General features: G+C 28.7%; 1 protein-coding gene across 1 annotated transcript; it reads right to left on the bottom strand.

Annotated features, from left to right (window-relative positions):
- Nucleotides 1-14,191: 14,191 nt before the first annotated feature.
- Fbl6 (F-box and leucine-rich repeat protein 6) lies at nucleotides 14,192-65,493 on the bottom strand. Its single transcript, XM_075370581.1, has 9 exons — nucleotides 65,350-65,493; nucleotides 63,026-63,894; nucleotides 47,928-48,091; nucleotides 44,611-44,780; nucleotides 41,367-41,510; nucleotides 31,986-32,153; nucleotides 20,424-20,640; nucleotides 18,576-18,735; nucleotides 14,192-16,286 (listed from the first exon to the last, which is right to left on the bottom strand). The coding sequence occupies exons 2-9, from the start codon at nucleotides 63,739-63,741 to the stop codon at nucleotides 16,085-16,087; spliced, it is 1,941 nt and encodes a 646-aa protein (XP_075226696.1). The 5' UTR covers nucleotides 63,742-63,894; nucleotides 65,350-65,493; the 3' UTR covers nucleotides 14,192-16,084.
- Nucleotides 65,494-72,089: the final 6,596 nt, after the last annotated feature.

Genomic DNA, 72,089 nt, shown 5'->3' with positions numbered 1-72,089 from the left:
AGGTAGTGAATTGTAGCCTTTTTTTGCTACAACTGTTGGTTAGATCATTAGACCATGTTGCAGCTGGTCGTATTTAATACAAATTAACCAAAATTTTTTTAAGTCATTAGTCAGGAAGCTATAAGTAGTTGACGTCAATGGATTAGATGTAAACAAGGTCATCTCTTCAGGAGAATTTCTCTTCAATGTATACACTGGTAAGTGGAAAAAACTTTTTTTCTAAGTCCCAGTGTGTGTAGCTGGGGGACTTCACCTCTAATCCTTCAACCGTTCCTTACACATTCAATTCCTTCCGGAACTAGGAGTTTCAGGACTTTTCCTGAAATTACCCCCAAATTTTTGACCCCCTCTTTTTTTACATTTTACCTTCTCCCCAAATAGCATGAGGGTCAAGAACTCTGTTCTTGACCCTCATAACAGCTATAGAGTGCTCAGAGTTAAACTCAGCAATGGAAAGCTGCAGATCACTGCCATTAGTTGAAGTATTGAAGCCTGGAACTTCCAGACAGACACAAGCGCCCAAGGCCACGAGAGGAGACTATAAACTGGGAAAGAAACGCTCCTGGCAAATGTCATCATTAGAGGAGGAAGTGGCTCCGGGCAGGGCTCGCTAACCAGTTGCGACTCTATTTGTTCAACTTCAAACAGAATTTAGGAATAGGACTAACAACAAGACAGAGTGCAGCACGCGAATTTTCAAGGCATTAAAGGCTTTGAAAGATGTCACCTCCGATCACCCACATAATGCAGGTGTCTCAGGTGTAGCTGATTAGGGACAGAGAATTAAAGAACATCTTGAAGGAAAAGCGGGAGGATGACGAAGTGATCAGGCTTGCTACCAGACGGTGGCCAAGCGAGACAAATAGAAAGTTGGAACAATTATATGACTTAATATAGAGGGTGATTTAAGTCAATTTTTTGACCTTTTGAACAAGCAATGGGACGTTCAGCCTGTCAAACAAGCCTATTTATGGATCTACTACGGAAAAATAAAATTCAATCAGGAAACGTTTCAAAGGACGATATAGAAATAATGAGGTAAGTTGCATTGATAGCCAATAAAAAGAAGTACATCATACATTACAAATCAGCAAGAGAAGCCAAATTGCTACACACAATTTTGACTGGAATTAGATCAGTGTTAGAATCACAGAAATTTACATTGGTTCTTTCGGCGGGCAGACTGGACCAGACAGTCAAAAACTTAGTGGTCTATGTTACCAAAAGGCGAGAGACCCCAGATAGAGTATTTACCCCCCCCCCCACCCCACATAAATAAGCCCAGGAAATTAGGGCATAAGGGATCAAGAGGTCCATCCCTGTGGTCAAGGAGAGCAGAAAATAGTTGCGAAGGCTAACATAAAGACATATATAGATATCTTTTCAAACAGATGAAAGGGTTGGTTTCCAAGGATGAGGCTGCTGAGGTGCTCTTCCTCAGAATAGTCCAGGTAGAGCTTTGCATCCTGGTCAAGGGGAAACAGAAGGCAGAAGAACTGAAGACAGCACTCAGGACCAAGGCTACCGATCTGCATGTTGATTACAGATCGCGAGGTAGCCAAAAAGCGGTAGTACATACAAAAGATATAGAATCAGACACCCCTGAGTAAGAGATAAGGCACGCGTAGAGCAAATAGTTGGAGAAGAGGAAGATTTTTAAATTTCATCGGTGCGACCAGCTTACAAGCAAACAAAGATTGCTTTGATAATTACAAGCCATTGTGCCAGAAAGAAGTTCATGGACAAAATAGTCAAGATTGGGTGGGTCCACTGCCGGACCTATGTAATATAAACAGATGACAGATGGTCCAGGTGCTGGATATGGGGCATGTAGCATCAAACTGCAGGTGGACAAACAGATCAAATCTGTATTGTAATTGCAGAACGAGCTGGGCAGTGTCAAGACCCGGCAGTTTGCACATTGTGTGGGTTGGAGGGCCACATTGCAGGAAGATGTAAGGCAACAGAACGAGATTTTTACAAATCAATATGAACACAAGTAAACCAGCCAAGGACCTCTGTTGGGAGGTGGCCCTAAGAGAGGTAGTAGATGCGATTCTGGTGGCCGAGCCCAATGTGGTCATGGTGGAGGGGACCCAGTTGTTAGTGGACCGGATATATAGGGTTGCAATAAGTTTTCTGGTGGCCAGCAGGGGTGCCAGGGAAGGCTTTGTGGGCCGACCTCGGCAGCCTGGTAGGTAGTATACAGTTGCTTTCACTGTGAGATACGATCCTCAAATTCTTTAATAAAGTGGACACACAACTGCTAAAATATTACTTAATAAATAAAATATTTATACGATTATTAATTCAACAATCTTAATTGAAATATTAGGGTAGAGTAAAAGTCCCTTTATTATTCTTTAAATAAATATATGTCTTATATCTAATACTATGTTTTTTAAAATTATTATGTAACATCAACAAAATGAAAAGAAAAATGAATAATCAGATGTTTCACCAAATCTGATGTGGACACCACATGACTTATTTGTATGCCTATTAAATTACATACACAAATTTTTTTAAAATGAATCGTACATAAAATTTTATTTCATTAATAATTTCTAATATGTTTTATTGTTATTATTATTTATTGTATTTTTTTTACAATCAGAGGTTAATAATTATTAATAAATCAATATATTTAATTTAAAAAAAAGGAGATGAAGTCTGATTCGAACTGATGTGCCTTCCCCTTAGAAGATCCAAATATTTCATTAGGCTATAACTCTGGAACCAATGAAAATAAGCATCACTTATGATACATTATTTAAAAGCTCTCAATGCGAGCTTATTACTGCAGTTAAGAAAAAGGCCAAAATCCAAATTTGTTGGTATTTTAGGGTTTTTTTGACACTTCTGGTTCAGTCAATTGCAATAAAAAAGGGAGGTGCAAAACTAGATGTTACAACAGTGCTAAATTCAGAATTTCAACATCCTACAGCTAATCATTTTTGAGTTATACAAGATACATATGAACGTACAGACATCATGCCAAAACTAGTCAAAATGGATTCAGGGATGGTAGGTATTTTTTCACGATCACAATACTTCCTTTACTTTGTACAAGGAAGTAAAAAGAAAGAAACAGCTGCAGCAAAAAGTAAGTAATAAACATTTCATACTACAAAGAAAGTTTCACTGGATTAAGAGTAACTTACATGAAGATTAGTTTAATAATCAACAAAGATAGAACTTATAAAACTATAAAATGTATAAACCTACTTTTATGTATGAAGTGTACTTCAGTAAAGCCCAAAAAAATAAAAAAAACATACTTTGCTTAATCTGTACTAAAATTTAGGATATGTTCTGAATCTAAAATAGAATTTGGGATCAAACACAAATGTTGTAGAATCATTTTGCCCTCTCTAGATAAATTCCAAATACAAAATCTTGAATACTTGAACTATATTATTACGTCATTAATCCTTATCACACTCTGAAATTAATAGTGTTATACAAGGTAAAACATCCCCATTTCATTATGCATTTTTTCCCTTATCTTTGAACCAATTCCTTCCTGATATGATCAGGAGATTTTGTGTGGGCACAAATTGGATCCCTTAAGTAACTATGCAGTTTGAAGAAAACAGCTCAGCATACAAGATCTTTATCCTGCTATAAAAAAGTCATCGAAAAGTTGATGTGTTTGTAACATTACTACTTTTATCAGAATATCTCAATATTAGTAAATTATATAAAGTTGAGGCAGGTTACGTTAATTTATTTTCATTCATGTAATAGTATTCATTTACTGAATTTTTTCCATCCCGTTTATGTAAGCAGTGAATTCATGGAATTTTACAGAAATGAGGAGCCCCAGTTCCCTTTCAGCAAGAGTACTTCCTACCAATATTACCCATGGCTAGGAAGTCCAGAAACCCACACCATACAAATTTTGCTTGCTTTGCGTTCTAGAAACATACCGCAGTTCTTGCTACCAAAATTGTAAATTGAATATATAACTAGTTAGAAGGGTTATATCTTCCATTCATAATTTTCAGATTTATTTACTGTTGGTATGAATAGTTTGAGAATTGTAAAGTTTTGTGGTACACAGCTGAATATGGAGCAAAATTTGTTTGAAAGGAATAAGCATTTAAAGACAAAAATCATATGACAAGGGCTTGTTATTGAAATTGATGAAAACCTGTTTAGTACACCACAATAATTAATACTGGAAAAAATATTTCCTCAGTAATATTTCTTTCAATATATAGGAGATTTTTGAAATTCCCAATTACATGCAAATAAATAGCAGATATTTATGTCTCAGTAAATGCAATGTTAATAAAGAAAAAAAACTTAAAAGAGTAGAATTAAGAAATTAATCATATCCTCAGTTACATGTCTCTCTTCACAGACATTATCTATATATCTTAAGTACTCATGAGTTATGTCTGATGATCAAGGTAGTGCCTCAACATTTGGTGATATGTCTTCTTGAAGGCAACAGTGTAATGACTCATAGCTTAAAAAATATGGATCAATTGTTTTGCATTTATGTACATTAATGCAACATATAACAACTGGCAAAAAAAAAATGTCTAAGGATAATTTCAACCACAAAAATTTCATAAAATATGTTACCCACACAAAAAAGAACAGTGTATCAAAGTTATACCAGGACATTCCTGGACTGGCTGGTTTGATGGTGAAGATATTTTAAATGCATCTATTTGGCTGCCTACTGAATAGAAATGTATGCAGATCAAATAAACATTCGTAGTTTCCAATAGTTTAACAAGCAAGCGGTTATTATGTATTAACAATTAAGATAAATCTGATAAATTGTACTTGAATGTATTCCTCATGAAACATGCAAGATTTTCATTTTAAAATAGTAAAATGAAAATTTAAACAAAATAAACAATTGCACGAATTAAATAAAAATGGTAAGTAAAAATACTTTCAATAATATATATTAATTGCTTTATACTACAGTTTTAAAACTTAAGATGAATAAAATATACTTAAGCGCATCTATGTCAAGTTTTCATTTAAGTCAATAAAATCTCATAAGATTAGTTACGTAAACAATTAAAAATCAGAAAGAGAATTACAAACTGTGACAGATTACAATTGTCAATCTACAAATGAAAGAAGTATGTATGTGAACATAAATTACATAATATTACTGTCATAATACAGAAGCTTATTACTGTTATAATGCATGTACAAATATTTATTTGCTACTTAATATATTAATAACATTAAAGCAAGCATAAATTCGTAACTTTTTTAATATGATTTTTTAAGCGAATATTTTAAATAACTGGAAAATTATTTAGTAATTAAATTTTTATATTGATTATATTTTTATTTAATTTTTTATTAATAATTTATTTAATTTGATAGATTTAAAGAGATTGGCAAAAATTATAAGTACATGTAAATGAACAAAAAAATTATTGCAGAATTTCTTCAATAACGAATCAAACCTGAAATTTTTACTAGACTTCAAGTACAGTATACACACTGCAAGTTCTCATTCACAGTTCAGTTGAAGGACAATAAAGTTAACTAAGTAAAATCAAAACTTTTAGTTCCTCTTTGTACACCAGAACATCAGATTAAAATGTTACCTGAAATTACAATAAGTTCTATATGCAAATTTTATTAATTATTTATTGAGTTCAGGTATGACTCTAAGATGAACTGTCTTTCAAGAGTGCAAATCTATACAATGGACTTACAATATATGGAGATGTGTTTTTAAACATGCACTATTTTATAGATTTGACAATTAAAAAAAAAGAGGGCCTACTTAATATGCCTAAGGGATTTGAACAGTCAGCAAAAATGTTTTTTTATTTTATTTGAACATTAGTATGTGGTTTCTAAAATTTAATTCCTTCGATATTATGAACTCTGGTTGAAGTTGTCCTCAACTAAACAGTTGAACAGGCATTTTTCCATACAATCAGTCCTTTTTTTTTTTGTAGTGCCTATAAATTTGAAAAGTTTACAATGATAAATTTCTAACACCTTACTCCTAGATAGTGAATTCTGTATATTTTTAGGATCAGAACTTCAAAATTATCTTTTAAAGCATCAGTAAAACTACACATCAACAATGTACTACATGTTATAATTACACATGTGCATACGAGAAAGTATTTTTTTACCATACAATCAAAAACTGTGTTATAATTCTCTACAACCCCGCAAACTGTTTACTGCTTTTTGGCAAACCCATAATTTTTCACAAGTAGTATTGTAGGTGATTTGCCTTTACTTATGTATATAATAATTTCAGTTTCTTATTCCATGATCAGTATATACTTGTATTTTATAGAACATATTGTTTATAAATTAAAACTTTGTCATAGAAATTAACCAAGTAAGAAAGTGACAGAATTGACTTAAAAAGATATAACGCAATGCTTAGAACATAATTTTATAACTTTCCTGAAATAAATTGCCAAACAATACAAAATAATACAAATAAGTAGTAACATGTTATAAGGTTAATGAGCAGCATTCTTAAACATATGTTGTTCAACATAACTCAAAAATGGTTAATTTGGTATCATAATGGTACATTTCTAATTGTTTTAAATAGACATCAACAAATGTATAATGAAAAATATACAGCTTTAAACTGTACACACAAATAAACTGTACACACACAGATAAAAAAAGTTAATATTAAATAGCATACAAAGATGAACTAAGCTTACAGATCCTGGAACTCTTTATCACAAAGTTCAAATGTATTTTAAACCAAAAATATTTTAGTTCACTAGCTAGCTTATCAAAATGTAAAAGTAACTCACCAATAAAAATGTATCTATTTATCTCATAAAAAAAACAAAAAACTATATATCAATGACCAAAAAACAAAGTATCACACTTACCTCATTTTGATGTCTCTACTAAATATACCTTTAGATATATAATTAAGATACAGCATGCAATCAAGATTATAACCAAATATTAGCTGTGATTATCATCGAGTTAACTTCGAATCAACTATCATAATTTCACTACTTATGGAATAAATCAATGAATAGTGTTCTGTAAGTTTGAAAAGACAAAATTCAAGAAATTAATTAACCGCTTTCCATAGATTTTTCAAGAAACCAAACAGATCACTGCAACATTAAGTGCAGTCTCTCTTTTTGGTAAACTATAAACTTTACTTACTTATTTTAATTTTTATTGTTTTAAATTTAAACTATTTATTCAGTGTCCAATAAACAACAATAAGGAAAATTCTACAATAGTTTTTCATTAAATATAAAATTTAGTTTATTCATTTAAACATTGAGTTTTTGTAAATAATAACATGTTAATTTTAATCACATCTACATTTACTAATAAGAGAAAAATAAGTTTAATGCAAAAAGAAAGTTTGCAATATAATGTTTAAAAAAAATTTCCTCTAGGAACACTTTTATGAAAACTTTTTTAAAATATTTATCAAGACTCTATGATTAAAAATGTTACAAAAATTTCTACCATCACTTCATAGTTAATCTATATTATTTATTAGTTTATTACAAATACACAACAAAAATTTCACATAATAATTTAGATTAAAACTTTTCTAGAGTGCATATACTTCATACAGCTTTAATATAATTTATTTCTCTTAATTACTTAAAGATAATTAACTGATATTTCATTAATGTCATACTAATAATGAATTGAACTAGAAACATGTACCTTTATATAAAAATTCTTTAGAAAAAATAAAACTGAATGATATCAATTATTGTAGAATAAAAATTGGGAAGAAAAAAGAAAAACAAATGAAAATCACAAATATATATTTATATATTATTATATAAAAAAAATAATAATTGCAACAAATTATAAATCTCAGTGGTTTATTGTTATATTTATCAAATAACCTATTTACAACAAAAAGTATTAATTATTATTTATCAGTTATCTACTGTTGTTTTTCTAATTTATTTATGCATTTGACACTGGTATAATAGACAATAATATACAATATTAATAATCATAACAAATAATAAAAAAGTAAATAAAAGAAAAAATATAACAAAATTATTGTTATTTTATTTTATTAATCTTAATAACTAAACAATTATTTTAAAATTACACACAATTCTATTTATTTTAAATGTTTATGTATGAATGCGTGTATAAATGAGCATGTTATACATGGTAAACACTTACTGGATACACATGTTTGGGTAATTCCAGTGCATAAAACTGGCCATTAATAAAAATTATTTCAAAATAAACAAAAACCCGAGTATACAGTTACAAATAAAACATTTCTATAAATAATTTTTCAAGGAATTTTTTTTTCTGGAGTAAACAATGTTAAAAAAATAATTCACTATACTTTTCATATAGTAGAATCATTTATCATGTAATGTATATAAAATAGACTAACTCGCATCCTGAAAAAAAAAAACATAATAACACTTCATACACACTTACATAAAAATCAGTTAAAAAATGTATAAAAACTGTAAAGAAATTATTTTAAATAATTTTTTTCTTAAATTTATGATCTAGGGACATCACTGAAATAAATCATATACACATTTAGGCATATTCTTAGTACCTGATACAGATTTTATATATAGTCATTTATATTTAGTGAGAGCATCTGTTTTATTACAAAGAAACAGGTTTTCTTTTTTTTTAGATGAGTTCTTTCTGTAGCAAGCTGCACCATTGAGCAGGATGCTGCAGTAAAATTTAATTTTAAAGTCCTCTTGGATAAAAGAACCAAAAATAATAAAATAAACATGTTTTTATCTGACTCTGACTCACTAATATTAAAACTGAGTTCAAGAATGGCAAAAATTAGAATGCAATGAGCGTGGCCAAAAATAAACAATAGAACAGGTTCTATTGTTTATTTATAGTTAATTTATAGTTATTTACAGGTTGTTTGTTTATTTATAGTTAAACAGAGCATTTGTCAGGACAAATGCTCTGTTTATCCTAGAAATAATTATAAAATAAATTATAAACTATTCACAAAATTTATTCTGCATTATCTATAATCAATAATAATCCTACAAAAGATATAAGCACACGAAGACTATGCTGTTAGAAGGTTTAATCAAATGCTTCCAAGATTTCTAAAATAAGGCCTGCTTAAACTATAAAAGGAAAATATTAAATACCTAAGTGGAAAATATTTATCTGCAAAGATTGGAGAAAAGGTTGAATGTAACTGCATATCTGTGCTAAAATCAACTGCAATACATAGTACACACCAACCACATGAAAAATATTATATAACGCAGTACGATTTTTGATACTGTTCATATATATACCATGTTTATTTGTATCCAATTACGTAAGTGTCACCATTATTTTTAACTCTGATATAAAAACTTGTTATTCTATATTTTTTAATACCTAAACAAAACAAATCAACTTTTTACTTTTAATCTTCACTTAAATGATAAAAAACAAAAATAATTAACGTAATTTTCTTTTTTTTATAAACAATGACTAGATTTAAAAAAAAAACTAAAATAATTGTTCCTTAACAATATAACAATAACAATTCACTAACTTCTTTCAATATAAAAAAGAAAAACAATAAAATTTATTATTAAATATAATAATTATAAATCTTATAAACAACTGTACAAATTATATCAAACCTACATACATTTTTATGTAATAGGTTCTTAGAAAAAAAGATTTTTATCAAACATGACTTGTATTCCTAAATATATTTAAATGTAGGTTTAATTTATATATTCATACATACAAACACACACATAAATGAAGTACGTCCTCAACCTAGAAAAAATTGATTTAACTTTTTTAAGATGCTGTAAATTTTATTTTAAAAACATATTACAGTAAATAAACTCCTGCCTAACTGAATGGAGTTTATATTCATGAATATAAACTCCATTAATAAAGAATATTTTTTAACATTTTAACCACTAACTCGTAAAGAAAACAAAATTTTCTATATATGGATTTAATAATCCATAATGTCTTCTTGTAACATAAATCATGTACAATAGAATCAATATATTATCTCAAAAAGAAATAATCAGTTATGCACAATATGATTATGGACAAAAATTGGCCTAGGTTTTAATTATATTCATCTTATTTCAAACACAGCACATTAAACAAGTAGCTGTTAATTATTTTTAACGACAAACTTCAAAGTAAACAGTAATAATGTTTTTTTCCTACTGCTAAATGCACTTCGGATTTTAGCTGGAACAAATTATGTATTCTTAACTTCACAAACTTGTACAAAATGAATACAATTAAATCATAACATTTTCCCATTAATAAAATTTCTAAGTCTTCAGTACTTTGTTACAAGAAATAATAATAATATATAACAACTTAAAAACCATAAAAAAATAATGCTTGCTTTTGCATTAAATATTGTAATTATTCCTTATCATTAAACTAAAAATTAAGTAACTATGATCTCAAGCAGCTATAACCAAAATCATTCTTAAAAAAAAAAACTATACCAAATAAAATATTAACAAAGATATGCAAAGTTCTGGTACAGAAAACTTTGATATTATTATTGCTTTTATGATTAAAAATACACTTAAAAAATGTAAGGTAATTATCTATTCTTCTATTTTTTAAACACAAATTCATATTACAATCAACCAGCTACTTATCACATACAACCCAACTGAATTTTAATAGTTTTTCCGTAAGTTCTAATATTATCACCTAAAAAGATAAAGTAAAAATTGAAGTCAATAAAAGTTGAGTTTTTCTCAAGTTGTATTGATAAAACAAAAATTCTTTGAATTACAAAACTATTGTTTGAAATCTAATGTGAATTTTTTTCAATTTACAGTACTTTAGTATACAGAAAACTTGTCTTTCAAGGTATCTTACAAATTACTTAATGGAAAAAATTAAGTTTTATATTTCATTAAACCTTGTTCTTTTACATATTGCAGTGGAGTTTCAATAGTCGGGCAATAAAAATATCATGATGCATAACCTTTAAGATGAAAAACCTCTTTTGAAAAAATGTTGCATTGGATAAAATTGTTGGGACAGGTTTTATAGATTTGTATGATATATATATATATATATACTGTAAAACATGTTATGTAAAAATACTAATAACAGTGTTGTAAAAATAGGCCTACATGCATGCCTGTTTAAATGTAACTCTTGTAATGACAACGGAAATGATCTTTTGTCACATTTAATGCACCTGTATTAAAGAGAGAAACTCTCTCTTAAGAGAAATATAGACGTTGAAGAGAGAAACATAGACGCAGACGAATATCTTTTATAAAAAAAATTATGTGAAAAGGTTTTTCAAGAATCATTCATGACAAAAAAAACCATAATTTTTTTTCAAGCCCGTGCGACTGAAAATTATGTTAATTATGTTTTGTCGCACAAGTTTCATTCAATATGTTAAATTAATTGTAAGATTGTATTGTGTAATGCTCTATTGTAAGAGTGTGGTATTCTATGTTATTATTTTGTTCAGTTGTAAATATGTGTTTATCGAACAGATATTGCGCAATAGTAATTACAATACTGTGCAAATGCTGTATTTTTTAATTTGCAAGAAAGATTATTTCTTATAAAAAGTTTTTAAAGATTTTTTTGTTAATATTAACAAACTACGATTTTTGTGGTATAATTTACCTATATATTATTTTTTAAAGAACCCAGTACATACTATAATTTAAAATTATAATGTGTTTTGCATGTTTTTTTTTAAATTTTTTTTACTAATACTAACTATGCCATGTATTGCACTAAATAAGATTTTTTTATTAATATTACTTATAGTTATTACAATAATGATTATTTTAATAAAAACACAGTAATTGAGTTAAATGCACTTTCATTATTTTCTATAAATAGTACTGAACTAACTATATTGTAGTATTATTCGCAAAAATCCAGTAATCCGATATTTTCAGTAATTCGGCACCCCCCCAGTGGTCCTGATCACCACTGGATTACCGAGACTCACTGCATTATTGAGTTTCAATTTATTTTAGGATAATAAGGAATTACAGCAAATTACATAGAAAAATACCCTGTTTTTTCTATTTATAATATAATATATACATATATATCAAAATAATATTGTTAAAACATCGTTATGTGAAAAAAAAATATTTCCAACCATTACAGGACATCAAAATAGCAATTTCAGTGGGCAATCATAAAGTGAAGAAACATATTTACTAAACATATGAAACGGAGTTTCATATTTTCTATTTCCTATTTTCTTAAATAATCAGTTTTTTATGCAATCTATTAATGAAATTACTACATTGAAACTACACTATTCTAAAAATAGGCCAAAAACATACTTTTTCTGTATAATTTATCACAATTTCTGAAGACTTTCTTACAACAAACTGAGACCACCTACTAGAATAATGTAGGAATGAATAAGATTTAATATAGTAAAACTCAATTTTTTCCATTAAGTAGTTCATACAAATATCTCAACTTTTCCATTAAGTAATACCCTTTTAACATAAAAAAAAGAAAACTTTAACAAACAAATCACTTAAGTTGAAAACATATTTCATTCATGAAATTATAAAAATGATATTATACTAACATTTATGATTTTTTAAAATTATGAATTAAAATGTTTTTAAAATTAAATTTTATACTTTACTTTTAAATTAATATACAACAGATCTAACATTACGGTAAAAAAAAATTTAAGACTTTAACAACAGACAATTATAATAATATAATTTATTACATTTCTGTTTTACAGTATTAATAAATTCTGAAATTATAATAAAAATATATTAATTTTAGTAAAACATAAAATATGAATCTTTAAAACAAAATGAGTTTTAATAGCTGTCATTACTTCCGATTTAAAAAAAAGAAACAACCACCTAACACACTTCTACAATAATAATAATAATAATAATTATGTAATTTTATAAATTAAAACAAAAACTAATACTGATAATGGTTGTTATTAATAGAATATTGCTAAAATTTAATTTTAAAAAAAATTTACGCCGTAATGAATTTTTGATTTTAATACAATACATAAAATTGTAATAAAAAAATTTATTTTCTAATCACTGGGTTATAAAATATAAATAGTAATATAGTTTTTTGTAATTCTACAAAATAATTTTTCTTTTGCTTTAATAAATGCAATAAAAATGCTCTTTGGACAGATTTTAATGGACTGATAGATATACAAACTTAATTATATATAAATAATACATTTTATTTTGTTTGAAATTATAATTTTAACCTATTGCTGCAAATAAATTATACATTATATAAAATTCACCCAATACTGTCATCACATGTTAAATCCTCTACTATACCATTGTTACTATTCCACTTTTAATATTGTTTTTTATTACACAACCTGTATTAAAAAACAGGTTTACAATTAACAAATCTTAATTCTTTTAGCTACACTGATAGCTTTAAAAAATATCATCACTTTTTGTGAGATAAAATATGAAAGTTATACAATTTTATAACCTAAATTAATGTTGCATCCACCTGCCTAAGTTTACTCTAAATCTGGAAGAATCAGAATGAATTTTGAAAAATAAAAGAATGTAATGTTGAATAAATGAATAAAGGTAAAACTGCAAAAAGCCAAAACCATGTTTAATTAATTAGTCGGTAACCACAAACCACTTACTTTAGGCACTTTGTGAAACTTCCCTTTTGAACCATCAATAATGACTACAAGCAGTTTTATCCCATTTCAAGAAATAAAATACATATACATTGCTGTTGACTAATTGGATTACTCATTAGAAAAAATATCAAATATATATTTAAAATATCAATGTATTGGTTGAACTTCCTATGATTAAATAAATTTATAAAAATAGAGAAATGCTTTTAAGTTTAATGAAAAGTATTTTTTCCATTTGTATCTTAGTAGAAAGTTAATAACAAAGGAGATCCAGATCACATACACATTTTGAGATGGTAATTTACAGCAATGGAGTGTATTATCTTCAATTGTACTATTTAGAAGTGGTATAACATTATGATGTTTTACCATGCAAGATATCAAATTTTCACTCAATGAGCAAAAAGAAAATCATTAATTTTATAAAGCCATAAGCTGACTCACAAAAAGAAATCATACAAAATTAAAAAGGAATCATAAACAGATCTAACCTGACTTTTATAAAAACAAATTATTTATTTTTTTATTTACTTTCTTTGTAAATTTAAACAAAGAATGCCAGAATATTAACAAACTACAACCGCTACAAACTAGTGGTTGTAGATTAAAAAAATAAATAAGTCAATTTTTGTAGATATCTCTTAAAATTAAAAGTAAATCTTAATATGCAAATAAATTTAATGTAATAGATCACAGTGTAAACAAAAATTAAATCCTGATAACTTGGATATCAGTAACAAAATATTCTATAGATAAATAAAATATACCTCAACAACAAAATATTTACCTCCCAACAATTTGAAAACAGAATTTGGAGAATATTGCTAGCAGCAAAAGGTTTGACAAAAAAAAAATCTATATGTAACTAAAAATTCAATTCTTACATACACATGTTTTCACTTAATTAAATTTTAATCATTACATCATTATCATCACCACACACTATAACCAGTTTTGCCTGGGCTGTGTATATACAAAGCAATATGTAATAATTGTTACTAAGCAATAATAATGTACATTACATGTAGAAAAAGAATAGCTACAAGTGACACAGGAGTAGTCAATTATGCTTTTTTTTTTTTTTTAACTATTGCACATAATAACAAAATAATAATAATAATATTACAAAAAAATATATTTTACAAATTTATATATGGACACATTTTTTTATTAGATACATGTGTCTTTATAGAAAGCTCTTTTGTACTGCGCTAATTATCAAAACCATATATAACATAAAACTTTTTAGTTTAACTTAACCATTAATATTATCATAACAAAAATTACAATGTAAACAGAAAAAAACTGTGTTTGTTAAGACAGCAGTCCATAAGTATTAACCCATTTGTGCACAGCACTTACAAATATCAGATTCTGGCCATATTCAAAGTTACAGTCAAGCTCAGTTTCTCAAATTTTTGTTGCTAGTAAGTTTAATAGCAAGAGAATTAATTTTACTATCAAAGTAAGCAATAAAGATCGACAAAAAAAAATACTTCTATCATACGTTGCAATCTGTTAATCAGGTTTTACAGCAAATATTCAAAATTACTAATATTCGTCAAATTACTGCTATCTTGGGAAGTATGATGGATGAAATAAGAGACAGTGGTGTAACAATTTTATGAGAAGTGATCTGACCATCAACTTAATACACATACATTAAAAAAAAGAAGAAATAAAACGAGCATATGTTATGAACCAATGATACTTATTTAATATAATTTTTATACATATTTCACCTACAAAAATAACAAATCATATTTCAAAACTGGCTAAGATTTTAATATTTTTACTTTATTGGGAATGCTCACAAAAATCAATTCTGTATGAAACTTCATTGAACAGCAAGCAGATAATAGGTGGATGACTGAATGAATATGAGCCTGTTGTTAACCTTTGCAGTGTTGTATGCAAATGGGTTTTTCTAGACAATCCTTTACTTACATCATAGGATTATTTATTTTGTTTTAAATGTATATATAATATATACAAGATAATATTAGTTTATCCTAGACATGTTTTCTTTATGTAGATATACATAATAAAATAATTACACATAAAGTTACAATGGTACAAATGTTTTGAAGTACCTCCCAACTGATATTAAATTACTATTATTATCAGTATTTGTACTATTACCAATTCAACCGGCAGCAATAACAGTAGCAAGTAAAAACAACAGCGGCGGTGATGGTATATTTTTCCTCATAAAATAACAATTAACTGATAAAGTTTATAAAATTAAAACAAATAAATTAAAATATTACTTTTTATAATATATATAATAAACAAGTTCTTTGATTATTTTTTATAATAATAATATTATATAATAATTAATAATATAAACAATACGAAGATCTTACTGTTTTTATCACAGAAGCATACGGTACTGAGAGTCACTCGTCTCACCTTAATCAATCAATCATTGGACCGACCATATTTATTTGCTGCCAATTACTGCTGCACCTCTTCTTGTTCCTGTTCTTTGGTGAAGGAAATACGTAATTCAGCTAGACTGCTACCCTGGTACAACCTTTTCATACCACGTGGTAATGCTCTACAAGATGAAAGATTTAGTGACATCAGTAACGGACAACGTTCCAAAACTGCCTTCACAGGGTCTAAACTGACTGAAGAGCCACAGAGATTCAAAACCCTAAACAAAAGATGTCATAAATATTTTTTAAATATGCAGTAATGAGCATATTATATTTGGAGGATACATTTAATAATTTACCATAAATAAAGAAACCTAACCTAAATGTTGCAATAAAAAATATTACTCTTAATGAAATACCAAGATAAAACTAATATTCTTTATATAATATATGTCAGATGTCATAATCGAGCAGTTGTGAGGCGTCAGTGATACAAATACCCTGTGCCAGTGTTTGCTAGGAGTAGTAATTCTATGATATAAACATAACATTATGGCAGTGCTTACTGTGTTTGCTGAAACAAAGTTTAGCAGTACATTAATATGTTGCTGAGTAGCAAAGGTCACTCATCAGTCATGTGTTGTAGGAGACCATTACCTTTATGAAAGACACATTTAATACAAATGTACAAACAAATGCAATAGATATTACTGTAGTGGGACATCAATTCATGTGCCCTAAAAAAAAATTAGAGATGAAAAATGTATGAATATTTCTGTCCTAGGTCTTACATTACAAATGCATACAGCTTATTGTAGTGGGTTGAGCTTTTTGGTTCAACTACCACCACCATCCTGAATTAAGTGATTCCACATTTAGGTACTTGTTTGTTATCACAACACCACTCTTTTTTGAGTAACTTCTTTGTCAAAAAGTAATTTATTAAACATATTATTACAATGTATTGAACAACAAATATGTCTGTTAGTGAGTGAAGCAAGCATAGGTTGCTTGTTTAGATTATAATGACTCCATGTACTGAAAATCATATATACATTAATATTATATAATCTACACTTGCTAACATTGTCTAATTAACATGAAATATTCATATTATATGCTATTTAACATTAATTAAACAAGGTTAGCAAGTGAAGCAAAGGTAGGTAGTTTGGTTAGGTTATGTTGATATATGTACGATTTGTCTGTACACAGAATCAACATAATCTGAAGTGTTTTATAACTTTTATTTTTCATAAAAAATTTACTTTTTTCACCTTACATAAACATTATTATTCATTTTGTCATGAAATCTGAAGAAGCTGCATAAAAAAGTGAAAAAATTGTAGTGCGATAACAAATAATATCCACATTTATTTTTCAGTATAATTCATCTGATAAACTAAATCTAAACTGATTATAAATGGATAGAATAATAATGCCACTAACTTAAACCCAAATTATATAGCAGATACACAAGTATCCTACAAAACACTTAAAAAGGAAGTATGTTTTATTAGCCGTATCAAATTAATGGCAGAATTTTATATAGATTAACAACTAGAAAAAACAAGCACACACAGCAATTTTATAAGTAATAAAAGATCAATGAATTCTAACTTTAATGACAATTACAATTAATAATTAATTATTAGGCAGCAGGAGAATATATAACAGTAACATACCACAAACCAATTTAAAATTCACTGGTTAGTCTAACTTAGAAATCTATCCCGTAACTTCTGAACTGTATAACAGAAAAAGCCAGAAAATTTAGGGTACCAAATGCAATTCTTGACTATCGAATTTTTTGGTTACTTAAGACAGAACGTTTCTATCATTCTTTGGCCAGAATACCTTTCAAAGTCTTTCCCTAAAAAAATGCAAATGTAAAGTAAGAGGAACAAATTACCTCATAATACACAGACAAATTCCTTTTATCCACTGTCAGTATCATCTTTAACTTTCCAAAAATGCCTTTATAAAATGTTAACTACTATTATTGATAATAGCTTCCTACAAAGACCTGGAACCTACATTTGTTCGTAAGAAAACAAAATTAAGTACTAATTTAATTACTGAGTAGACACTTAAGTTTAATTAAGTACTTACAATGACTTCAGGGTCTAAACTTCAAGATTACTTAATATGATTTAATATAGATATGATTTTAAATTATTTAATTCTGACATACAAATAGAAACTAAGCCAAATTACAACAGATCCAGTTAGCAAACAGTTTTTTGTATGAGTGGATGAAGTTTTATCATCAATTACAAATGATTTTTTTCTCATAATACACAAAAAAAATTCTTAATTTTTTATAACAGTTGTAGTTTAATTTTCCATACATTGGTGAAATCAACTGGAGAGAAAATGCAGTTTGTATACTAGCCAGCTATGTCTCTTTTTCATTAGGTAATATTGAAAATATGTCTGATAAGCCAACCAAATGACTTAAATTTAATGTACAGGTTCTTAGAACTTTTAAAATCCTATCTCATAGGAATTATATTCACTTTACAGCTGTAGATAGCGCCTATCCTAAAACAATTAAACGTAAGTACCTGAGTTGTGATTTATTTCCTTGCTCAGCCAGAGCCATGACAGCTGCATCTAATGCCTCTGTTGCAGTACTCCAAGCGAGATCCATTTCAACCAAACTATGACCCCATTTCTGAGCAATTAACTCCAAACCAGAACCATTCACACGAGTAACATAACAACCTATTGATACAAAAATTTATTAAATGTAAACAATTACAACAAAGAAACAACTAATATGTAAAGGCAAATGACACAACATATGACTCAATTCAGGTGTTTTGAGTCCTAACCAAACAGTAAAGTGCATCACTTACAATCTCATAGCACTGTTAAAAGTGGAACCAGCACTTAATTGCACCCCAAAGAAGAAAATAATATACTAATATGACTTAAAATGTTGATGCCAACATTTTGTCATATTTACTAAAACATTTCCTAACATTACAAATTTAAAAAACTTAGCAATATATGGTTTTTGAAAGAGTATAATTATCAGTATATATTAGATGAGTTATTCAACAGTAAATTTCAACATCCCAAAATGAGTTTTTTTTCCCACTGATCTTGATCACAGAGTGGTAGTGTCTTGGCCACTTCAGAGTAACGTCTCATCTTGTTTCACCTGGAGGATCCCAGATTCAAATCCCAGTCAAGCATGGCATTTTCATAAGCTTCAAAATTCCATTTTCATAATCTCACATACAAAAGCTTCAAGCGCTCATATATCACAAGAAACAAAGAAGCAGTAATGTGATTTCATTATTGATAATAATTTACATCCAGCATGTATAACAACAAGAAACATAATTCTGAATGCTAATTACAAAGCTTCTAATGTTAACATGTAGGAAAAAATATGAAAGAATACATAAATAAAAAGATTCACAGAGACAATATCACAAATAACAAACAAATCAAAATACTACAGAGCATTTCATTCTATCTCATAAAAATAAATTAGGAATCAGTTTCATAAGTTGCCAATCTCCACTATTAGCGTTAAAACATTTTTAGTTAGAAAAGGACAAGAGAAGGTAGGACCAATATATCAATTTACTTTCTAACAAGATTCCTTCAATTAAATAAATACTAAAAAAAAATTGTTTCCTAAGACACAAAAGAAGAAGTAGATTTGTTTAAAGCAATTGGCATCCGACTTCCTTTCAATCCACTTAATTTATGAATATTTAACAACTTTGTAATAAATTCAAGTGAAAGTTGTTCATACATCTAAAAGGCGTGTATTTGTCTAAATATTTAAATTTTCAAAACAAATTCAAGCAACACAAATAACAAATCAGACTGAATGTGACTATCTAACTTAAACTACAATAATTAAGGATAATGTCAAATATATGCATATTGGTAATGTATAGATATGCAAATAAATATTATGTTAAATTTAATACATTCATAATTAAAAGTTGTATTTGCAATACCAACCTTCTCTGGATAACAAAATAAACAAATTTCAATCTCAGTACTAATTTTCTTTAATAACTATATGCTAATAACAATTACAAAAAATTGAGAAATGAATTCTGAATGAGAGATGAAAAATTTCAAGCTTGATCAGGAGCAATCCCAGCATTTTCCATACAAAAAGTAGAAATGCTACCATTCAATCACAGAGGCTAAGTAAGCATGCATTACATTCAGACGTAAGTCCTTGGTATCCACTTTTTTCTATTTTTGATTAACAGAAGATAAATGTGAAGTGAAAACTTAAAGGTTAGTAACAAATTTTTCATCAGAAGAAATTAATCAACTAAAATGAGTTGCTTTAAATTAATTCCTTTGCAAAGAATCTGATAATAAAACTCTGTAAAAAAAAAGTAATTTATTATTATAGAATGAATTCTGCTAACCAGAAAGAAACAAATGTTCCAGGTCCCAAGCTGGTATCCTCACAAGTGAAGAATCAGACACCTTATTACAGCCTCGGACATCCAGTAACCTTAACTTATGAGACTCTTTCAGAATCCTTTGTAAAGATTCATCATCAATAAATGGCTGTGAGACCAGCCCATCTAATACTCCAGCTACACTCAATTCTTCAAGCAATGGAAACCCTTGTGATGCAGCCTAAATAACAAAAATATTTATCATTTCCAACAATAGTTTCAGTAAATCCTTGATATACATATTTCACTAATTTATCATCAAATTAGTATTGAAATCAAACGCAACAAGTCTAAAGCTTAAAATTATTAAATTTATACTACAGCTAATAATGAAAGTTTTACTGCATCATAATAATTCATTAAATTGCAGTGCTCCTTTTTGTTACACTAGGTAGGTTAGGAGAAGCACAGGATGGTATCCAATAGTAATGGTATTACCTCTGAAAAGCGTAACACAATTAGCAATTTTCAATGGCATAAACTAACTTGTCTTATTAAACAATTTATAACATTATTTACGGGCAAATTTTCTTCAAAACAGAATATTACTGCTTTTAACGCAATTGATAGCGAGTCATTGGGAGTAAATATATTAAAATTTGTAAATTAGAACCTGGATTTCATTGTAATCATGTCTATAATAGAAAGTTCCTTAGGCTTAAGAATTTCATTGTATAGAAAATCGTTAATTTAAGAGATTATTAACATTTAGTGTGTATCAAATGTAGAAAAACTAACATATAAAATGTGTATCTAATATAGAAAAATTTTGTTCTAATGTCCCATTAATCCATGAAATACAATAAGTTGTAACAGATAAATTTTCTTCACTTGCATTTATATTATATATATTTTTTCATTATTCAACAGATAAAACTGGTATCAAATCAAATGTAATTGTGACATCTAATAACAATTATAGGCAACAAAACACTACTTTTTACAACTGTAATGGTAACTAATATAATTTCTTATTCACAACAGACATAATGATATCTTCAACACATTTCATGAACAAATGACCACTACTGAGATCAGTAGAGCTATAATGAAAGATTATCATGAAACATTATTACCTTACAATGACTACAAAAATGCGGGCTACTAGAGAAGCAAAAAGTATGAAAAAAAATCACTGGATGCAACACTATTTAGCATATTACAAATCATCATTTCAAAAACTAGGATGGATGTTGGCTGAAAGAGATTAGCAGAAAAAATACAGTAAAAATTTAAATAAATATTCTTTTTCCTTTAAAATCAATATTAAATCACTTACAGTATATAAATGTACCTCAACAATTAACTTAACTTTATATATTTAATAAAAGTTTTAATTGAAAAAAAGGAAAATCTGTATTAAAACATTACAAAAATTTTCATAGTACTCATTTTGGTTTCTCTTATTCATAATGCAGAATAAATTCTTATTAAGGTATGCTATACAAGATCTATTTTTTCTGTGTTAAATACACATTAAATTATCTAAATTTAATTTAATTAAGGTATACTACAAATTTATTTTTTCTTTGGATTAAATATATATTAAATTATCTAAATTTAATGTAAAATAGAATTAAAATATAAAATTACTAAAATAAAGTTAATAATTGCCTGTTTTAATAATACCTTTTAAAAGTTTTTCTTGAACCTTCCCTCCAAAATCCCATAAGAACATTATTCAAATTTTCAACACAAGTAACAGTATGGTCTCTTGTATATAATTTTTCAGCGGTGAAAAGCAAATATAACTATTTTTTTTTTAACTTTTATCAATAGCCATGTTTAATTATTTATTTGAAAATGTTTTTAAGAAATAAAAATGAGAGTTGAAAGAATAAAGCTGCAAATTATACTTTCACAAACAAATATGAGTAGCTTAAGGTTCAGCTGAGTATTAATTGACATATATGTCAAAATGTAGAAACTTAGCGAAAGGTTCAACAAAAGTAACAATGTATTAAGTAATAATTCTGATTTTTATTTGTATGTGTTTTATGTTAATTATTATTTAATGTTAATTTATCAATTGTTAGTAATCATCCTCAGCAGAGGATTCTTAGTTAATTCATGTGTAGCAGTAGCGGAAATATTTTTGTGGCAAGAATATACAAAGAAAAACATTTTTTACAAAATTATTTCATGAACTTGTAATGATTTTGATTGTAAAATCAACAGAAAACCTTTAATTGGAGTTTATTTGAAAATGGGGCCAAGTTTGGGAGCTGTCATTTTGGATTTAAAGTAGGGACCCTAGGTCTTCACTTGCAAAAGAGCAATAATAAACTTAGATGTATGCTGGCTGCTTGCTACTTTAAGTGATAAATTGATCTACAGTAGGCTGCCATTTATGAAAATATATCACAATTCTTAAACTACAATAAATTTTATGAAACCAATATACTAAAATTTTTTGCAAGAGCATGTCATTATACTTATAAAACCCATTTGATATGACTAATAATACATAAAGCTAAATGTACAGAAAAAAAAATACCAGGAAATGCTAATTGTTTTTTTGCATAAAAAAAATGCAAGTGAATTTATGTAATATAAAGTGTACAGTGAAATTCCACTTTACAACACAGAAAAAATTCCAACGGCTCACGGAAATGAGCCGTTAGGCTTATTTCCCTCAAGAAAATAAGCATTAGAAGACTATCTGATCCAACTAGCAAGACAAGTAAGTATTATGTTATATTATGGAGATCATTAGTTAGTAACTTTATACATGCTTCTGAAGAAAAAGAATACTGCTGCCAAGGTTAATTTAAATGATGTCATTTTTCTTACTAAATCAACATGGTTGAGGAATGAGATAGTAGCTAATCAGAGTAAACAAGAATGGTTTACACATCATGATACTATTTTAAAACAATTTAAAATGCCTGAGAAATTTTCAACAAAATACAGCTGAAATGGTACAATACAAGTTCAAAACAAATGAAAACTGATCAAGTAATTTGGGTGAATTGATGTCAATTATATTCACTGGATGTTGTAAATAAGGAAGGTTTGAAAATGCTACATACATAATGAATCACTCCAGAATATTAAGACTTCAAATTGTTAGTACAAAATTAAAAGTAAACTCACCACATACACACACACAAAATTTAATCAATAACAAAACTACAATCAAAACCACCAAATACAGCACTTGAAATAATTGCCACCTTGGTGAGTACCTCGGTTAGGTTTAATTATTTTAACTATTTTATTATTCGCTGGTTCATATACAAAAATAAAAGCTTTACTTGATTTGTAATATAAATTATTTTTATTGTAATCTTGATTATATAATTCACATATATATTTATATATTATTAATGATGAGTTGTAACAAAACAATATGAGTCTTCCAATGATGAACCGAGACTGCCAGATTCCAATGCGGAGCCGACTTATACAGTGTGGCTGGAGCCGAGTAAGCCGCCAAGAGCTGTGTGTAGTTTGGAGCCGAGTGAAACGCCAGGAGCTGTTTGAGCAGTAAGGAGCCAAGTGAACCACCAGGAACTGTGTGAATCATATGGAGTCGAGTGAATCATCAGGAGCTGTGTCTCAACATAACTGCCCGCCAAAATCATATGATGATTTTTTTTATAATATTAAAATGAAATGTTATAGTAAAAATATGATAATAATGCTTGATTAGTAATATCAATATGCTAAATAACAATATAATTGTAAATGAATGTATTATATAATGTAGTCAATGAATAAATATATAATATACAATTGCTGCATAATTATGACATATTACAGAACAATAAACAAAGTTTAAATGTGAATATCTATTAAATATAATATTACAAATAAATCACTGAATCTATACTTGCCTTAAAATCGTATTCATACTCATTTCACATATAGTAGAATAATTAATAATGGTCATAAAGCTCATGTGTATTCTTAATATGTAAAAAAATCTTCAATATACTGAATGATTGAATAAATAATCTTTAGTGTTGTATTACACTTGCAATGTGCAATGTATTGCACATTGAAAATAAATGAGTAAATACTCTGGTGTCGTATGCACCTTGAATAAATGATAATAGTTTGATGCTGCATGCATCTTGTATACATTATAAATAATCTAGTAATATATCTTAGGACATTCTGCATACAATCGGGAGATCTGCATATAATTGTAATGAACAGTACTTATTTTGTAGACTATCTAGAGGTAAGAGCTATATGAACATATTACAATTAGTTAATATATGTAGTTTAAGTTACAAACAATTATACAAAATTTACAAACATACCAATAATTATATTTTTAAGAAAACAAATCAGTGAAATCAAAATAGCAATAGTACATAAATTTCAAATTAATCATATCATTACATACAAATTAAAGGAAACTGTAATAATAATAAAGTATGCAAATAATAAACTCAATTATTAGAGATTGGTAACAGGCATAACTTGTGCACAGGTCTTCTTAATGGTCCATTAACTGTATGAAAATCAACAACTCTTACAAGGTTGTCAGAACCCAGGTAAACCTGGGTAATAATTCCATGTTTCCAATACATGGATGAAGAATTTTCATTGGTAATTAATAACAATCTCCAACACAAACATTACAGGATGGAAAACACCAATTATTGTGTTGCTGTAAATAATGTAAATAGTCCTTAGACCATTGTCTCCATATAGATTGTATAAATTTTTGGAGTAATTGCAACAACCTAAGCAATTAATTTTAATTTTCTGGTAATTGGGTACAGGCAAAAAGGTGAGTGGAGATCCAATAAGAAAATGTCCTGGAATAAAGGTTTTGGGTCTCTGTGATCTGTTGAAATAGCAAAGACAGGAAGGGAATTGAGACAGGCTTCAATTTGTGTTAAAACTGTATATAATTTTTCAAAATTAAAGATCATTTGTCCAATTACATGATGCATATGAAATTTAACGATTTTGATTGTGCTTTCCCATAAACCACCAAAATGGGGTGAAGAGAGAGGAATAAATAACCAGGTTATACCTTGTGCAGTTCTGAATGATTGAATGTCTGAATTTAGTTTGTTTGAATTTAAAGATTGATATAATTTATAAAGTATGTTTTTGGCAGAATGGAAATTGGAACCGTTACAGGGAAAGATTTGAATGGGAATACCCCTATGTGATAAAAATCTTTTAAGTGCTGCAATAAATGACTGGTGATGTCAGATCAGAAACTAACTCGTAGTGAGACAAATGAAAAGTACTATATAAGATTTAAAGCCTTAGACCTCTGCCTGTCATGACAAATCAAAATTGGACCGCCATAGTCTACTGTACATGTAAAGAATGGTCGGAAAGGAATTACTCTGGAAGGTGGTAGCCAACCAAGCTGTTGCACCTGGCATTTTGCATTATATCGAAAGCATATCATACGTTTGCAAAAAATAGAAGAAATAATTATTTTACCATTTACAATCCAATTAGTCTGTCATAAAGAATGAAGAGTCAATTGAATACCTGAATGTAGAAGACATAAATGATCAGCATTAATAATTAGTTTTGTAATCTACATGTAGTAAGCCTAAATTATCCAGAAATGAAACAAGTTATATAAGTTTGCTATGCTTAAAAATAGTTTGATTGTTTTTAGATTATTTATTTCATTATAAAAATATATGTGTTGCGATTGTCGAATAAAAAAGTTAAGAGTATGATTTAATTCCCTTGTAGTTAGGGAACCAATCACTTTAAATGATTTAGCATTATGAAAAAATCTAAAACAGAAACTAAATGTGTGAATTAGTGTGTAGAGTGAAGAAAACTATTCTGTGTAATCGAATGCAACAGTAAATACAAATGATGTTATTATATTTTTGCATTCTTCTATTACAAATTCAGAATTCATATAGTTATTAAAAGTAATATTATTATCTTTTTGCCAATGGAAAGAAGATTGAGAAAGTCATTGTGGACCATGCTACTAAAGTGACATGTCAAGTAATTTACTTTGTGTACAACCTCTATAAAATACGTCTGCTTTTTTATCAGAGGATTTGATATAATGCCAATTAGAATTTGAAGTATTCTTCTGAATCTCAGAAATTCTATGGCTGATAAATACTTTCAAATTGGATGGTTGTGCATGAATCCAATGTAGTGCTATAGTTGAATCTGTGTATAAGACTAAAGTGACATGTCAAGTAATTTACTTTGTGTACAACCTCTATAAAATACGTCTGCTTTTTTATCAGAGGATTTGATATAATGCCAATTAGAATTTGAAGTATTCTTCTGAATCTCAGAAATTCTATGGCTGATAAATACTTTCAAATTGGATGGTTGTGCATGAATCCAATGTAGTGCTATAGTTGAATCTGTGTATAAGAGGATTTCATCAAAATATATGCTTAAGGGAAGTAACTACCTTTAATAATAAACAACTAAGTAGTAAGCAACCACGAAGTTCAAGTCCAGTATAATTTGTTTTAAGGGGGCTAATTTAGATTTAGAAAAAGTAAATTAGAAGAAACTGTATGGTTGGCATATATACATGCCATATGTATGTAAATGCAACAGCCATAGCCTTTTATAGAGGCATCAAAAAATCCATGTATTTGAATAGAATTAATTTTACTATCAACGTTAGGTTTGATGGAGCGATTTATTTTAACTGATTCAACCAAATGCAATTGGTTGTATAAATTGAGACATTGTGTTAGTAACATGTTGGATAATATTTCATCCCAATTAATTTTAAATTACCACAAAAATTGCATAAAATGTTTATGAGAGAATACAATAGGGTCAATGAGTCCTAAAGGATGAAAGAAACACAACTGCTATAATAGACAGAATATATTTCTTTTACTGTGTTTTTTAGAATCATTAGAATGAGTAATTTGGAAAAGTAGCGTGTCTGAAGAATTATTCCATAGAACTCCTAAAGTACGTAAATTCTGTTCTTGATTTGAAGGAATGGTAGAATTGCGTTCAGAAGAAAAAATGGTAGTTATTAGAAAACCATTTATGGAGTAGACAACCATATTGTTGTAATAATTTAGAAATATCAATTTTAAATTAAATAACTTGATTTAATTATCTGAATCTGTTATGAGATTATCAACATAAAAATCATTTCGAATGGCCTTAGAAGCTTGTGGAAAATCATTTTCATTAGCTATTTAAATTAGGGCTCTAGTGGCTAAATATGGTGCACATGCACCATATTTATGGTGCACAAGTATTACAGTTCGTAATGCAAAGTATTTTATTTCTTGATCTGGAGAATCACGCCAAAGAATATGTTGCAGATTAGAATCACTAGGTTTAACTAATACTTGACGATACATTTTAGCTATGTCAGATGTAATTATGGATAAGTATCATTGCGGGATAGACCATTAGTGGTTTTAGCTGAACCATCAGAGACAACTCGAATTTTAGTAGTTAGACTTGAAGGCTTGAATACTGGATGGTGGGGTAAATAACACACATTCGATTTGTTAATTAACATATCATTAGAATTAAGAAAAGACATGTGACCTAATTCTAGATATTCTTGAATGAAAGAGTAGTCCTTTTTAAGGTTGACATTATTAATTAGTTTTCTTTCTAAAGATAAGAATATATTTTTAGTATTAACAAGGGAATCACCTAGTTGAGTGTTATTCTTTGTGTGGTTAACGACACAACAAATTGATTTTTTCGAATGGTGTTAGATTAAAAATGTTTTTCACAAGTAGAGGTTTCGTTAACTGAAGTATCAGTATTAACTTCTTCAATTTTCTAGGAATTCTCGAGTATAGATTTGTGATCTATTTGTGATTTGTGATCAAATTTTTGTTAATGTTATGAACAAGAAAAGATGTGAAAGTAGTGTTGTCCTTAATGTTATTAGGAAGGCAACCGACCACTAATTATATATCTTAATTTAGTTTCCTGAATAATAGGATATCTAGAATTTCAATGGCAAGATAAGACTCAAATAGAATTGAGCTCCAATCAGTATGCCAATGTTATTTGATATGTTGAACTTGGGATCTCCTAAAAATATATTACGAGGGAGATTAAGATTAGAACTGTCAAATGTGGTTGATGGAAGGCTGTCTGAAATATCAGATAAAACAGCACATTTCCCTCTGAATGAAAAGTTTTTATAACAAGACTGTAAGTGTAACTGTATTTGGATTGAGAGAATGAATTATTTATGCCTGAAATGGGGAGATTATTTTTAATGAGTTTAAGTCCTAATTTTTGGGCAAATTTATGTGTTCAAAAATTTGCCTTGCTACCAGAATCTACTAAGATTCTACATGAATGATGATTACCATATATATCATTGGTATTACACGAGGCTGTTGATGAAAGTATATTTTCATTTGACTAATTATTAAATGAACAATAGGTTTGAAAAGTAGATCCAATATTATTTTTTAGGCTTATTGCTATCTGGTTTAGAATCATTAATTTTGTCCATATGAAATAAGAGTATTATGTTTTTTATTTTAAATAACATTCATTAATAGACTGACCTTTATATAAACAATTATTATCTGCCACCAAAAGGTTTTACGATCTTCAATGGACAAATTTAAAAAATTCTTTACAATATGTTAAATGATGGTTTGAATTACTCAACATACATTGATTAGAATTAAATTTTGAATAATAACTAACATTATTTCCTTTAAATTGTTTATTAGAATTTAACATAGAGCGTTTTGTTAAGAGATTTGGTTGGATTGTTACAACACTGTCCTTTGGTTTTGTTTTCTGTTTTCAGTTGCGTGTTTGAAGTGAATGCATTAATATTTTCAAGGAGTTCACATCTTGAATTAAAAATTCAATAAAAATCTTTAAAGGTGGAAAAACTTTATAATTTTTTCCTTCCACAATCTTGAGGTACTACAGTCCAATTTTGATGTTATAAGTTAGACGACAACAAATTCATACTTGTTTATAGGAAATTGCATTGCTTCAAGTGAATTCACATTTGAGGAAATTTCAGTATAAATTTGGATAAAGTATCTACAGAATCTCTTTTTATAGAATCTGTCCTTAAAATGTGTTCCGCATTATGAAATGCAATTACAATTTGTTATCAATTGTACCTTTAATAATTCTAGAGCAATAAAATAATTTTCGTTCGTTATTGGCAGATCTTTAATGATAGCTTCATCTTCAAAGAAAAATGTAGATATGTAATTTTTGAATATTAGTTAAATCATCTCTTATGAATTTAATAAATATATTAAAATGGTGCTGCCACTCTAACGCATTACTCTGAATACAGGTATATTAATGGGTTGTAGTTGTGTTTATTTAAATATTGTATTTGAATTAATTTCTTTATTAGATGACTTTCGACCATTATTAGTATTATTTATTAACTTATGTTATAATTTACATTCTATAGTACACAAGTCTTCCTCAACTTGTTCCTTATCCAATGATAAAACATCATCAAAATTCATTTCAAGTTTTGATGGAATGATGTCATATTTGCTTTGTAAATCAAGAAGATTCCTTAACTTAATTTGCAAGGTGTGATTATTACCTTGTGAAGGATCAAATTTGTCGGTAAATGTGCCAAGTCTGGTTATAGAGACCTTTGCTTAATTAATTGCTCCTTTTCTATATTAATAAATTAAATGGGAAATAAATTAAATAATATTACAATAAATAATTTGTAGACATAACTGTTACAATATCTGGTCATATGAAGTTTGTTGTATATGAAAATTCTTGAAAAGTTTTAGATTATATTCACAGTTTTGGAAGACCAAATGATGATTCTTCTAATTTTCTAATGATATCTGTGGCTGGAGTACTAAAAATGATGTTTCTTCAAAGTTGTAGATTATATCCGCGATGCTGGAAAACCAAATTGCATGTAAATCCACGGTCAGAGGAAAAGAAATGGTTGAAATAATTGCCGCCTTGGTGAACTACCTCGGTTAGGTTTAAATTATTTAATTATTCACTGATTCATATACATAAATAAAAAGTTTTACTTGATTTATAATATAAATTATTTTTATTATAATCTTGATTATGTAATTCATATATATATATATATATATATATATATATTATTAATGGTGAGTTGTAACAAGATGATGAGTGAGCCGCCATGAGCTGTGTGCGTGTGGTACGGGTGGAGTGAACTGCCGGGAGGAGTGTGAGTGGTATGAAGCCGAGTGAATCATCAGGAGCTGTGTCTCAACAACAGTACATTACAAATAAGAGACAATTATCAATTAATTGTAGTTGCTTTCAAAGCCAATACTTCATCGTCAGAAGTTAAAATTATAAAATACACATAAAAATATTCACAAATAGTGCTTTGTCATTTACTATTAAATTAAAATCTCTACCACATACCATGGCATGAAATTGATTGTACTTCTTATTGAAATATACTGACACTATTATACTAGTTTTATTAATTTATATAATAAATTATCACATTCTGTTTGATAATCTATTAGTTTATATTTACTTTTAGATTTACTGATATAATATCTTTCAAAAATAATAATTTCTCTATTATTATTTCCAAATTATTGTGTATCAGTAATGTATGTTTATTTTTTTATAAGATGATCTGTTATTTGAAAATTTAGTACCTCTTATAACATTATTGAGGTGCGAATCTTATAAAAATAAAATATGCAATTACTGATGTACACAATAATTTGGAAATAGTAGAATATAAACTAATAGAACTAATATTATGATATATTATAATATTTCAGTAAGAAGTATTATTCAATTTTATGCCATGGTACAGAATAGAAGTTTTAATAGCAAATGACAAAGCACTATGTCGATATTCGTTATGTGTAATTTATAATTTTAACTGTTGATTATATATATATATATATAAATATATATATATGTACTTTTTTTTATTCTCTACAGAAATTCAATGATGATGACCTTCAATTATTGGTAATGAAGTTTCATAATATACTAACTGATGATGTCATGGAACATTCTATTACACTTATTTTAAATCATAATAAATGTTCAAAAAACCATGAGGACATTGTTAATAATGTTTATTTAATAAACACAATTAAAAAAAAGCCAGCAAGGTGAATTCACACTGTTTGACTTTGTATTGAAAGGTTAATCTGTTGTTATTTCAATTCATTCCGCCCTTCTGTCCTTTCTTTTTCTACCACAAGCTAAACATTCTATCCGGTTAAATGTGTTATCCTCGGTAATAAAACGTCAATCAAGAGATATTCATTCACACTTTTTAAATATATATAAACTGATTTTGATGTCTTAAATTTATTTTTTTCTTAATCTAATGCCTTTACTAAAACAGAAATTTTAAAACCTTTTAGCAGCTTTATTATATACACTTCTTGTTGATCAAGTGAAAAGGCATCTGAATTCAAAGAAAATAGAATGTAAGATGCACACTTTATTCAACCATATTAGTAATATTAACCAATATTTCAGGTAATTCAATGTGCTTAAAAATGTAATAAATAAAAGACAACTAAAAAAACATATGTTGTACAAAAAATTAAATACTATTCAAGTATGAATCCTCACCTGTTCCTTCAATGAAGTACTAGCAAGCGCCAACTGACTATTTGTTATCCGTAACACTCGTAATAGAGGACAACCTTCTTGTAATTTTTCAATATGAAGAGTACCTGCTGACTGTGAAACTGTCCTAACATTAGACATGTCAAGTACTTGCAGGCTGGGGCAGTGTGTCTAAAAATATTAAAGTATCAAATTATTAATTAAATTAGAAAAAACCATGAAAAGTATAATGTTGAGTAAAATTTTACAATCATGTTTTCAAGAAGAAATACAAAATAGTTTACTACAAATATAAAATCAAATTTTTTTTAAATGCAATAAATATTACAAAATCATGAGTACTACCTAACATTTACAGCCACATTAGATGAATAATGAATGCAATGATACAACATCTGACAGCTGGTACAATCCCTTGGCCAATGCACTGTTACTTATTTTCTTAACTAGTACTTACTATTCTACTCTATAAGGTGGCAAGAGAATGCAAACTTCTACAGTAAAAAGTTGAATTTTTTATTCAGTATAGTACGAAAAGTAGTAAAGTCCACATATTGATCAAAACATGTGTTACTTAAAAACAAAGAATTTAATCTATATATAATGTTTATTGTAGGGGTATTCAATTTTAATTCAACAAATCTTCAAAAATTTTATTGCATCACTATTTTTGATTTTGATGATATTTGGTATATAACTAACCCCACCTTTTAATGGCCAAAAAGTATTTTTTTATACTTAAAGAAAATTTTTTTCTTGAATAATAGACATTTTCTAACTTGCCAACAGGTAAAAACAGCCATTTTCGTTACTTTTTCCATAAGCTGTAGCATTCTTATTTTATACAGAGGTCAAAAAGGGCTTTTTAAAAAGAGTAAAGGTGTATTTTCATCTTGGTGTATTCAAAATTCATTTTGTTACATAACCAAGTCTTGTAATGTTTACTGAAGTTACATTTACAAATTTTTTTTTTTTTTTCATATTTTGAGCCCAAAATAAATAATGAGAGACTTCGGGTAACAGACCGGTTTTTTACCTTGTAACTCTTAGGTACTACTAGTACTTATAAAAAAACAAATGGCTGCTAAATTGTACCATTTTCAAAATGCCTCATTTTTGGGGCCCAAACATCACATGTGGGACAGGTGGCAAAAATCTGAAATTTTATTGCAGTTAAGTGCTTTTTATGTACTTTAAAACCATACAAAATTTATTTTGTTACTCAAAGGGTTGACAAGCAATGAAGTCATCAAAACCGCTAAAAACACCATTCCTTCTAACCATGAACAATGTATCCAAAAAATTCACAGCATGTACTTTTTCAGATAATAACATAGGCCTATTATATAAAATATTTTGATTCGTCTATAAAGAAATAAGTTACATTCTTGATAGTTTGTTACTTAAAGTATGACTCATATACACAAACTCATGTTTAACACAAAAGTGAATAGACATGCATGGATATGAATGTTTGTAATCCTGAATGTAAACACTGTAAAAGGCTCAGTTACTGTTTTGATTTCAATGTGATATGTTGTATTGTTGCTAGTTAATACTATGGTTAGGTTATGTACACTAGTTTATAAAGTAATTTTATAAGCAGTGAACTTCTCTTTTATGCGATATCTTTTATATTTAATTTTATTAATTAGAAAAATTTTTATTTTAGCTGTAGAGAAACTGGGATAAGGCAAAGTGAGCTGCAATTGGTAGTTTTATAATTTATACTAACTGTATTATTATTGTAAGAATCCTTGATTTATAAAAAAAAAAAAAATACGGATTATGGAGTGTTCAATTGGCATTCACATTGAAACAGTATGTCACAAATTGACTTACAATAAATCTTCAGTATTGCATGATATTTTAGAGTTTACTGAACAGCAAATAACATTGATATCTTTAAGAATTGGATATACCGAAACAAAAAATATCTGTACTTTTCATAAAACCAAATATTTAGATGAATATTTTCATATTAATGGAAAAAGTTGCTCTGACTTATTTAGCTGTCACATTAAACCAGTTAAGAAATCTCTTTGAAAAATATGAAACCTTCGACAAACAATCCAAATTTAAAATTAATTCCAGGCAGAGTACTGTGTACAAAATGCTTAAACAAAATACAAAAACCACAAGATGATACAGAAAGCGAACCGGAATGTCAAGATATATTTGAACTTCAATGTGTTAAAGTCAAGTCGGTGAATAAAGCTTGTACAGCACTTGGCATTTTCCTTGTTACAGTTCAAAAATTATTGAGCAGCAACCAATAAATTAAGCAATTCCTTTGATTTAAGTATTTCTACAGAAGAAACCAGTTTAGTACCACAAAATTATGCTGATTTAGGTAGGGGGGAAAATATGAAGAATTAATCATCAAAATAAAGGACAAAATGAAAACAGTTACATCAACTAAGGAAAAAAATTAATATTTTACCAAGCAGCTAGAGCATTCAAAAAATTCAAAATGAGTTTAGTGTTCGTATTTAGCCTATCAATCCAAACAATTAGTTAAAACAACAGGAATTTTTCCACAAATCAGCAAAAAGAGACCCAGTCAGGTAATTGATGAAAATTTTATTAAATGTGTCCAAGATTTTTAGCAACATGATGAGCACAGTCGAATGATGCCAGGCAACAAGGATTGTGTCTCTGTAAGACACGCTGATGGGAAGAAAATTAATATACAAAAAAGGATTATATTATGTAACTTAAAAGAACTGTACACAGACTTTAAAGAAAAACGCAATTTAAAAATTGGTTTTTCAAAATTTGCTGATTTAAGAAATAAATTTTTTGTTCTGGCTGGTGGGTCAGGTACTCACTCTGTGTTTCTGTCACCCATCAAAATGTAAAACTCATGTTACCTGCTCTAAGAATGAAATTTGATTATAAAATTCTTCTTTCAACCATGGTATGTGATATAGAAAATGAAACGTGCATGCTGTCATAGTGTGAAAAATGCCCAGGGACTAATGAAGTGCTCAGATTACTGCAAAAGAGCTGGGATGATTTTGATTCTGAAATTATCTTCAAACAGTGGGGGTTTCTGTTGATCGTTGTGAACCAACTACTCAATTTCTTCCTTCAAGAGTACTTAGATAAATTTACTGAAAATTTAAATATCTAATAATAATATCTATTTAAATTTAATAATCTAAAAAAGCATCAATTTGTTGCAAAGAAATAAGCTAATTTCCTCAACAATAAAATGGGAAACTTGTTGGAGGGTTAATGTATTGTAATGGGAGACCTCTCTAAAAATTTTCCTTTTGTGATACAGGAAGTCCAGTCATATCACTGGTAAAACTTATGCCACAGTACATCCATTTATCATATATTTTAAAAAAGAAGGAAAATTACAAAGCCACATCTATGTGATTAATGAGTACTTGAAGCACAATACTACATCATTCTTCTCCTTCCAAAAGCAAGTTATAAATAAAGTAAAATTACTTTTACCAAAAGTTAAACAATTTTTTTATTTTTCTGATGGCTCCTCAGTCCAATATAAAAACAAAAAAAATTTCATAAATTTACCATCAAGATTTTTTTTAAATCGCAGCTGAATGGCATTTTCTTGCCTCATACCATGGAAAAGGACCATGTGATGGTATTGGTGGAACTGTAAAGGACTGCAACTAAATCAAGCTTCAAAGGACAGTCAACAATCAAGTTGTTATATCTTCTGAAATGTACAATTATTACAAAGACAATATTACAAATATAAAATTTATTTTCTGCTCTAATAAAGATGTCCAAGAGACTGAAGAATACTTCAGTTCTCATTATCGGGTAATCACAACAGTCCCAGAAACAAGAACCTTTCATAGTTATGTTCCAACAAGTCAATGTATTCTGAAAGTTCGGGCGACCTTTGAATCAGATACATTTACGTTAGTATCGGTAGACAAGGACATTAGTGTTTCTGATTGCTTTATAAGTTTACCAAAATGTAAAAATTGTCTGATGTAAACAATGGCAAGTGGTGGTTAGGCAAAGTCATTAAAATCAAAATATATGAAAATGAAGAGCAATATCAAATACACTTTTTCCATCTGCAAGGTCCTGGTACTTCATTCAAGAAATAATTGAGGGATAATCAAACATGGAATCAACTAGAAAATATTTTAAAGATTCTCATGCCTTTTCTATCAACTACTGGGAGGACACAACATTACACCAAAGATGAATGAGGACTTGTCAGTTCTACTCAATAAAAAAATGGCAGGAGCACTAAGCAATATTAGTTAAGTTTGTTATCAAAAAGTGTAAGATTTATTCATAATTTCCATTAGCAGGAGTAAAAAAATAAGATAAAAGTGAATTGAACAACTGTTAATGTATTTGAATTGCTTATCACGTGGTAATTATTATTTATCATTCTGTAATTGCCTATTTATCATTTTGTAATTGACTATTTATTAATAATCAATTTATTCATTCTAATAGGTTTAGTTGTAATTTTTATAATCTGAAAAAATACATAACATTAGTATTTTTGTATACATTGTTTATGGTTAGAAGGAACAATATTTTTAGCGGTTTTGTTGGCTTCATTACTTGTCAATCCTTATGAGTAACAAAATAAATTTTATATGGTTTTAAAGTATATAAAAAGTACTTACTGCTGCAAACATTTCAGATTTTTACCACCTGTTTTAATTCTTTACAAAAAGCCCTTTTCAACCTCTGTAAAAAATAAGAATGCTACAGCTTATGGAAAAATTGATGAAAATGGTTTTTACCTGTAGGCAAGTTAGAAAATAGTCTATATTACTCAAAAAAAAGTTTTTCAAAAATATAAAAAAATATTTTTTGGCCACTACAAGGTGGGTAGTTATCATATACCAAATATCATCATCAAAATCAAAAATAGAGATGCACTGATCATTTGTTGAATTAAAATGGAATACCCCTAGCACTCCTTGTGATGAGTGGGAGTACTATTGAGGTAGTATACCCACATAGACTTTTGGGTTCCTTAGGTGTCAAAATATCAACATCTGGTGAAAACTGCATATGCCCAAATTGGACCAATTACAATACTTTCCCTTCTAAAGCTACAGTTCTGATGTAGCACTAGATGGGAAAGAACAACTGAAAGAATCTAATACAAATAGGATAGATTTTGAGTCCAATAAATCAGTATAAAAAAAAATAACAGTTATGGATATAAGGTTTTGATGAAAATGTACGACATCCAGTTTTACACTTTTACAACTGCACCAAAGATTTGACCGGAACTGAAAGAAAAAATAAATTTACATGAATCTAAAATATCAGCCTTACATATTCTTAAGAAAGTAAGACACAGAAAGTATAATGATGGAAAAAAAATTCTAATTGAATATTCATCAGACCTTGCCTGTGAATGAGCCAATTTTTTTTTTAAACGCACCGAATACAGAACTGTAGTGTAGACTTTTTTTTTTTATTTGAACAAGGTATATAAAAACCAAAACCAATCAAACTCTTACATTTAGATAGACAAAAATAAATGTAGTCTCTTGCGATGCTAGTAGGTAAAAGAGAAAAGACTCATTTTACTGTGGTTAATTGCAATCTGGTTTGCTAAAAGAATTTAAAAATTATTTTTTGTTCAAAATATTTTATATGTAAATTATCATTATAAAATGAATGTGCAATTGTTTACAGTGGACTAAAAATTTACTTTCCTTAATAAAAGAGAAATTGATTATTGTATAGAAACACCAGTTATACTGTTAAAACAGAATGTGTACTATGTTGCAATGAGAAAAAGATGGGTAATCAAGACTCATGTTGCAGAGCAAATTAGTAAAGCACAATTAAATAAAAAATGCCACAAATATGAATTGGATCAGTTTGTTATCATTTTATCTTGCAGCATGCAATTTGATAAAATGATATGGTTACAAGTGAAGGATGATATGGTAAACCACAACACATTTGAAATTGCTGATATGGAAAGATATTACTTGAAGCTAGAGACAAAATTACCACTGAGAGTGAAATATATGTGTTTGAAGTTTTTAGAATCAATGCACACATATGGCTCAATATATGTTAATTCTTCATAAGCAAACAGTTATAATGAAGAAATAAATGATATAATCATTTATTAATTCAATATTTTTGATTTAAAAAAAATTAAACTTTGAATGCCATCTTTAAACAAACTAAATGGATTAACATTTTTTGTATTTATTTTTAATTAACAACTTATAGTTTACAATTATTTTACATAAGTTAAAAATAGTAAAATATTAATTACTATGCCTCTTGTGATATACAGTTTTGTGCTTGGTAAATATTATGCGCTTTGCTATCAAAGTCTATAACCAAGAAAAAATGAACAATAAAGATTATGTAGACTTATTTTTGGTTTGTACATACATATGGTTTATACGAGGGTATTTTTTTTTCAAGGTCCGATTGGTTGTGAAATAAAAACCCGTGCAAAAATCGGATGAACCTTTGCGCACATGTGTTGCGCAGTGTCTCTAATATGGCCTTCAATCACGCCGCGTCACTTTGTTTAGTTCTGAACACGCAGCTAGTACGTAAACATGTCTACAACAATAGCATCTCCCGCCAAGTGTGAAGTGCGTGTGGTAATTTGATTTCTTCAGGCTGAGGGGTGTAATGCAGCTGAAATTCATCGACGACTAAGTAATGTGATGGTGAAACTTCAATGAGTGACAGCAAAGTGAGACAATGGTGCAGGAACTTTAAAGCAGGACGTACAGATGTTCATGATGCAGGCGGTCAGGGAAGGAAGTGAGTGTCAACCGACAATCTCATTGAGCGAGTGGATGAGGCAATTCAAGAAAAGTCAGTTCTGTATCGAGTGATTAGTTTCCTGAAATTTCAAGGTCAGCTCTCTACACCATTGTGAGTGAGAGACTACAGTACCGCAAACTGTGTGCGAGATGAGTTCCCAAGATGCTGTACGATCATCACAAAACAATTATAATGGACGCCTCCCTAATGTTTCTCCAGCGCTACCACAATGAAGGAGAAGATTCTTTGAACAAAATTGTCTATTTCGAAACTGAAGAAACAAAAGAACAATCCAAACAGTGGATGCATTCTCATTCTCCCAGTAAACCAAAGAAGTTCAAGCGAACCTTCTCTAACAGAAAGTGTGTTACTGTGTGTGTAAGTGTGTGGCTACTGTGTTCTGGGACCGGAATGGAGTTCTCTTGGTGGAATTCGTGGAATGTGGCATGACCATCACTGCAGCCTCATACTGCGTACTCTTCAACGTCTTCGAAGGGCAATTCAGAATAAGCGGAGAGGAATGTTGTCATCAGGCATTGTCTTTCTCCATGGCAATGCTCGGCCGCACAATGCATCTGTAACAAAGAAGCTCCTGCAACGTTTTCGTTGGAAAGTGTTTGATCACCCACCATACAGCCCGGACTTGGCTCCATCCGATTTTCACCTCTTTGCTCACAAGAAATGCTGGCTAGGAGGACAACATTTTGGTACAGACATCGAGCTGCAGACCAGCGTAGAAACATGGCTGAAAACACTGGCGGCTCTGTTCTATGACGAAGGTATTGGAAAGTTGGTACAACGGCTATGATAAATGTCTAAATCGGAGTGGCGCCTATGTAGAGAATAGTATAACTATGTAAGTACCTGTTACAAATAAAAAATTTTTTATTTTCACTGTGGTTTTAATTTCGTGACCGATCGGACCTTGAAAAAAAAGAACCCTCGCATATTCTCGATAAGATAATATATAATTTTCAATGAAAGTATATGGTAATGAAATCATAATAATCTGTCCACATCATTACTTTAAATGACATACAAATCAGTTGTTGCAACACAGTTAACATTACTTACTTGAAACTAAATTTGAATTTTCCTGCTGTCTAGTGTAATATTAAAATAGTTATGAGGAGGAAATGGAAAGAGTCTTAAATAGATACAAACTACTCATCCTTTTTTGTGATAGTTATCTTTTGTACAAATGTATAAAAAATAAAGAAAGTTTTCTTTGATATATAATGTTAGAGGTTAAGGTAGGTAGAGGTTAAGAAGGCTTCACTGTTTTTGTTCACGTTTTTAAAAATGTTATTAGCCTCATATTATGTGAATGATAGTTAATCAAAACTATACTACTTGGATTTACCAACTTCCTTACAGCTTTCAGAAACATTTCTGCAACCATCAGAATCTTCACAATCAGCATACAGAATATTTAGTGGTAGTACAGAACATACTAAAGATATATTTTTTAGACAATATAAAAAAATTTAATTCAGCTAATTGTCAGCTGAATTATAGGGCATACGATCTTCTAGTTATGATAAATTTATACATTAATTCCTCTCAATTTTTGTTATTTTCTTTTACTGAATTTTACACAACTATTATTCTTTAAATCTACAAACAAAAGCAAAAGGGACAAAATGCTCAAGACTGAGAATAAAACTCTTTGCTCAGAGATAAAAATGAACAAGGTTTAAAAGTTTAAACATATTTTTGATTAGTAAAGGAAACCATTATCATAACAGTCTGTGTAGAATAACTTCAAAATAGGAACTTCACTTCAAATTAGGCATAGTTCAACAGAAGAAACTCAGTACAGAAGTCAGCAATGCTACATTTCAGAACATAAGAAGAATCATAGCACGAAGCATACAAACACACTAATATATAACCAATATGATTTATAAAATATTTATACTCTTGTAGTGCACAAAACAGTAAAACAGCAGGGAAAAGAATTTTATAACCAAAAAAGCTTGCTTTCCGATGGCCAGAAAAACCACACAATATTTCTACTGTAACTAATTGGTTCTAAAGCCTTCAAAAAAAAATGCACTTAAGCAATATTTAACTTAAATAATCATCGACAAATGTTTTTTTTAATAACAGTTTTATTCATTGGAATTTTATCTACGCATGAGAGCTTTCAATTTTTATAAAGCTATTTCATGAGATGTTCTAGAAATTAAAAATAATAAGAAAAAATTAAAGATAATAAATAATAAGTAAAGATGTAAAAATAATAAGTAAAGGAATGACAAAACTTACTATCCTTTCCTAGGGTCCATAAAATTTAGTAAACATAATTATTGTAATCAGTTTCTAATGGGGATAATATTAAATAAGTTTGCAAGTTGATACTAGTGATGCACTATTACAACTAGTTTAAATAAAGTTCATATAGATTGGCAATTTCAGAGTATTTGATCCAAATAAGTTTATTCAATATTGTTATGATTCCCTTCTGCCACACTTTTCATAAAAATTAAAGAGAGACAAGACCTAACAAAATTAATATTAGTAAATATATAAACAATCTTTCTCATCTAAAATTAGACAAAGGTAAGTTAAATATAATTTTTATCTTTGTTAGTAAAAAACTATATTTACCGCTAAAGCTGAGATGATCTGTGGTACACCAGACAATTTATTATTAGATATTATTAAATGAGTCAATCGTTCACCCATCAACTGAGCTAAACAAGCTAACGATGTAGTTGATACAGCACTACTCTTATTGCTGTTATGCGCTGGCTAAAATAATAAACAAATAAAATATTAAAGAGTTAATTATTGACTTTCAAATGACTTAATTTATTTAGTGATTAAATTTCAAATGTATCTATAAATTAAAATTACGACATAATTTATTAACAAATCACAAAGTTAATTTTTTTTTATGTTAGAATTATAAACCTATAGCATCTTAGCTAACTAACTTTTTTCTTTTAGCCTCTGGAATCTCCGTAGGGTATTACTTCAGAGGCTGAATGAGGAGGATATTATGTATGAATGTAAATGAAATGTAGTCTTGTACATTCTCAAGTCACTATTCCTGAGATGTATGGTTACTTGAAACCCGAACACCAGTATCCAAGATCTAGTATTCAAATCCGTATAAAAGTAACTGCCTTTACTAGGATTTGAACCTTAGAACTCTCAACTTCAAAATCAGCTGATTTGCGTTGATGAGTTCACTACCAGACCAACCTGGTAGGTTTAGTTAGTTAATTAACTGAATAAATTCCATACATTACAATATATATTATATATAATATATATATTATATTATAATATATATTATATATGTGTATATATATATATATATATATATATATAAACATAATTAAAAATATAACTATTTATAAAAATAAACCAATTTATATAACTCTAAATACAAATAAAATATTTAAAAAAATTATGTGTGTGCACACAAGCACGCATATTTATTTTAACCTTACTAAAGTTATTTTTCTTTCAGTTAATATGTTATTTGATGTTTTATTTTTTTAATATTATGATAATTGCTACCATTATTATGATATTTTTAAAAATTCCGATTATTCCCTTTAATCTTATAGCTCAATTCTTTCATTAATAACTAACACTGCATAAATTAATGCTGGATAATAGTTTATAAACTTCATTATTTGTATTATTTATAAAATGATATCATTGAAATTAATTTAAAATGACTTATTTGTTTACTCATATATCATACATATGGAAAATTATACAGCAGAGCCAAAAAAAAATCAAATATTCCTAAATATGAAAACACATGAGACACATAGGTAGATGACAATACTGGCAGTTGTCATTAAAAGTTTTAAGTGAAAAAGAAAGCTTGCTTATATGTAAATAAATCTATGCTTATAGAAGAAACTATAATGTTTATTTGAAGAGTTGGCCTGAATGATGTAACATAGTAAAGTAGATTAAAATGCTTCAGATTGTATGAGTAAAAAAAATCTATATTAATGAAGTTACAATAAACTCACAAATTTCCCATAGAAAAAGAGAACTCTTTAGGTAAAAAAGAATAAAAAATTCTTCAAAAATAAAAATTGATGAAAAATATTATTGATAAAATTTTGTTTACTATACTACTTTGCTCTTTTTACTTACTCCCTTTACAAAATGTTAATTTAAAGATTTAAATTATTGACTTTCTTTCATATTACTGTAAACACAGTAGAAATTTTATATTTTCCATAATTTATTAGGTTTTTGTAATTTTATATAGCTTAAATGTAATAGGTTATACTGCTTACATTTTTCTTTTTCCAAATAGATAGTAAGTAAAGCACAAATAACATATATAACTTTTGTAAATCGTTACTTTCCTTATTGCAAAATCTCCTTATTTTGCTATTATAATAGAAAGTATACATCCTAGATCAGAAAGAATCAACAAACATTATTCCAAAGGATTGCTTAACAAATATTTCAGAATTACATTAGTTTTACTACATTAACTACTCTTTTCAATTAAAATACAATTACCAAATTGAATTTTTATTTTACCTAACATTCAAATACATACCAGAGCTTAACACGATTAGACATTACTATGAACTGAATAATAATTATCATTATTATTGAATATAAGGATTCCTGCAGTTCTTTTAAAATGTAAAAATTTAGCTTTTAGACACACATGCATTCTAATGGATAAATTTAAATAAACAATAAGAAATAAAATGAACCTACACAAAGCAATAATAAACAAATGCATATCAAAAATGAATTAGTCATTAATTTTTTATAAAAATTACTGTAATTTGAAAAATTTGTAAAAAATAAAACTACAGAACACATTAAAAGATGTAATTCAGTAGTTTCACGTGCAGATTTCAAATAGTTAGATCACCAAATTATTTTTTCAGGTTAATGATATAACAGATTTCAAAACATATGCAATTCACAAAGTTTTGATATTTGAACATTATATAAATAGGAAAGTTGAGAAAATAAAAATCTCATTAATATGGATTTTATCTTCTTTTGTAAGTAGATTTTGATTGTGGAAATATGAAAAAAAATCTGAAATAGTCATGCAACAATTGTTGAAATTCGATGTAATTATACTCATCTGATATTCAGTGGCAGCATCTGGAACTATCTTAAATTGCAATTATTTACTTAAAATTCATTATTCATTAACATTTATGAAAATGAGATACATGTATTTTGTAATTTTCATTAGACAAAATGCCACCATATTATATGGAAGAAGAATGGGTCAAATGGCATCATCCATTGTGAAATATTAAACATAAACTGGCCTTTAAAAATTCACAGAAATAATTTAAGAGGCCTGCATGGTGTAGTCTCTATAGTGTAAAAATAGTTATAACTCCTTTTTAAGTCATTCTCAAGAAATTGAATAAAATAATTAAAGGATTACTGGCAGACCTTTGAGTAGCAAAGGTCTGCCAGAAAGAAACACATGACAATACTAACCAGATACTGCTTGTAATCTTTTGAAACACAAAAGAAGGAAATTCATCAGCATTCACCCTACAGCTCCTAAATGGTACCTTTAAGATTATATTATTTGCACAGATTAAAAAAGTGCCTTTGTGGTAAACAATTCCAAACATATGATATCAAGAACAAATTGCAATAACAGTGCTGCTGGAATAGGTTTCCATTATCTAGCAATAGGGTTTTGAGTTTTTCATTACCTACCTGAACAATTGTTGTTAACAAAAAGAACAACTAAAATAAAAAACTTTATAAGAATGATAGTTATTAATCTTTTTTTTATTTAAGAAAAGTGTGGAACTCAAAACTACATAAATTGCGAACCTTATTTTCTGAATTGCACTTATAATATTAAAAATCATACATTTATGGCAGAGATATCAAGGCGCTGAAGGTGAGGACAAGAAGTGGCCAGGAATCTAACATGGTCAGAGCTAAGACCTTGCCAACCAGAAAGGCTCAACCCTTGTAATTCAACACAAGAGCTAGCCATTTTGTCAAGTATTGCTGGAATTCCAGCAAATGACCAACCACCTGCAACAAAAATAAATGTAAGTAAAAATAAGACATACTCCAAAACTATTAATGTTTATTAATTTCATAATACAATCTATTCAACAAAAGAGTAAATATAGCTAATATAACTACTTTAATTTGATTTTCATGTACATCGTTTATTAAAAAAAAAAAACTACAGGGTACAGCAGAACCAACCAAAAGAGTAAATATAGCTAATATAACTACTTTAATTTGATTTTCATGTACACGGTTTATTAAAAATAACTACAAGGTACAACAGAACCAACTAAGTGGTTAAGAGAGGTCAATGCTCTGGCAGTGACAGGGGTAGGGGTAGGCTATGTGCATCTGCACTTAGTCTTCTCTGTTCTGTCGGTGACCCCGTTTCAGTAGCTAACATGGTTTGGATTGGAGCACATCATGGCTTTGCCGTGCATATATGTTTTGAAAACAACTTATCTGTGATCGTGACACAAAGAGCTTTTCGGTAACAGTTCAAAATTCCATGCAACCATTCCTAGTGCAAATACAATTTGGTCCAGGGTTAGGCAGTTGGAGGAAACTGGCAGGTAGCACATTAAGAGTAAAGGCAGTTATTTTTATATGGATTTGAATACTAGATTGTGGATACCAGTGTTCTTTGGTGGTTGAGTTTCAATTAACCACACATTTAAGGAATGTGTCGACCTGAGACTGTACAAGACTGCACTTAATTTACTCATGCATATCATCCTCCCTCATCCTCTGAACTAATATCTTGTGGTGGTTCCAGAGACTAAACAGAAAAAAAAAGCTAGCACACTAAGAAGAGATACACATGATTGATGCAAATGCATCAGAACACCAAAAAATGTGAAGCTGGTGAGAGCAATGATCGAGCAATCACCAAGACCTGCTCAAAGGCATGCTGTTGCCTTGGGGATGTCAAACTGCATTTTGAGGGTTCTAAATTTTCAATCCTTCAAAATAATGATGTCTCAAGAATTAAGCCCAGCAGACTATGCCAACCAACAAAATGTATGAGAACAAATGGTTGCACAGATCACTCCCAAGGTAGCTTCTTCAGTAGTAACAAGGCATACTTTTACCTCAGCGGGACTGTGAATAAGCAAAATTTCAACTTCAGAGCTAAAAATAACTCCCAAATTATTCATGAAAGACCATTACATTTTCATAAACTAACAGTGTGGTGTGCAGCATCACAATTTGCCAAACTTCTTTGAGAACAGCGTGACCGTGAATTCTAAATATTATGTCTCGTTGTCGCAAAATTTTCTGCAGCCCAGAATGTAAGAGATTGTTGAAAATGAGAGATTAGGGACTTGTGATTCCAACAGGATTGCTACAGTTCAGAAACTTTTTCCGGACATCTTTCCGGAAAAAGTTTCTCTCAAAACATTGAATGAATTTCAGACTGTGTGAACTGTAGCAATTCTGTTGGAATCACAAGTCCCTAATCTCTCATTTTCAACAATCTCTTATATTCTGGGCTGCAGAAAATTTTGCGACAACGAGACATAATATTTAGAATTCACGGTCACGCTGTTCTCAAAGAAACATCTTTAGCTCTCTGAGGGGTGATGTGGCCTGCACAGTCACCCAATTTGAGCATTTGTGATTTCTTTCTTTGGGAATATCTAAAGGAAAACATGTTTAAATATCAGCCTTACACGCAACCAAAGGTAAGGAGGCAGATTATTGAAGAAGTTAACACTACTATCCGCAATATGAGTGAACGAGCGACACAAAGCTTTAGAGATATCATCTCAAACAGTGTGTTGTGCTAATGGCCACCATCTTGAGGACATTATTTTTAAAATTTAATGATTATTAAATGGTATGTACTGCTAATTTAGAAAATAAAAACCTTTTTTCTCTATATATCTCCATTACGTTTTTATAACTCCTCAAAACTGCTTAATCAGTTCTGCTACAACCTGTGTTATTACAAATATTTATGATTAAAGCAATCACAAACAGTAATGATATAAATGAATTAATTACTACTGAAACAATGTAGTCAATATGTAGAATTTTTTTTTAAAAAGAATAATCAACAACTAATTTTTTACCATAGTTATTTTTCTGAATATAAGTTTAAATTTAAAAGCTCAATAAATTACATATTAAATTAAAAAATTAATTTCACTGTTAATTGTAATAAATCTTTATTCTGTCTGGTAAACAATAATAAATCATATAGATGTCAGGAATGGGTACAATTAATTATAAAATAAAAAAGAGACGAGCTTAAAGTACATTATTTAGAATGTAAACGCATTAAATATTTTAAATATAACACAAGGTACACAAAGATAAGAAATATAGAAAATAATTCACAATCCGGAAGGCATTATTGAAAATTATTTGAGCATATAAAGATGTACACACTGAAAATATTATTTGATATTTTATAGATCAATTGAAAATAAATATCTCATTTTCAACTGACATGAGGGAAAAAGATTATTTCAGAAAATGAAAACAAATTTATTTTCATGCCATTTTCCACTAAATAAAATTTAATGAGTAAATTTCAAAATGAAATATTTAAAAATCCTTTCCAATCATACCCATTGTGAGTTATTTGCAGGAATAAAAAGTATTAAGAAGAAACAGTTTATTTTATGGAAAACCAATGAATGTTATAATTTTACAAAACAGCTATATAAATAACTGCTAACCACTTGATGAGCAATAAGAGCAAACTCGCTCAAAATTATATATCAAACTATAACACCAACAAATCTCCTGAGTACAATACAATGCAAACACAATAAGCAACTTCGAAAAGAAAAGGAACAAAAGTTGTTTTAATTCTTGGTAACAGAATAAAATAAAAAACAATTCAAAACAGTTTCCATTAAAAATGATATTTTAATAAACAAATTTACATCAAAGCCTATTAAAATAGAACATTTATTTAAGCATTTACAATTAATCTGCTATTTTTGGAAGGTAAGCAAAGGCAATTGTAAGATGTTTATAAACACTTACTTTGTTTTGGCACACAATAACATAATTAGACCATTGAAATCGTTTTATCACATAACTGTTCCACTAGTCTATAAAAAAAAGTAATTAGTTTTAATGATTATAACAATATAGCTCTATACATACAAAGAAAAAAACTAGAAAAGATAAAATCAATTGATTTCATACCAAGATTAAGATCTTGAACGTTTGCCAATCGATTTTCACACAGCCATCGAAAATTGAGATCATTCTTGGCTGGATCTCGTACCCAAGTAGAAGCAAGGTCAACATGATGCCAAAGTTTTGGAGATTCAGCAACCGAACGCCACAATCGACAAACTCTCGACATTCTAAAAAATAAATAATCTTAAATAAATCAATCAAAATAATTATTTTTTAATCTGTTAATAAATCACAATAAAATGGCTTAAAAATAAATGTATTTTTCATATAAAATTATAGTCCAATCAAAACTAGAACACTGAAAATAATGCAACAAAACCACCAGTGTCCACTGTCCATTGGGCCCATTGATCTAATTCCTCATAATTCTACTGGATTAATTCCTTCAGATACCGAAATACAGAACAGTGTCTTTTCAAAGTAATGACTATAATTATAAAAATATTCACAAATATAGCCCTAAATTAGTACAATTACAGTCATTTCAACTTCAGTGGTATTTTCATTCATAGATTGGATTAAATGATCATTAAACATCAAAGAAATAAAAATGGATAAAATATTTAATAGATGTTTAAAATGCTCAAACCTTTTGTGATTATTTACAATGTTGTACAGGACCAGTTACAAACAATTCACATTAATAGAACAACAGAAAACTTTTCATGACAGTGTTAAAAACTATTATTAAATATATACTACTTTTCCTCACTGTTTATTTTTTTGCTTTATAAAATGGGCTGCAGTAAGTAAAATTTACGATCATAACTTTTACCATGTCTAGATAACTGCACTTCATTATGTAGCTATGCTTCTGTATAATAATATTATGATCAATTCTACAAACAGTTTAATAATTCTACACATTAATGCATAATTTTACCAGTTAGTTACTTAATATAACAGCAAAATAAAAAAAAAGGTATACCAGTTGACCTACTGAAGAAAAATGTTTAATGTTTGCACAAAATTCAATTTAATATTTAATTTTATGCAGTTCAACCTTACAACTACTATTACTGTTCTGTACTGTAGGAAGGCAACTCGGAAAGAAACATTTTATACACCGAATTTACATCATTAGGAAAAGTTCCAACATTAAATCTTAGAATTATAATGTTATATATAATTCTGTATATGAAACTGTATAATTATGTAAAGAATTATTTTAATTAAGTAATTTTATTATCAACTGATATAATTTTAATTACCATAAATTCTGGTAAATATTGAGAATTTGGAACCAAATTGTCAGAATTTTGTCTGCCGAGAAACCTTTTGCAAACATCTTTAAATGAAGCCAAAGTTGCACGTCTACATTATTTAACATTGAGTTAAATACATCATCTTTGACCAACTCTCTTATTTGGGAACAACAAATATTCCTTCTTTAATTTTTCTTTCACTTACATTCGGAAATTTCTGCCTGATGTACAAAAATCCAGGTCTATCCTTCTTCAATACTTTTACAACATTTTTCATTAGTCCTAGCTTGATATGGAGAGGGGGTAAACATATTTTTTTATCCCCTCTTCATATCACAGCTTTAAATTACACTGAAAGTTAACACACATAATGTCTGTATCTGGGAGTCAGAAAATCCCCATGAACTCTTACAAAGTGAATGGGAATTGTCAAAATTTAATGTTTTCTGTACAATATTCCAACAGCAAGTTCACAGGTCATTCTTTTTTGGTAAAGTGTAAAAGAAGTTGCTTATCTGGATATGCTGTGTACATGGTTATTTTTTCAACTGCAAGATGAATCGGAGAATTACATTTGGCAACAAGGTGGTTCTCTTCACAGGCATAACTCTGTACAGATTTGGTTGAATGGTATTTTCCCAAGTGCTGGATTGGCCTGCATGGATCTGATGATATAGCAAGTTTGCAGTGATCTCCATCACCCAATCTGACCCCCCATTCTCCTCCTGGTGACTTTTCATTTAAAGTTTTATAAAGGATCTTGTATATGTGGCACCACTACTTACTCATCTACCCAATTTCAGGCAAAGAATTGAAGCAGTTGTTGCTTCCACGGGATGAACTCTCCTCTCAGCTGGATGTGTGCCGAGTGACAAACGATGCCCACATTCAACTCTTGTAGGGAAAAACTGTTAAGAGTTTGTTTCATTTTATTTGTGATTAATTACATTAAGTCAAAAATAAGAGAAATTAAACAGCTTTAAAATCCTGATTTTTTTTTATACTTCCTATATATATGGCTTCTTGATAATAAGCTTAGTCTAAATAGTTTTGAATTTTGAATTCAAAACTTGTACTTTATTTTTGAGTTGATGTGGAAGTAGAACTTAAGAATAATAATAAATTTTCAACATTTCTAAAATTTATGTAAATTTACATTGATTTTGAAAATGTACAAACAATTTCACAACAAAAAAATTAATTATAAAAATCTATATTTCAAACTGTCATAATTTTTGTACCTGCTGAAAAAAACTAAAAATATATATCTTAAAAACCTCTTGAATTTTAGAAGCATCACAAAAAGATTCCTAGGTTATTATTCAATAAATCTTTGCTAATTAAGAACAATTTTAACATTAAGAGATTTACTGTCACATTAGGTTGTTTGAAAAGAATTTATCTTTTTCCTCTTTTTTTATTTTTTATAAGTTTTAGTTAGTCAATATGAGTTGACTGATCGATTTCATAATTTTTGAGAAAGTAACAATGAAATAAAAGAATAAAATATAGATCTGCTACCTTCTTTAATATTGCAATTAAAAAAAAAAAAATATCGCAAAACATCTCAAACTTCTAAAACAATTTTGCTTGCTGTAAAAGAACTGAATGAAACAATTTTGCCAGGAAGAAATTAATAAAAAAAGGAAACAATTACATAAAAAATGCAAATAAGGGCATATAGAAAGCTAATAAAGAAATAATACTACAGTTATTAAACCACTGACATGCCATAAAAACAGTCAGTATTTTTTTTAAAATCACACATATTTTGAATTATTTATTTGGTCATAACATTCAAGCATCATATCAAAATTACACACACAAAAAATAATTTATAAGCTTTTAATCAAGACCAGATTCTAGACTCTTAACAATTAATAAACATACACACACAAAAATTATAGTAAAATCTTACAAATAATTAATAAAGAAATGAAACTTTTACGACCAGAATGTAAAAATAAACAAAATATCTTAAGATGAAATGAAGAAATTTACCAGAAACTTGAAAAGTATTGAACTCTATAAAAAGATGATTAGACTTTAACAGACACTTAAAACAATGGAGGACAACAGATTAACAAAAACAATTTTTAATCATCTTTCAAATTTAAAAACTAAAAAATAACCGGTTTCAAGAAATTAAGAAATATCTGAACTAAATATTAAAAAAGACATTTTGGACCCAAATAGTTTCAGAAATAAAATAAAAAGGAGAAGAAAATTTTCTAGAAAGAGAGATGAAGTTATTTAGACAAGGAATGAAAGAGTACTAGGAGAAAAGGACATAAAATGGTAAGTAATCTTTTTAATGCGATCCATAGACGGTCCAAATGAAAAAATTTTTACAAAATTTCTAGAACAATTTGTTTTGTTCAGTTAAAGAAAAAAAAATCCATTTGCTCCATAATTAGCTTTATAATTTCACCTACCTTATATCTATTTTTCATATTTCCGTTTTCAAGTAAATTACAAAATAATACCTTTTTTTCTAATTCACAAACAAAACACATGTTAAAAATTATTTTTTAAATTAATTTCATTAACTGAACAGCACTACTACTTACAATTTAACAATCAGAACTATTTTACGCACATTTAATTACAAAGAGATTTTATCACAATATACTTGCCAAAAAGATAATAAAAAATACAAATAGTCCTTATTTAATTTCATCACTACAGTCTGATGCCAAATGCATATTGTATACGTTTGGATTATGAAGTAACCACAAAACAAATCTTTCCATGCTATCCATCATATACAATAAAAAATTCTGGTCAGGTTTGGAATTTTCCATATGTAAAAAAATGTCCACACTATATTCCGATGCTCACGCTTTGACCTTTTAAAAATAGATTATGTTATAAAACTACAATTCTAAATGAAAAAAAAAATTAGCTAGATTTCTTATGTCATTCTCTTTTTTGCGAAGGAAACTAAAAAAAAAAAAATAATAATAATATTAATTACTAAGTATTTCAATATGCAAACCTATTCAATACAAAACAAAAGCAATCTTAATAACAATTAACAACTGGTTAGAACTATTAATAGCAATAAAATTTTATCATTATAGTTGCAATAATGTGACTTGGATACAAATGACATAACACTGATTTTGCTATTAAGTAAATTTATTCAAAATAATAATAAACATACTGACTGCCACATCACTCTCCAGTAACCATCAAATACCCTAAATAAAGGGTTGTAAACATCACAACCCCACTTTGAATCGTTTAAATTTTTATAAAAAAAATAACGTTTTCATAACATTAAATTTACTAACAGTTTATTTTAAAATTTCTAATGAGATAATGAATTTTTACACAAACATACCACATGAAGTTAATTTTAAGTACATTTATAGTGAAATATCAATAAATGAAAATAGAATTACTTAATTCTATTTTCATAGAAAATTTTATCTGAAATTAGATAATAAATGATCAAAAACCATTTATAAAAAATTTAATGACTGAAATTACTAGACATAAATAATTATTTAAAGAAATAAGTTATAGATTTTAGTCTATAGTTAACATATATAGAAACCATTCTCTTTATAGTATATAGTATTTCAAAGCTACTTTTAAATATTTTTTATCATTTGCTTGTTTCTTTTTACACTAATTCCTCATCATCTACTAATGATTTTATAACCAAAATGATCATTTTATTTATAAACTTTAAATACTCTAAATATTTAAAATTTATTTTCATAAATATTTAGTATAGCTTTTTCTTTGTATTTCGGGTTCACAATTAACATATTTCAATTAAATGTAGTACGGCATTTTCTACTTTTTTTTACAATATACTCTTTATCTTAGATATACTATGCTTCTTATACCCTAGTTCCCAAAACACTACTTAATTCTATTTTAATCAATTTATTAATATAAAACAGCTGTTCACAAAAAATTAAAATCTGTAAAAAGAGAAATATGATTGTTGGAAACCTAATATAAGCTGTAGAAATCAATTTTTTTAACATCAGAGATACTTTTTCTAATAACTATTATTAATAATGATGACTACATTGTTCACAAAAAGTGCACCTAGTTGCAATGCCTTGTTATGTTTTTTTTTAAATGGTACTTGAGTATTTCTTTTTATTATTTCATTTTACTAATTGTTTAGAATAATTTTTACTTTCCCAGCTACAGCTACTTGCAGCTATACAGCAATTTTTTGAAGTCAGGATTATTGAGAAAGTCAAAGTTTCACAACTCAAAAATAAAAAAAACCTTATAAATTTCAGGAAAATGTTACATACATGTAGATGTGCATGTATTGGCATGTATTTTAATTAATGTCTCTGGAATGGTTCAACATAAATTCTTAAAAAATTGTTTAAACAATTTTTATAAATGTACTGGTGGCATTAAATTTTGAAAAAATTAAAAAAAGGGGGAGAAATAGTTTTCAACATTCTGAATTAGAGGTGGTAGAAAATTGAGCTTCACAATTATGAAAGTATTTAATTCATTTAAAACTCCAAACATACAAATAAGCTGGCAAATTATTGTATGACTTCCCAGCAATGTTGATCAAAAGGTAATATCCTAAAACTACAAAAAATTCTACAAATTTGTAAAAAAAAAAAAAGTAAATAAAAAAACTAAAATAAAGTTGTAAAAAAAAAACTAGTAAAAAACTTGATATAAATAAAATAGCTTTAAAAGTCATTATGCATTCTTACACAAGTCTGCCCTATGACTATTTTAATAACGCTAATATTAACCACAATTAGTTTTATAAATGTCAAGATTGAGAAAATTTTAAAAAATTTGTGAGCCCAAGTATCAAAGGGACTCTTTATTGATTATGATGATAACCAAAATAATATTTAAGCATCAACAAAATTCCCAAATTTTTAATTTTTTTTTTAATGATTTTTGAGGTTGCTTACACATAAATATTTAAGCATCAAAATTTTCAAATTCTTAATAAAACTTTTTTTGAATTAGGGGTTCCTTACTCTGTGGGAAAAGTTTACTTATAAAGGAGTGATCCCTAACAAAAACAAATTAATTTAAAAAAAAAAAATTTTAATTGAAAACTAAACTACAACTTTTATGAAAGTAATGAAAAAAATTGCTTCTCATTTTGGGTCTGGAATATAATATAGCCACCAAAGCTACTTTAATTTTTGACCCTTTTATGTGAAAGAAAAATATTAAAAACATTTTTTAATAATAAAAATTAAGAGTTAGATTAAAAAATAATATATATTTTTTAAAGGTGAGGAATAAATTTTATGAAAAGTTCTTTAAAATCATTACTAAATTTAACAAATTTACTTAAGCATAGTTTCTCTAAATTTAACACTTCCTTCAATAAAGGCAAAAATAAGAAAAAAAATTCAAAAAACTTTACTACATTTTCAGTCGGGAGTCTATAACTTTTCTTTTCCCTGTTTATCCTCCGGGAATTATCATCAGGTATTACTTCAGAGGATGAATGAATATAATATGTATGAGTGTAAGTCATAAATCTTGTACAGTCTCAGGTCGAACATTTCTGAGATGTGTGGTTAAAACCCAACCACCAAAGAACCAGTATCCACGATCTAGTATTCAAATTTATATAAAAGTAACTGCCTTTACTAGTACCTGAACGCTGGAACTCTCAACTTCTAAATCAACTGATTTGCAGGGGTCTATAACTTAAAAATATTGTAAACATTTCTTGATAGCTCAACATATGAAGAAAAAACTTTCAAAGACTTTTTGGAAATATTTCAACTGAAGGGAGATAGAACAAAAGAATAAAAAATAGATATTTCAATTTTATGAGGTGGGGGGGTTGTGATTTTTTTAAAAACTTATCATCTGATAATGTTGTTTGTATGTGTTGTAGGTAATAAATTTGCTTTAATAGTTTCCCCTGAATGAAATGGAAATTTTTTTTTTTGCGATATCCCACAATCTCCTTAATGAATTTTGGAAAAAATTAATATGGACAATTATATTGAAATATTTAAGGCAAATCAGTTCCGTTAATCCTGAGATACATGGTTGAAAGCAGTGCGATACACATAAATATTTAAATGTGCACGCATATATATGTTTTTTTGGTCTAGATAAAGAACTATGTTGACCTTAAAACATAATGATTTGCAAAGTAAACAAAAACGTTCATGTAGGTAAATACTTGTTTAGCTTTATTTTCACTCTGCTCATCATATTGTGGTTTTTCAATAGAAATTAATAACTTAAGAAGAGACTGAAATATTTTAATTTTGAAAATTTATATTTTAAAATATATGTACCCAATAATATCTTCTACAAAATAAATAAATTTGAAAACCCAAAATACTGGTCATTTAACATTTTTTTTTATTATTAATAGCAACATAAATAGTTTTAAAACCTTCTATTGCGAACAAAATTACACTTCACTTATTCAAATCAATTGATGAACTAATTGTGAAAGTGAAATGCAATAATTATTTGTAAAAACAAGCATAAAATAGTCAAACTGCAAGATTTTCAAGCTAGACCCATACAGCAGATAAGATGGTACCCGATTTCGCATTTATTACTTTTCATCTAATATCATTAGATTTTACATTCATGCTTGAGATTTAATTAAAATTGTTCCTTAAGGGAAATTACATGAGGTTAATATCGTATTACGGAGCGAGGTATTTTGACGACCCCAGATTGATTTTTTCCTATAAAAATTTTATATGAAGATACATACTTGTGGTTTCATGGCTTTGTCATAGAATAATTGAAATTTTATTAAAAATTGTGACTGACACATTTTTTTGTTTTTACAGTTATTGGGATATACCGGTGGGGCTGTGAGACTACCCTGCTTAGTATGAAATGTCTTATCTTCTTATTTGTCAAAAATGAAGGTTTAACAAAATATTTTTCTCAATTCATCTTTGTTATTTAGTTTCCCCATTGTTGAATTTTACCAATTTTATCAATTGTTTAGCTCAAATAACACATATTGTTTTCTATTGTTTCAGGTTACTTAAAATCATTTGCTGGGGTTGCCTATCTGTCTTCTGTGAATTAGACATTCACTGTTGAACTGAAATTACACGAGTCCAGATTTCAACTGCAAGTAAAGATGCCCAAAGAACTATCTAGAGAGAAGATATTGGAAAATCTAGACAATTCCAATGTCAGTGACAATGAAAATGAGAGGGACATCGACAATGAATTGAATGAATATATGGAACATCTCGACAAAGACTATATCACAGGAGTAGATGAAATATCAGAAAATAATATACTTTCACATGAACAAGTAGAAGAAGAAGAAGATGAAGACATCGGAGATGTGTTTGTTTCTAGGACTGGGCTAGAATTTTTCAGTGTACGGAACCAACTTCATTGTTTGTTGTGCCAACAAAACTTGGGTGGCACTGACTTCACAACATTTTGAACATAACACTTGGCCGAATGAATGATGGGAAAACATTCAGAACAATAACAGAATCATTTTTGTTATTTATTTCACCAGAAGTTGTTGTCAAGGAAACGAACAGAGAAGCAAAATGAGTAATTTCTATGTGGAATGCAGCTCATTCATCCAAATATAAAGATGTTGAGCAATGTAGGTGCACAACTTAGTGTATGCTGCATTAGCAATTCTTGTAGCAGCTGGTCAAACTCATGGACATCACATCAGGTAATGTAGCTTTCTGGCAACCTTTCTTTTCAGCTGCCACGTCAAGAAACAGATTTTTGTCCATATTGAAATGCTTGCGATTTGACAACAGATACAAGATCACAAAAAACTGAAGAAACCAAGGACAAGCTACAAGCGCCATTAGCGTAGTGTTTGACATATTTCAGTCTAATTTGTGTAAGATCTTCTACCCATGAAAACATAAAACATACAGAGGAAATTACCTCAGTTTATATGAAGAGTAAGCCTGCCAAGTATGGCATTAAAATTTGGGGTTGTGCTGATGTGAAGACAACTTGCTTACTATGGCTCCAAGTTTGCATGGGGATAGTGGACAAGAGAAGTGAATCAAGGGCAGAGAGTTGCTTTGGATCTGATGGAACCATTGCTAAATAAAGGTTGTGGTGTGACAACTGATAATTTTTTCACTAGTTTTCACTTGGCTGCTGAACTACTACAACGAAACATGACACTGCTTGGTACCTTGTGTTCCAATAAGAAAGAAATTCTGAAGATATTTTTGCTCGACAGAAAGAAAGAAGTTCATTCTTCACTGTTTGGTTTCACAAATGACTTTACTGTAGTTTCCTATGTTCCAAAAAGGGACAAGTCAGTAATCTTACTCTCTCAAGTGAGTGGCGAAGAAAGTGAATACAAACCTGAAATAATACTCCATTACAACAAAACTAAAGGTGGCGTAGATAATGGGGACAAAATGACAAGAGAATACAGCTGTGTTAGAGGAACCAAGCGGTGACCGTTAAGACTTTTCATGGAGATAGCAGGTATTGCAGCAGTGAATGCATATATTCTATACACATAAAGATTTCCCGAATGGCAGGAGAATAATCGGAGCCGATGGAAACTCTTCATGCTCAGCTAGCATTTCAGCTCAGCTAAGACAACATGGAGGAAAGAGCTAGAAATATCAACGGCCATCATAAGGATGTACAAGATGCACTGAAAGCATGTGGTACTGAAATTCTAACAGCAATGATCCAACCCCAGAGCTTACACATATTTTTTAACAGCAATTTAACTCATTTTACATATTAAAATAACAACTCGACTATAAACAGTAATTACTTAATTTATTATTATTTAAATAACAAAAAACGTTATAGTCAATTTTTCAAGTTTAGCAAGCAAAGGCTATGTATGTTTGGTTAGATTATTCCTAACCTTTCTTTCTTTTTCTGTTTAGTCTTCAAGAATTACTACAGTTCAGGTATTATTTCAGAGAAAGAATGAGGATGATATGTATGAGATATGTGGCCTGAAACCCAACCACCAAAGAACACTGGTATCCACGATCTAGGATTCAAATCCATAAAAGTAAATGTCTTTGTTAAAAGTAAATTATCCCTAACCTAACCAAACATAAGCTATGCTTGCTTCACCCGCTAACCTCGTATAATTAACATTAAATAAACAAATATACATTCTCCAACATTGGAGGCAATGTTGGAAACAAATTATCAAATTCATCGATAATTATGGTTAATCACCAGATTAATCAAATTTACAGTCAATATATGCTGTAAATAAATAAGCATGCTGGTTAATGCACAAGTACCAAAAATTTTTATCTAAGTAATTTTTATTTACTATTTTGTTTTAAATTAAAAAAAAATTGTTTTACAAGTATTTCACTTCATCAAAAAAAAATTTGGTTTTTCTTTAAATTAAATAAATACTTTTCTGACAAATGTAGCAATATACTATTTCTAAATAAAATTCAAATTTTTCTAACTTTTTTTTGTTTTATTCAACTTATTTTACATTTTATTCAAAATTACATTTTCTACAAGTTTTGTTTAAAAATTTTATCGGTTTATTACCCATGTAACAAAGTTATTGTATGTCACATATAAAAAAACAAGGGTTTTTCACTGCAGACTTATCAAAAAATCTGCAGATACGGTTGTGAAACCTATTTAGATGATCTTTCAGGTTAAAAACCATAAGAATTCACTAATTCTACCCCTTAATTAACATCTACAAATTTTTCATTTAAATATTTCTATATATGGGGAATTAATCAACTAACTTCTACTATCAAAGATTTTTTTTTTAATTTACATTTTACTTTCCCAGAAAATACAGAATAGCTGTATTAAAGGGGAAAAGTATGGTGATTGAGTCAAAAGTAGAGCATCAGGTTTTTCAAAACTGATGTTTTAGGTCCCACATAGTTCAACTGTGTGATACAAAAAACCTTATGTACATATACGTATGTGTCACACTGCTTTTGGCCTGATATCTCAAGATTGACCAAACCAATTTTCATCGAATCTGACTCAAATATTTCTATGTACGGAGCATTGATCATATTAATTTTTTTTTCAAAACTCATTCATGGACAGGGGCATATCTCAGGAATTTTGATTTTCGAGACATTTTAATAAAATAAACTTTACTCTGACAAATTTGTTACCTACACTATACATATAAATCAACAATTTTTTTCCAAAAAATCAACCCCCATTTCTTAAAATTGACATTTATGTTTTTTGCTCTATCATTTATCAGCTAAGGCAAATATTGATAGTTTCTCATAAGTAAACAACAGCAAAACTTTTCAAACGGTGTTACAAACAGGTAACAACAGTCATGTTAATAACTTACAATTCTTCAATATTCTAGATGGCATAAGCTTTGTGCATCTCATTCGTGCAGTGTTAAATTTCATCAGACCATCGATGATTTGCGCCACATACTTACTATTGAAATTCATGTTCAATTATTTACTAAGAACATTTAATTAATATTAAATCAAACATAAGAAACCCTAACCTCTTTAACTCAAAAAATTTTAACTTCCTATCCCTTTATAAAATAAAACCTCTTATAAAACTAATAAATACCTAATTCAAATTTTTTAAGGCCACAATTTAATATTTAATTCTATCTAAACAGGAATAAGAAGTCAAATTAGTAATAAACTAGTAAAGTAACACTTCCTAACTTCTGAAATGTCAATTCACTCTACCTATTCTACTTATTAGTTCCTGAGATTTACACAGTGAGGAGGAAAATTCTTCAAAGAACATGACAAGAAACTGTTTATGTTTGATTTAAGTAATTTTCTGTTCTACTAAAATTCAGTTTTTCTATTAGTTTTCCTTACAATCTATATTTTTGTTTTCATTACGTGGCAACTTTCATAATCTCATTTTGATTTTACAACATACATAAAGTACAATAAGAGAAACAGCTATACATGATTCAGCTCAGTTAAATTTTGTCCAGTATAATTTGTATCGCATCATCATATCCTTCAATATTTATTATTTAACTTATAACATCATTTTTTTCCATGTTTAGTTTACAAGTGCTTTACTAATATTCAACAATTAAGCCCAGGAATAATAATGCATTAATATTTTGATACGTTAATATATAATATTAATGTATAAAATGGATGATGCATGTTTTAATACATTAATATTTTATTGCAAAAAATATTTCATATGCATTTTATTACTGCATAATCGCACCACATTATAGAATATTATGGCATAAACATTATACTTCATAGAACAATTTTCTAGGGAACAATACTGAATAACTGTATAATACTGCACATCTTAGGAGTCAAAACATCAGCAATTAAAAACAAAAGAAAAGATTTTCCTTCAACTTTCAAGTTACCTTGGTTTGACTGCACTAAGATTACACAGTAATATTATAACATATTACATTACATATTTTTTTTTGCTAATGCATAAAGTGAACTAGTGACAAGATTTTATTCCAATAAAACATGTTGCAACATATAGATTTCTTGGTAGGTTTGTTAGATTTACATCTACATTTTTCCAAATTGAATTTTGGTCTAACAATGTTTTCCAGTGTACACTATCATGGAAATAGACACATAATGTAAAAAAACTACATGTTATTATCCACCCTAATTGCAAAAATATTGTTACTATTTACTTGGTGAATATAAAACATCAATAACTCTTGATCAATCTTTAAAAAACGAGGAGTCTGAGGAGTATCATACAAAGTAATATTTTTTAAAAAAATACAAAAAAATAAACAAATACCCTATATAGAAATGTCAGCCCGTAAAGGCGCCTACTTATAAGTGACTGGTGACTAATTGTAATAAATACATAAATTACGAATACTTCTTTTCGATTTATATAAAAATGTATGGGCTGATTAATACTATCAATATCAGCAAACTATCAGTTTTATTAGCAAATACTGATAAGTTCATGAATTTCAATTCTAGATTTATTAATAACAATTGTTTGTATTGTTATTGATAATCCACAGAAAAAATCAACACTTAAAAGCAATAACTTAACAAATTGAAACTTAACAATAACAATTAACTTAACAATTGAAATTTAATAAAAGATGTCATCATATTTACTTATCATATTCATTCATTTTTATTATTTGTTTTTCACATAAATTTATTACAAATAAAAAGCTATGGTAAACAGTTACTGAAACCAATTTTTTCACCCAAAAACTGTTTACAAAATTTGTACATTTGTAAAAGATTTTAAAATTTTTAGATTGATTTGATTCCACTATTAAATAATCATCATCAGTAGACACTGAAGAACAGCATATATAAGCATATAAGAAAAATAATTTTTTTTTCAAGTGGGCCAATATCATTTACTTTTCCTTATACAGTCATTACATTATTTCCTTACATATACTACTTTTTCCTGTATTTTGATGATAACAATTTAACAACTGAAATTACCAATAAGTTTTTTAGATTTTAGGTAAATATTTTTAGAAATTGTTTTCAAGCATTATCTATTTTTTCAACTGTTATTAATTTATATTATTTAATCATATTTTATCCAATATAGTTATAATAATGTTTTTAGTTTTAATCCTGGATTTTTTTTTAATAATTTTTATTACATGATAAAATCATGTATTTTTAAAATTGCTTCATAAAATTTTAAAACGAATTTTATTATATATACTTATATACTCCATTCATGTTAATCTTATGTTAAAAGGTTCCTCTCTTAAGACTGATGTTATCACTGTATAAAATAGTTGTTTAAGTTACCTATATCCTTTTTTCCTAAATAACTTCTGCTTTCATCAATTTCAGAACAATTCAGAATTAAAGTTTTTTGTAATTTTCTGGCTTTTATTGTATTTTTATTTCCATTATGTTTAAAATACAAAAATAAAACTTAACAAATAAACATACAAAAAGAAATAAAAAATACAACAGGAAATATAAGACTGATATTAGGTATCACCTATTACGGCAAGACTGCTCAAAAAGAAGTGTAATGTATTTAGGGTGTATATATGTTTTAACATATATGTTTGTTTGTTCCACTGTATATGCTTGTGAAGCACAAACATTAATGAATTGAATTAACTGTGAGCCTTTCCATTGGCTCCAGTAAATTATTCACTGAATGGTTCAAAATCAATCAAAAGAATAATATTACAAAAACAATAGAATTTAGTTAAAAAAAAGAAAATTAAATAAATTAAAAATATTTCTGTTTAATTATGGGCTTCCTGTGCGGACTGTGTGTGAGGCTAGAGTGAAGAGGTGAAGCGAGCACCTTGTATGAGGATAGACCAATCATCATCAATTAGTAACAAACAAGGTTCCTCTGGGGTGCTGTTTTGGGAGGTGCAATAGGGTGCTTTTATATCTCTGCAAACAATCATCAGATTTTCAAAATTTAAACAGGGTATTTGTTACTAAGCTGAAGAATAACTTTGTCTGCATCAGGTACAATCTCGATCTAACAGATCACAGTTATTCAGAAATATTGTTGTTATATCTTCATAACCAATTTTCAAAATTCAAATGAGTTTTTGTATTGTTTGCTACTAAATACAAAATCTCAATGGAATCAAACCAGAACAATCAGAAAAGGGCTACGTTTGTCAGAAATATTTTTTTCGGTGGTTTTTTAATTTTAATGTTTATCTCTTGTAAACATATGTGAAAGCCTCAAAAAAATGTTAAATATCCAAGGGATTTCATAATACAACACAAACTAGCCTTAGTAAAAGTTTTTTATAAAACCTTTTTTATGTTTTAAAAGTTAAAATATAAACTGATGACCTATACTTTAACCAAACATTAATTTACTAAACACAATCAGATATAAATACAGATTAGCAAATAAATTTTGGAATCTTTAACCGTGTAAGACAAAAAGACGGTTTATAAACCCGAAATTAAAAAAAAAGAAAAGATTTTCCACACTTACCTCACAAGAAATGGTATACAGCCTTCACTCCTAGTCACCATGAAAAAGATTTTATATAAAATAGACTCTGGAATCTGATCTCCCCAAACACTTTGCTCCAATGGTTCCACATAATCATCAATATGCCCCTTACTACGTTTTTTTCGTCCTTTCTGCGGAGCTAATGTAACAGATTTTTTAATTTTTATTTTAATACCATTTTGATCTGGCGATATCTGACTCTGATAAGTCGCAATGTTTTTTTGTCGACTAGGTCGACCCCGACTACCTTCACCTGATTTCCGCTTTCTGCCACGATTTTCTGAACCACCAGATTTGCGTTTGCTGACTTGTTCACCACTACTACTCGCCTCCATAGATTCTGTTTCAGGCGAGTACACAGTCTCACTACTAACACAATCACTACTGACAGTTCGCTCACTACCACCCGCATCAGTTCGTCCTTCTACTGGACTCCAACACACCCCATTTTTGTCCGTACATTCAACACTCTGTCCAGGACTTTGGAATGCCACAGGCTGATTACTGACACTATTCTCACTGCTCACTATTGGAGGATGATAACTATGTAGTCCTGTAACATCACTGACAGGAAGGATTGGTGGCTCTAAAAGAAAATCCTTTAAACAGTCATGCTCGGATTCTGTAACACTAATAGGTGGGAACATCTCTTCATGATGTTCAAAACAACCATTCGGTTGTTCCAAAGCATCCATGGCTGATAGTTATTTTAATTGATAATTTTTTTTGATAATTAAAATTACATTTTTGTTTCTAAGTTTATAGCCCAATAAAGGGTTAATATTTTCATGATCTATTTTTTCATGTACTCTTCACATTATAGAACTAGAAAGCTTCCTTGGCATAATCTGCAGAAAAATTAAAATAAATTACAATTAATCCAAAATATAAGCTAAGAAAAAGTACAAGTATATAAAAAAACTGCTATATAGTGCCAGCAGCAAATATAAACTATGGTATTAGCCAATTACACAATTCATAACATAAGTTAAAAAAAAGTACATCAACGTAATTGTGTATACACAACAAAAAAGTATAAATTATAATACACAATACGTAAAGCTATAAACCAAATCATTTTTTAAAATCAATAAAATATAAAAATAAAATTATGAACGGCTATATTACTTAAAACTCATGAATTTTACAAATAGAAATTTATGTAGTAGTACTTTCAATTAATAATTAATTATAAAATGATAATATTTATTAAGGTAATAATTAAAACTGATAAAAATTTCAAGACATTTACTTTAAAAAATAAATTCTCTTACTACATTAAAAAAATGATCTGTCATCTCAATTAAATAAAAATATACTGCATTTTAGTATATTTAGTGCTTAACCAGAAAACATAGTCTGTACAATAATTTTAAAATAGAGTAAATAAAATAAATAGTCTGCAGTTAGGTAATTATGCAAAGAAATAATTCAGCTGATGCCACCGACACTTCGTATAATAACTACCTAAGATTAATTACGGCTAAAACAAATTGTAAACAGTAAAACAAAATTATTAAAATTAATGAAATCATGTTATCTAATTATTTTGTCATTCTAAACAGCTAAAAAATGTATTATCATAAAACGGCTCAGAATCTTAAATAAAACTAATTAATTTGGCCAGTAAAGCAAAAGTAATATAGCAATAAAGATATTGCTTACTTTTTGATTAAAATCATACCCAATCTTTTATTAAAAGGTCATTTGTTATAACAATATCATTTATTTCAAGCAATTAAAAACTAAAATTATCATTATTTAATGATACCTGATGAATTCAAGTAAAAATTGTAAACAACTTTATAAACAAAACGTTTTTGTTAAAAAATGTTAACTTTCTGCTTCTTACATAATAGTAAACATAAACATGATTCCTGCATTAAAAAAAATATATATTTCAATTAATAAAAACATAATTTTTGATGATTCTGGTTTATTAAATAATCTATACTGCATAAGTTAGAGCATTTTTTTAAAAAATCAAAGTAAAAAATTAATTTAAATGTGTAATTAAAACTATAACCTAGACAATAAAATTGAGATTAAACAAAAACATTAGCTTATTTAGGTCAGTTTAAAAGATAGTAATAACTGCAAACTATTAAGTATAATAAAAGTAATTTTAAAATTACATTTTAAAAGTGCGTGCACTAAAGTACAGCTTAGGTACAACACCAACAAAATAGAGCAATATAGGCGGGCAATAGGCTCAAACATATCTAAGGAGGCCTAGGCTAGAAAGACTAGGGCTAACACAGAGATGATACTAACACAAAGATATCTGATGGTTCACAACTTACATATATTATCAGCATTGTCATATCCTATGCAACGGCTGTAAATGGAAAATAACGTTGACAAAACATATTAAATGGACAAAAAATCGAAAAAATTGTCACTCCTGGCCATTTCAAAATATTTACGAGTGTGCCACTGACCTTCGATCAACAACATTACAGCAGGAAATAATATAAGGCATTTGGAATTCCCTGAGCTAACGCATAGCCAAGCAATCAGAAAAACGCTTTTTAGTATGAAGTATCATTTCTGAATAATAAAAGTAAGAAATATACGATCAAAAAAATTAAAAATTAGCAGAAATAATCTAATTTTATTCTAAAAAAGTTATTTATATGCAATATGGTGCTTTATTGCGACAGTAACAGATATTATATTACGAACTGTTATTTAAAATTTCAAAATATGTACAAAAGTTAAATAAGTTTAATATTTAAAATTATTCTTTTATTTTTAATATAAGCAAACTGAATACCTTTATATACAATACTAAAAAAATTTGTAATTTTCATTGCTACTAGCGATCCATGTGAACAAGATGAACATTGGTGCAATAAATCGGCGCCAACCGTGAGTCCTCATTCGGATATTATTTAGTTTAAACAACGAAAAGACTGTAAAGACGGCGTAACTTTTTATCACTTATATTTATTAAACTGTTTTATTCTAATCCTTTTTACTTTATTCTCTTTATTAAATATTTTTACATATTTACATTTTGTATTATTATTAATATTATGAAGAGTCTCTTTATAATAATTTATAGCAAATAGATTTCTTATTTTAAAATATATTTACTTACCAAGTAGCTCTAAACAATTTTTTTAATCATTTTTAACAAAAACTATGTTGCAAATTTTATTTTTTTCTAATTTTTAAGCTAAATTCTGTGAAAAGTACAAAATAAAAATCTTTTAAATTCATCTATACAAGTGAAATATGTCTTTAAAAAAATGTATTTTATTAAATTACTTAAAATCAACTTTATTTGGTTTTATTATCAACTAAAAAAAAAAAAAATATCAATCACTGCTACAAAAAAATTGTCCCAATATACAATGAAATGTACATTTCATTATGCTACTCTGATGATGTTTTTACCACAGTTTTCCTTCATCCATCATTCAAATGCTGAGAGTTCATTTTTTTTACCTATTCCTGACATGATCTAAATAATGTTTCAATAAGTATGAATCACAATGAAATTTTTATTTATTTGTACAGAATGTTAGTTAAAAGACTGACTTAATAAAATGTTTCACTTGAAGATTGTTTTTCGGGTTAATAAGTCGATGAACTGGTTTGATCATTATTTCTTCTACATACATTGTTATTTCTTCTGTGTGTATCCTTAAAAGTCAACATATTTATTTACTGCATCCTGAATTCTCATTTATGTATTTTATATAATCCTTTATCCATTATGAATTTTTCTGCTCTTGTTGTAAACTAGCATATTCAAATGATGTCTGTAATATTTAGAGTAAGCAAGCTTGGTAATTAATTAAAAGATGGTACCATAATGACATACTCAATTCTTCAATATCCTCTTTCAAAAGGCTTGTTGAATATTCTATTTATAGGTAACACTAGTTCAATTAAATGTTTTTATTTTTATCATTTTTGTTAACATTAATATTTATTTTCATTTTTATAATTTTTGTTGCTTTGCAAATGTGTTTACATGATATTTATGATTAAATATTTTTTTAGCCAATCTTTCATAACTATTTTTTCCATTGGAAAAGCTTTTCTGGCTTTGCTGGAAAGTCTGCAATTCAATCATTAAAATTCTTATTTTTATTTTCATAATAAATATTTAAATATAAGAAACAAACAAAATTTTTCTACACTTTTTAAAGTTTTGGGCCCCCTCCCCATATCAATGGAACCTTTTTTATTGATTATAGTTACTAACAAAATAAGATTTAAGGATCAAAATTTCCAAATTTCAAATGAAAAACCTTATGATTCTGGGGGCTTTCATACATTGTCGGTACAGGTTTTTTTTATTTAATTAAGTGATCCCAAACAAATAATAATTTAAAAAAAAGAGTTGTTTAAAAATATTGAAAACATAATGTAAAATTTTTTGATAATGAAAAAAAAATGCTTTATTTCGGTTGGGGGTTAATTATACAAGGCAAAACTATTTCAATTTTAATTGCCCTTAAAGTGAAAAATAAAAATAAATAAATTTTTTTTTTAATAATAAAAATTAAAATCGTTCGAACCAAAATAAAAACAAAAATGGAACACATACTTTTTTTAGAGATGAGGAATAAATATCACAAAATTTTTAAAAACTTGCTTTATACTTTTTAGTCATACTTTAATCAAATTATTACACGAGTTTAGTAATTAGGTTAATTTGATTTCAAATTTGTAATGATTTGATTTCATGTTTTGATTTCAAAACATAACATCATATATTGAAATTTCTAATATATTTATAAAATATCAAACAAATTTTCAATCAAGCATTTACTATACAAAAATAGAGATGATTTACACCTGAGGACAAACATGAAACTGCCAGGAGCTGTGTGAATCAAACCCTTGTACCAAGTTTTTGTATCAGATTTGTAATCTGCGACTCCAATTCCTGCATATCCAGTTTGCAGATTTTGCAATATTTTACACCTGCATCCTTAATTTCTACCCTTAATTTATCTCCTGCAGGGGATGTCTGCAAAAGTAATGGTGTAATATTGTATTGTCACCCCGACCTCAGTAACTGTGCAAAATTTCATCAATAGGCAATGTAAGGAAATATGTTAAATTATTACACCTGCACACTTAATTTGCCCCCTGTATAGGAGGGATTCAAATCCCGGTTGGGCATGGCATTTTTCATATGCTAAAAAATTTAATTTCCATATTCCACCTACATGATGCTTCAAAGTCGCTTTGTTATTTTGAGGTTCATCATTTCGCCCTGCCACATTTCAAGTAGGATGCCACGAATTTTTGTGATGAATTGCTTGTTTCAATTCATCCGCTGTCTTTGGCCGATTCTTATAGACTACACTCAAGGTATCTACCACAAGAAAAATTGCAAACTGACAAATTCAATGATCTTGGGGGCCATGGAATGTCACCGAATCCTGAGATGACACCATTACCGAGTAATTCCCTCGCACAGCTGCCATTGATTATCTTGAAATGTGCGATGTCGCACCATCCGTTTGAAGCCAGGATTCGTGCTGGTGTGGGAAATTGTTCAATGCAAGTGTAACAAAAGATTGCAGCAATTGAACATACCGATCTGAAGTAACAGTCATCGTGATCTGATCTACAAAAAGTATGGTCCGATGACCCCATGTGACGAAGCTGTACAACATACCTTGCCGCTGTGCAAAGGACGTTCATGAATTTAATTGGGCTTGCTATCTGACCAGTAACGATAGTTCTGCTTGTTAAACTAACCTGTAAGATGGAAATGTACCTCATTTGATACCCCAGCTTGTTCAGAAATTCGTTGTCCTCATTAATATTTGCCATAATTTTTACTTCCTTGTATGAAGTAAAGGAAGTATTGTAATCGCGAAAAATTTCAGTTTTCAGATTTTAACGGAAATATCCATTTTGACTAGTTTCGGCGTGACGTCTTTACGTACGTACGTATCTCGCATAACTCAAAAACGATTAGCCGCAGAATATTGAAGTTTTGAATTTAGGACTGTTGTTACATCTAGATGTGCACCTCCTGTTTTGATGGCAATCGACTTGACCAAAAGTATCCAAAAAGCCCAAAATCCAAAAAATTTGGACCTTTACTTAACTGCAGTAATAAACCCTGATTGAGAGCTTTTCAACGATATATCACCAGTGGTACATATTTTCATTGATTCAAGAGTTATAGTCAAATAAAATTTTAATTAATGAAATATTTGTCTTTTAATTAATTTGAAATATAAGGGGAAGGCACATCGGTTCGATTTCACTTCCTTTTTTATTATTTTTTTAATTTAAATGTATTGATTTATTAATCTCAGATTGAAAAACATGAAAAAAAAAATTATAAGTTATTAGTGAAATAAAATTTTATGTACTTTTCATTTTAATTCAAAAATTTGTACAGAGGTTAATTATTAACGAATCAATATATTCAAATTAAAAAAATGTTTAAAAAAAATATACGTATATGAAGTCAGATTCGAACCGATGTATGTCGACACGTTCTTACTTACACCACGTAACTACTTGAGTGACGTGAAACAAAATTAATATAAAATAGAAAAAAATAAAATAAATATAAATTAATATGAAATGCTGATACGAACACCACAAAAAAATGTGATGCAATGTGTTGTACACCACAACCCTACCACGTAGGGGAAGACCTTGTGGCGATTCTTGTCGCCACACCACTACCTCCGTTTTTACCAGAGGTCGTCTTTAGATGGTGTTCACTACAATAATAATGTGTAAATGTCCATTTTATTAAAGAATTGGAGAATCTTATCTCACTTTCAAATGAAATAAGTGTAAATGAAGTACAACAAAAAATGTGTATATGTAATTTAATAGGCGTATAAGGAAGTCATGTGGTGTCCATATAAGATTTTTTGACAGATATTAAAGCGGAACTGATGATCGTTCTCCTTCAATTCTAGCAGTATGACTTGTAAGGATGAAATATTAATTCTAAATGAAGAATTCGGCGAACATTCTCTCTGGACAGCTTGAACACATCTGCTTGTTTACGAATTGAACGTCGTGGGCTTTGTACGACTAAAACGCGTACAGCCTCAATATTGTGAGGAGTACGAGCACTTCTTGGTCGTCTTTCGTTTTCTTTTTCAGAGCCGATCCAGTCTCTTCAAAGTTTTTAATCCACGTTTTTTGATGGAACACGTCGTAAATTGTAATGCCGTCGGAACTTTCTCTGTCCACAAACTCTGCCCAAACTGTCGTTGACTTTGTTAGAAATTTTTATTTTTTATTGATCCATGATGACTGAGTGGCAAAACTGCCTCTGCTTAAAGTAGTGCTGCCAACTGTACATGGCTGCCACTACGCATTTCAAAAGTTCTCTTTTATACATGATTTGGAAATACAAGGCGTATTTCCAAATCATATTTTTTGTTTATGTATTTATATTTAAGTTATTATTTTATTTATATTTATGTATATTTTATATTTATTTTCTTTGGGGCACTTGTATATATTATTTGGAAATATTTTTCTAATACAAGATTTTTTTTTTAATGTTCATATGTTTTATGACTGACCATATGCCCAGTCACGACTAAAAGGTTTATCCACGCTCTGCCCAATTAATTTTAAAAAAAGATTGTGTATCTGAAATTATTGAGCCTATAACTAATTTAGACTAGTGATTTTCAACCTTTTTAGCTCCTTGAACCCAAAAAAAAAATACAATGAATATTTCGTGATATCCAACCATAACCTAATGAACCTAGTTTAGCTGCGCTGATAGCAGCAACAGGTATGAATATGCTTGTATGAAATGTGCAAACACGAGCAATATTAACAGGTTCCAATTTGATATGTATGTGCTCCTTGTAATTTGGTCTGCTTACATAATATTCCCTGTAACAACGTAATGTTTGAACAAGCATATTGGTTTGCTTGGCATTTCTCCCGCCACCACCCCATTCGGTCGCCCTAAAGCATAAGACCGCATGTCTGTTTCACAAACGGCTACTGAGCCACGAAACAGTTAAGCGACCAGTGTTCTAACTTGCTCCTAGAGCTAACCTAAAAGCGTGAGTGAAATAAGCGTGGTACCAAACACCACTCACTTGCGTGTCCCACCGCCCACTTGTCATATATCACTAAAATGGGTAGGCGTTCCCCGTCAACTACTAAAAAATATATGACTATCAATAATTAATTTACCTTGTCAAACAGAGCAATTCGCTGCCACGCCTAGGCCGCTGAATACCAGCAAGTATCTGTCCACCATTAAAGCGCTCGGAGCCTTAATCTGGCTGATAGCCAGCCATATCTCTCGGTGATTCCTACAGTAGCGCGGTAGGAGTCTTTCCCCTTAGGTAAACTACTGATGTGGGTTGAACAAAGCAACCACATCGAGGAACTCCCATACAGTCCGACAATGCGGCTCTTGTCACATTGAGTCGCCGCTTGTGAGTGGCCAATTTTCCCCTTGACCTCTAAGTTCCAGGGTGGCTGAGTCCTGGCCCTCTCAAGAGCTGGGCATTCGAACATCATGTGTTCGTTCGATTAGACCTCACTGCAGACGCACAGTTCATCAGCTGCCAGGTGGAATCGAAACAACATGGTTGGAGAGCACTCAGGCTCCTGTTCCACTTAAAACGAAGGAGAGGCATACCGCACCACCAGATCCTGTATAAATCTATATAAAGACCTTCTTTTAGTCGTGGCGTGCCATTCTTGCTGCCATGCTTCCATCACGAATCTGTAAAGCCTCCTTGAGATGGGCAACTGTTCGAAATTTAGAACCGGTGCACTGAGCTCAGCGTCCCGCTCCAGTACAGGCCCGGCTCGAAACCGCATCCTAAATACCTCAGTCTCCCTGCCTCTGCAATTTCCACATGGCCGCCCGAACTTTCACCACTAAATCGATTGGCAGAGCCTTTCCCAATACAGCAGTAGCCTCGTAGGAGGTTGTTTTAAAAAACACCAGAGCATACAATTAAGGCTCTGCGCTGGGCACTCCTTAAAGTTTGAATAAGTGCTCGATTTCTTTTCAACCTATGCGTCCAAACGGACGCCGCGTAAGAGGTCCTAC

The sequence above is a fragment of the Lycorma delicatula genome, chromosome 7 (genome assembly GCF_047948215.1).
Source record: "Lycorma delicatula isolate Av1 chromosome 7, ASM4794821v1, whole genome shotgun sequence".
Classification (NCBI taxonomy): Eukaryota; Metazoa; Arthropoda; class Insecta; order Hemiptera; family Fulgoridae; genus Lycorma; species Lycorma delicatula.
Note: the sequence above shows the minus strand (reverse complement) of the source record. Positions and strands in the feature narration are given on the sequence as shown.

Bases quoted from the DNA above. Each gene is read 5' to 3' on its own strand.
- Fbl6 (XM_075370581.1), bottom strand. From the start codon at position 63,741: ATGGATGCTTTGGAACAACCGAATGGTTGTTTTGAACATCATGAAGAG. The intron at 48,092-63,025 runs GTAAGTGTGGAA...TTTATTTTTTAG, and splicing joins TGTATACCATTTCTTGTGAG to AATGTCGAGAGTTTGTCGAT. The intron at 20,641-31,985 runs GTGAGGATTCAT...TTTGTTATTTAG, and splicing joins GTACTTCATTGAAGGAACAG to GCTGCATCACAAGGGTTTCC.